The 72,089-nt window shown below is 36.3% G+C and overlaps 1 protein-coding gene across 2 annotated transcripts; it reads right to left on the bottom strand.

Moving 5' to 3' along the window:
• Window positions 1-25,224: 25,224 nt before the first annotated feature.
• Window positions 25,225-61,661, bottom strand: TTK (TTK protein kinase). 2 transcript variants are annotated; one of them, XM_045543931.1, is made up of 22 exons: window positions 61,556-61,661; window positions 60,234-60,374; window positions 57,498-57,720; window positions 57,042-57,148; window positions 55,051-55,194; window positions 54,446-54,560; window positions 54,193-54,265; window positions 53,999-54,093; window positions 52,265-52,352; window positions 51,028-51,151; window positions 46,588-46,736; window positions 43,074-43,210; window positions 41,589-41,712; window positions 39,012-39,104; window positions 33,984-34,141; window positions 33,705-33,856; window positions 32,248-32,372; window positions 30,515-30,595; window positions 28,432-28,608; window positions 27,800-27,884; window positions 27,389-27,486; window positions 25,225-25,642 (listed from the first exon to the last, which is right to left on the bottom strand). In XM_045543931.1, exons 2-22 carry the CDS (start codon window positions 60,370-60,372, stop codon window positions 25,559-25,561), a joined length of 2,571 nt encoding a protein of 856 aa, XP_045399887.1. In that variant the 5' UTR covers window positions 60,373-60,374; window positions 61,556-61,661; the 3' UTR covers window positions 25,225-25,558. The 2 variants fall into 2 exon arrangements, with proteins under 2 accessions (XP_045399887.1, XP_045399888.1); XM_045543932.1 differs by having other exon boundaries at window positions 43,074-43,207.
• Window positions 61,662-72,089: the final 10,428 nt, after the last annotated feature.

Genomic DNA, 72,089 nt, shown 5'->3' with positions numbered 1-72,089 from the left:
TTTGGGGTCTTAGTCAAGAGTTCCTTGCCTAGAACAATATCCATAAGAGTTTTCCCTAGCTTTTCTTCTAGTATTTCTATAGTTTTCAGTCTTTAATCAATCAAGGAGATCTTTCAAGACCTTTCTCCTTGGTTAAGTATATTCCTAGGTATGAATGTATGTATGTATGTATGTATTTTGCAGCATTGTAAATGGGATTGCCTTCTTGATTTGATTCTTGGCTAGATCATTATTGGTGTATAGAAATGCTACTGATTTTTTTACTCTGATTTTGTATACTGAAACTTTACTGAATTCATTTATCAAATCTACAAGTTTTTTGATGGAGTCTTTAGCAAACAGGGGTAATTTGACTTCCTCTTTTCTAATTCAGATACCTTTTATTTTTTTTCTCTTGCCTGATTGCTTTGCTAAGTACTTCCATTATTATGTTGAATAAGAGTGGTGACAGTGGGTGTCCCTGTCTTATTCTAATTCCTAGGGGAAATGCTTTTGACTTTTCCCCATTAATTATAATGTTGGCTGTGGATTTATTGTATATGACCTTTTATTGTTTTGAGGTATGTCCCTTCTGTGTCTAAATTTCAAGGATTTTTATCATGAAGTGATGCTGAATTTTACTGAATGGTTTTCTGGCATCCATTGAGATGATAATATGATTTTTTTATCTTAATTCTGTCTATGTGATGTATCACATTTATTTATTTGTGTATATTGAACCATTCTGGCATCCTTGGTTTAAAACTGACCTGATCATGGTATGTTATCCTTTTGATGTGCTGTGGGATTTGGTTTGTTAGTATTTTATTGAAGATTTTTGCATCTATATTGATCAAAGATATTAGTCTGTAGTTTTCTTTGATGTCATTGTTTGGTTTTGGTATTAGGATGATATTGGCCTTGTAGAATGAGATAGGTAGAATACCTTCCTCCTCAACTTTTTTGGAACACTTTCAGGAGAATTCATGTTAGTTCTTCTTTGTATGTTTGGCAGAATTCAGCTGTGAATTCATCCGGTCCTGGGCTTTTTTTCTTGTTTTCTACTTTTTTGATGTAGACCTTTAATGCTATAAACTTTCCTCTTAGCACTGCTTTTGCTGTATTCCACAGTTTTGGGTATGTTGTGTTTTAATTTTCATTCCTTTCAAAAAAATTTTAAATTTGCACCTTAATTTCTTTGTTGACCCAGTGATCATTCAGGAGCATATTGTTTAATTTCCCTGTATTAGTATAGTTTCTGAAGTTCCTCTTGGTATTGATTTCTAGCTTTATTCCATTGTGGTCTGAAAAGGTACTAGATATGATTTTGATTTTTATAAAAATTGTTAAGTATTGTTTTATAGACTAACGTGGTGTATCTTGGAGAATAGTTCATATGCTGATGACAAGAATGTATATTCTGTAGTTGTTGGGTAGAATGTTCTGTAAATGTTTGTTAAGTCCATTTGGTATAAAGTCCAAATGAAGTCCAATGTTTCCTTGTTGATTTTCTGTCTTAACAATATGTCTAATGCTGTGAGTGCAGTGTTGACATTCCCCACTATTATTGTATTGCTGTCTATTTCTTTCTTTAGGTCCATTAATATCTGTACTGTGAATCTAGGTGCTCCAATATTGGGTGCATATATATTTAGGATTGTTATATCTTCTTGCTGGATTGATCCCTTTATGATTATTATATGATCACTTTTGCCTTTATTTTTGCCTACTGTTTTTTGACCTAAAGTATGTTTGACTTGATGTAAGTATAGTTATTAATGCTTGCTTTGGGTTTCCATTTGCATGGAATATCTTTTTCCACCCCTTTCCTTTCAGTCTATACGTGTTTTAACAGGTAAGGTGGGTTTCTTGTAAGCAGTATATAGTTGGATCATGTTCTTTTATACATTCTACCAATCTATATCTTTTGGAGCATTTAATCCATATATGTTCAAGGTTAATATTCATATGTGAGACTTTTACCTGTCACATTGTTCATTGTTTTCTAATTGTTATATGAATTTTTTTTTTAATTTCAAAATATTATGGGGGAAAAATGTTCAGGCTATATATATTGCCTTTGCACCATTTGAGTCATAGCTACAAACATGCCCCTCTCCAGACAGCCCATGCCACACCTATTAGGTGTGAAGTTACCCATCCTCTTCTCCCCCCACCCCTGCTTGACACCTAATGAATGGTACTTAGACTATGTGCACTTAAGTGTTGATCAATTGGTACCAATTTGATAGCAAGCACATGTGGTGCTTGTTTTTCCATTCTTGTGATACCTCACTTAGAAGAATGGGCTCTAGCATCATCCAGGATAATACAAGAGGTGTTAGTTCACCATTGTTTTTTGTGGCTGAGTAGTAGTCCATGGTATACATATACCACATTTTATTAAATCACTCATATATTGATGGGCACTGGGTTGTTTCCACATCTTTGCCATTGTGAATTGTGTTGCTATAAACATTTGAGTGCAGATATCTTTATTATAGGATGAATTTTTTTTTCTTTAGATAGATACTCCAAAATGAGATTGCTGGATCAAAAGATAGTTCTACTTTTAGTTCTTTGAGATATTTCCATATTACTTGTCATAGAGGTTGTACTAGTTTGCAGTCTCAGTAGCAGTGTATGAGTGTTCCTATCTCTCCACATTCATGCCAACATTTGTTGTTTTGGGATGTTTTGATATAAGGCATTCTCACTGGAGTTAAATGATATCTCACTGTGGTTTTGATTTGCATTTACCTGATGATTATTTTTACATATATTTGTTGGCCATTAGTCTATCTTCTTTTGAAAAGTTTCTGTTCATGCCCTTTGCCCACTTTTTAATGGGGTTGTTTGATTTTTTTCTTATTGATTTTCTTGAGTTCTATATAGATTCTAGTTATTAGCCCTTTATTGGTTGTATATCATGCAAATATCTTCTCCCATTCTGTAGGTTGTCTATTTGCTGTAGTGATACTTTCTTTGGCTGTGCAGAAGGTTTTTAATTTGATCAGGTCCCATTTATTTATTTTTGTTGTTGCTGTGATTGCCTTTGGGGTCTTCGTCATAAATTCTTTGCCTACACTACTGTCTATAAGAGTTTTTTCAACATTTTCTTCTAGAATTCTTATGGTTTCATGCCTTAGGTTTAAATCTGTTATCCATAATGAGTTGATTTTTGTGAGAGGTGAGAGGTGTGGATCCTGTTTCAGTCTTCTATATGTGGCTATCCAATTTTCCCAGCACCATTTATTGACTAGGGATCCTTTCCCCCAGTGTATGTTCTTGTCTGCTTTGTCAAAAATCAGATGGCTATATGAGGATAATTTTATATGTGGATTTTCAGTCCTGTTCCGTTGGTCTAAGTTTCTATTCTTGTGCAAGTGCCATGCTGTTTTGATTACTATAGTGCTGTAATATAGCTTGAAGTCTGGTAAAGTGATGCCTCCTAATTTGTTTTTTTTGCTTAAGATTACTTTGGCTATATGAGGTCTTCTCTGGTTCTGTATGAAACATAGGATTATTTTTTCTAGATCTGGGAAAAGTGATTTTGGTATTTTAATAGGGATTGCATTGAATCTGTAGATCACTTTGGATAGTATAGACATTTTAACAATGTTTATTCTGCTGATCCATAAGCATAATATGGTTTTTCATCTGTTTACTTCCTCCACTATTTCCTTCCTCAGTGTTTCATAGTTCTCCCTGTAGAGGTCTTTTACCTCCTTAGTTAAATATATTACTAGGTACTTTATTTTCTTTGTTGCTATTGTGAAGGGTATTGAGTCTTTGATTTGGTTCTCAGTTTGACTGTTGTTGGTGTATAGGGATGCTACTAATTTCTGTACATTGATTTTGTAACCTGAGACTTTGCTAAATTTGTTTATCAATTCCAGTAGTCTCATGGCAGAATGTTTGGGGTTTTTCAAGATATAAGATCATATTGTCAGCAAAGAGCGATAGTTTGACCTCTTCTGCCCTCATTTGGATGCCCTTGATTTCCTTCTCTTGTCTGATTGCTCAGCTAAGATTTCCAGCACTATGTTGAATGGAAGTGGTGATAAAGGGCAAACTTGTCTGATTCTAGTTCTAAGTGGGAATGCTTTCAATTTTTCCCCATTCAGTATGATGTTGGCTGTGAGTTTATCATATATGGCTTTTATCAGTTTTAGGTAAATCCCGTTGATGGCTATTTTATTAAGTGTTCTTATATTAAAAGGTGCTGAATTTTGTCAAATGCTTTTTCTGTGTCTATTGAGAGAATCATATGGTCTTTGTTTTTGCTTCTATTTATGTGGTGAATTACATATATAGATCTGCGTATGTTGAACCATTCCTGCATCTCTGGGATGAAGCCCACTTGGTCGTGATGGATTATTGTTTTGATAAAGCACCTGATTTTGGTTTGCTAGGATTTTGTTGAGAATTTTTGCATCTATATTCATAAGTGATATTGATCTCTAGTTTTCTTTTTTTGTTGTGTCTTTTCCTGGTTTTGGTATCAGGGTGATGTTGGCTTTATGAAATGTATTGGAGAGGATTACTTCCTTCTCGATATTGTGGAATATTTTCTGCAGGATAGGCACTAGTTATTCTTTGTAGGTCTGGTAAAATTCGGTTGTGAAACCATCTGGTCTGGGACTTTTCTTTTTAAGAACGTTTTCTATTTCTGCTTCAATTTTGGTACTTGATATTAGTCTGTTCAGGAATTCTATTTCTTCCTGATTGAGCCTAGGGAGGCTGTCTGTTTCTAAGAATTTGTCCATTTCTTCCACATTTTCCAGTTTATGTGCATAGAGGTTTTTATAGTATTCATAGGTGATATTTTGTATTTCTGTGGTATCAGTTGTAATTTCTCCTTTTTCATTCCTGATTGAGCTTACTAGAGTCCTTTCTTTTCTGCTTCTCATTAATCTAGCAATAGGCATGTCAATTTTATGTTTTCAGAGAACCAACTTTTTGTTTTATTAATCTTCCACATAGCTTTTTAAATATTGATTTCAGTTGGTTCTGCTCTGATCTTTGTTATTTCTTTTCTTCTGCTGGGTTTAGGGTTGGTTTGCCTATCTTTTTCCAGTTCTTCAAGGCAATTCAGTAGATTGTTGATTTGTGATCTTTCTATCTTTTGGATATAGGCATCTATGAATATAAATTTTCCTTTCAGAACTGCTCTAGCTGTTTCCCACAGATTTTGATAACTTGTGTATCCTTTATCATTTAGTTCAAAGAATCTTTTGATTTCCATCTTAATTTCCTCCTTAACACAATAATCATTCAGCAGAAGGTTGTTTAGTTTCCATGACTTTGTGTAGAGATGAGAGTTTCTGTTGGAGTTGATTTCTAATTTTATTCCACTGTGGTCTGAGAAGATGCATGGTATAATTTCTATTTTTTTCAATTTGTTGAGACATGATTTGTGGCCTAGGATATGATCAATCTTAGAGAAAGTCCCATGAGCTGATAAGAAAAACGTATATTCAGTGGTTTTGGGGTAGAATGTTCTGTTAATGTCAGTCAGTCCCATTTGTCCTAGAGTTCTATTTAAGTTCATTATTTCTTTGCTATTTTCTGTTTGGAGGATTTGTTCTGTTCTTTCAGAGGGGTGTTAAAGTCTTTGGCTATTACAGTGTTGCTCTTTATCATTTTGTTTAGATCAAGTACAATTCGCTTTATGAATCTGGGTGCACCTGAGTTAGGTGCATAAATATTTAGAATTATTATGTCTTCTTGTTGAATTATACCTTTCACCATTACATACTGACCCTCTTTGTCTTTCATTACTTTTGTTGATTTGAAGACTAAGTTATCTGAAATCAGAACTGCCATGCCAGCTTTCTTTTGGCTTCCATTTGGTTGAAATACTGTTTTCCATCTCTTCACCTTGAGTCTGAATGCATCCTTGTGGATGAGATGTGTTTCCTGAAAACAGCAGATACTTGCCTTGTGTATATTTATCCATTTGGCCATCCTGTCTCTTTAGTGGGTAGTTCAAGCCATTTACATTTATTGAAAAAATTAATAAGTGGGACGGATTTCTGTTCATCCTGTTGAGTTGAACTTTGTTCCTTTGTTTTCTCCCTTGAGCCATTGTGGTATCTGGCCTTTGACCTTTAGCTTTTGGATGATTTTATACTGGTCAGTGTTTATTGTGCTCATCCATCCTGTTCTGAGTATTTCCTGGAGGGCAGGTCTTTTCTTGATGAATTCCCTCAGTCTTTTCTTGTCTGAGGTCTTTTTTTCTCCTCCATATTAGAAACTTAGTTTTGCAAGATACAAGATTCTAGGCTGGGCTATTCAGTTTGAGAAGAGTGAGAATGGGCCCCAGTCTCTTCTGTAAGGTCTCAGTTGAGAAGTCTGAAGTTAGTCTGATGGGTTTTCCTTTGTAGGTTATCTGCTTCTTTTGCCTTACAGCTCGTAGAAGGGCCTCTTTCATTTTTATTTTGGCCAGTCTGATTACTATGTGCCATGGTGTTTTCCTCTTTGTGATGAATCTCCCAGGGATCATATGAGCTTCTTGTACCTGGATATGTAGATTTCTAGCAAGGCTAGGGAAATTTTCCTCAATTATTCCCTCAAAAAGTTATCCAACTCTTGTGTATTTTCTTCTTTACCCTCAGTCATGCCTATGATTCATATGTTAGGCCTCATTATGTAATCTGCTATTTCTTGAAAGCTTTGCTCATTCCTCTTATATTTCTGCTCTATCTCTGTGACTGACTTCTTTAGTTGAACGGTGCTGTCCTCAATCGCCGAGATTCTTTCTTTTGCCTGATCTAATCTGTTATTAAGGCTTTCCACTGTGTTTTGTAATTCCTTGAATGAATTTTTCATTTCCAGAAGTTCTGTTTGATTTTTCTTTAATAATTCATTTTCTTTAGTGAATTTTTCATTCATTTCCTGCGTTGTTCTTGTGGTTTCTTTTTGATGGGTTTCTATTTTGTCTTGTATTTCATTAAGCTTCCTTACAATCCATGTTCAAAATTCTTCATCTGTCTTTTCAATATTCTGCTTTTGGTTGGTTTCCATTGGTAGGGAGCTGGTGTCCCGTTTTGGGGGTGACCTTTCACTCTGAATTGCCATCCTTCCAGAGTTCTTTTGCTGGTTATTTCTTATCTGGAACAGATGTTGCTTCTTATTTTTGAATTTTCTTTTGTTTAGATACTGACATGCCCAGTTTAATCTCTGAGTAAGTAGGTGGTGCTCGTGGGTGTGAATCAACTGCACCCTCTGTGATGGAGTCACTAAATGCTGTTACAGACATGTAAACTGACCTCCCTGTCAGTAGGTGGTGTTTGCTGGAAAGAACAAGCTACACTGTTGTTTTTGGATCCTGTGACAAGCTCTAGTTCCTTGAGGGAAGACTTCTAATGCCCCAGGTGGTGGGTGGGGCCCTGGAACTTCCAGGTGAACTGAATCCTTGATTCACTAGGACAGCAGAGGCAGGTGGGGGAATGAGGTTGAGTGGGGTTAGGTTGGGTGAGCCTGCCCCCATCTCCACAATGCTGGTAAGGGATATTCAGGGGTTAAAGGACTGTTACCCAGTCCTAAGCTGCCCAGGAGGGGCTGAAGTGGCCCCACCTAACCAGAGAGTCTGCATGTGGAAACAGGCCGTCTGAGACCCATAATCCAGTAGTCTGGAGGAGGCCTCACTCCTTTCAACCCTCCCCTATTTCTCAGTTTCTCCCCGGTCTCTGCCTGTAGGTTAAGTCAGCCAAGGTCCCCAGTGACTGTGCTGCAGGCAGGTAGGTTCCCTGGTCAGGGTCCTAGCTTGAGCTGGGAGCACAGCCCCCCCAAGGGAGGAGGGGTGCCCCACTAGCTCACCGCATCTAGGACCCACACTGCTCTCTCCCCCGTGTTCTGTCCCCACAGGTACCTGCACCTCACCAGTCTAATTCCCAAATATCCCCTCTATATCCCTGGGCAAGCAACTGAGACCTGGGTGTACATGATCTGGCCTGCGGGCCTGTCCCCAGGCTCGAGAGATCCATCCCTGACCATGCCAGGGAGAAGAATGCTGGGCCCCTGTCACTCATGGGGAGACCACAGTGGTTTGAAGTCCCACTGCCTCAGGGCCTGTCTTGTTCTTATAGGGTACTAGGCAAGCAGCAGCAGGGAGAGGCTGGCTAGCAGGAAGCTCACAGTCCAAACACCACATGGGCCACTGCAGGACCCAAAAGGTAAGATCTGAGCCCCACTCCCTATGGGAGCCTCTGTGTGTCAGCTCAGTTGTCTCTCTCCGTAGCCGTGGGAGGGGGTGGGGGAAGGGGAGCAAAAAGAGTCTGGGTGGAGGAAAGTCCACCCTCTGGTCGTCTCTAACCCTTTCTCTGGGAGGCAGTCGGCCCAGAATGACCAAGCTCTGGACTCACTCAGAGTGCCCCAGGACCCACTGGATCCCGGTGGCTTCTGCAGTTTGGGTTAGAGTTGAGAAATATCAGTGTATGAATGAGCAGGCGGAAGCCTGGGGAGTTGAAGCCCCCTGGGGAGGACAAAGGTGCCCCGTGGGTTGAGAAGCACTGTGGTGCCTGCCGTCTGACTCGAATCTGTAGAATGGGATGCGCCCGGGGCTGCTGCAGCCCAAACAGTCTGCCGAAAACTTCCTGCTCACTGTCAGCAGCAATCTCTGGGCTCGTGAGGGTAGAAGGACTCTCCGGTTGCTCAGGAGCGTGCAGATGGCAGGCCAATGTAAACTAGGGGGCAAGTTCAGGGCCCAGGAGGCAGGAGGCGGCTGGGACCTGGCAGGACTTGGGTGGGTAGGCTGAAATCCACCTTTTGGGCACCAGGGATCCACCGATGCAACAGCACAGGCCTGCTGCACAGAAAACCCAGCTCTCCTCGCACCGCCCCGCCCCGAGCCCAAGACAGCAGCTGCTGGGCCGTTTGGGGCGTGGCCTCCCGCGCCCTGGCGGGAGAGCCCTTGGGCCAGGAGCGGGGTGCAGCCTGAAACCGAGTTTCCAAACAGGACCTCCAAGCGAAGCGGTCTGAGGGTGGCGGCGCTGGATTACAATCTGTTTCTTAGGCGTGGGTCGTCCGTGCAGAGCCTCCGGAGCAGCTGTCTGCGGCCTTTCAGGTTGGCTCTCGCTGCTCTGTGGTCAAGTCCCCTGTGTCCTGGCCCCACTGATTTCCAGGGCTGAGGCGCCCGTCTCCACGTTCCAGCGTACAGCCAGGGGCAGCCACACGCTGTCTAGTCCCTCCGCAGCCCGGCGCAGACCTGGCTCAGTGCACCAGGGTTCAGGCTGGCTCCCGCTATTTTCTCCTCCCCACAGAGCCTGTCGTCTGGCTCAAGGGCTTTGCGTCAACCCCATGCGAGTCCCTGTCTGAGCAGGCAGGGGGTCTGTGGGGGTGGTGGCATCCTCCTGCAGGTCAGATGGCGCTGGGCCAGCAGGGCGGGCACAGCCCTCCCGCGCTCTGTCCTCCACTGATCGCGCACCCCCCAATCTTTGTAAATGTTATCTCCCATCACGTTTTTTCTTGCGCTGAGAGTCCCACGCTGCTTCTCCGCAAATTCACAGGGCTGCTTTGGGAGCGGTCGATCCACGTAGGCAGCGTCCTGGTTCTTCCCCTCCTTCCCTGGGAGCAGTGAGCTGGGAGGCCCCCACTAGTCTGCCATCCTGTTTATCAATTTTTTTTTCATCTTTTTGGTTTGATGAAATTCTGTCATTTTGCCATTTAATTCCTTTCTCTTCCTTTGTGTGATTGTTTTGTAAGACCTGTGAGTTTTATATTTTCATGTGTTTTCATGACGGTAAATAGCTAGCTTTGATTCCTACGTTTAAGACCTGTTTGAGCATTTCACACAGGGCTCATCTACTGGTGACAAATGCCCTCAGTGTTTCCTTGTCTGGGAAAGACTTCATTTGTCCTTAATTTATGAAGCTTATTCTGGCAGGATATAAAATTCCTGGGTACAGTGTTTTTCTTTCAGCACTTTAAAAATGCCATCTCATTCTCTTCTAGCCCGAGTAAGGTCTCTGCTGAGAAGTCCACTGTTAGTCTGATGGGGTTTCCTTTATAGGTGACTAGATGCTTTTCTCTTACTACTTGAAAATTCTGTCTTTCAAGCTGACTTTAGAGATTCTGATTATAATATGCCGCGGTGAAGTCTTTTGCCATGTATCTGCCAGGGGATTGCTGGACCTCCTGTACCTGGATGTGTAAATCTCTTGTTAGACTTGGGAAGTGTTTATCAATTATTTTCTTAAATAGGTTTTCTAAACTTTTTAATCTATTTTCTCCCCAGGGAATAATAATAATTCATAAGTTCCAGCCCTTTATGTAGTCCCAGACATCTCAAAGTCTTTGTTTATGCTTTAAATTTTTTTTTTTCTGCTTAATTATGTCTGGCTGGTTTATTTCAAAAGACATGTCTTCAAGTTCATGGATTCTTTCTTCTGCTTGGTCTAGTGTATTATTGAAGATTTCTAATGTATTTTATATCTCTGTCAATGCATTTTCCAGTTGCAGAATTTCTGGGATTTTTTTTAAAGATGTCTATCTCCTTGGTAAATTTCTCATTCATATCCTGTACTGATTTTCTGATTTTTTTGTATCAGTTTTCAGATTTCTCTTATATCTTATTTAGGTACTTTAAAACCAATACTTTGAATTCTTTGTCTGGTATTTCAAGGAACTCTTTGTGATTGGGATCTTTTGCTGTACAATTGTAATCCCTTTGTGGTATCATATTTTTTTGGTTTTTCATGTTTCTTGTGTCCTTTCATTGATATCTGCACACCTGGTAGAGCAGTCACTTCTTCAGTTTTTGCAATTGCTCTCATAGGGGAGAAATTGTCCTGTTATACATGTTGTTGGTTTGAATTGGGATGCCTGCAGGAGTGTGATCTTTCTTCACAGGAGTGTAATGATTTCTTCAGCAGTACACAGGGTCAGTGGTATCTGTGGTTTCCTCAGTGGCTTAGGGTATGGCTATTAGTTGAGGCTGCGGAGAAGTTTTCTGGTGACTTGGACACCAACTAAGCCAGTCTTTGGGCCCCAGTGGTGGCAGCACTGGGCTGTGTGCATGTTTTAAGGCCCCAGAGAAATTTATGCTTGCACCAGTTTTAGTGGGTCCTAGAGGGATGATTCTTAGGCCTCCAGGTGTCTTGCTGAGAGGCTAGTAGTGGGAATGGTAGGCCAGCTGTGCGGGCAGGTTCTTAGGCCTCTGGGCAACTGGTGTGCTGTGGGTGATGGCAGTAACAGTGGTAGAACAACCCACTGGGACCTAAGCAGTCCATGCTCGCATTGCTGGTAGCTGTGATAGGTTCGGTGGGCTAGTCCCCGTCCCACAGCCACTTATAGCAGGGTGGTGGGTGTTGTCCTAAGTTTGCTTAGGAGAGCTTGGTCTCCCGTGTCCCTCTCTTGCCATGTGTAAGTTGCAGCCATATCACTTTAAACTCGACCGGAGCACAGGGTGCAACCCAGAGTTAAATTCTCAAAATGGCACCTTGGGCCCACAATTAGGGAGGCCCTTCCCAGGCAAACAACATGGGCAAAAGGCTGTGGGGAGTGCAGTCCACTCGTGTCTTGTTCTCACAGCAACCCATTGCAGTGTGGTGGGTATTGTCTTAGGTATGGGTAGGAAAGCCTGGTTTCCCTGTCCTTCCTCAGCCAGGCAGCAACTGCAGGTGTGTCAGCAAACTCAGCCCAGTGTTAAACTTTCAAAATGGCACCTTGTGTCTGTGACCAGACAGGGCAGGGCCTCTCCAATGCAAGCAGTGTGGGCAAGAAACTGGGGAGTGAGGTCTGCTCACATTTCAGTCTCAACAGAAGCCTGCAGGGCAGGGTAAGGATCTTCCCAGGGGTGTGTGTGAGTTTCTGGTCTCCCCGCTCCCTCCTCAGAGCAGTTCAGCAGCAACAGCCGTGTCTATAGGTCCCCGGTATCTAGCCTCTCAGAGTGGTGCCCGGTGGAAGCTGCTCTAGGCGGGGAGGCCTGTGGGATTCTGGATGGGCTGTCTTTCTGGAGCAATATCTCTGTGCAATCTCCAGGCAGCTCCCTATGTTAGGTCCAAGGCCCAGGCAGGCTGAGGTTCTCCTGTGGCCAAGATCATAAACACCTGCTGCGGAGTGTGGAGCCCTGGGTATTTCTCTTTTACTGCTTCCAGGAGCTTCTCCCGGCTCTCAGCCTGGCTGGGCAACCTGCCCTGAACCCACTCCTTACTTTTGGTGCTTCCCTTCACTTCCCTGGCGAAAGCTAATGTTCTCTCTTAAATAATCTGTTTGAAATGTGACTATCTACTGTTCTGGCTCCTCTTTGTGGAGGAGGCAAATACCACCTATGTTTAGCCAGCCCACTTCCTCTTTCACAAGTCAGGAAGAAATATATTAACGATAACAAATATTTATTATTTATGTTGTGCCAGGCACTGAACTAAGCACTTTTCATATATTAACTTATTTACTCCCCACAATGACCCTAGGAGTCAGGCACAAGGTCTTCATCTGTAAAATGGGGGTAATAACTGAAGGATGGAGTAAATAACATTTCCAAGATCACACACATAATAGGTGGTGGGTCTAGGATTCAAACTCAAGTAGTTGGTTCAGATCTCACTCTTTCCATTACTACCTTTTTATAATAAGGTACTGATCAGACTAAAGTTTTGCTATAAATCAATAATAAAAGATAACACATTTATTGAGTACTTGCTAAATGTCTGCCATTGTGCTAAGCACTTTTCAAGCATCATCACACTTAACCTTCAAAGCAATCGTGTGAGATGTTATTATCACTACTTTGATGTAAAGAAACCAAGACTTACAGAGATAACTACATAGTTGTGAACATTTACTAAGTATTTAATATTAAGATTAAATAGTTATGAACAAAATCATCTAGTGTGTGACAGAGCCAGGATTCAGACTCTGATCTGAATAACCCCAAAGCCAATTTCGTTAATTAAGCAAACAGTGGAAGCAGATGAACTTTCAGGCAGGGTTTGAATTCACAATTCAAAGCCAGAAGCAGAGACAGATATTAATGCCAAGTATATTTTAGTCACTATGTTACTTGCTTTTACATCATTATTTCCATTCATCTCAGTTATTGACATTTTTTTAGGATTACGTCTCACTTCCAAAAATTTGGGATCAAGTTAAGCATTAATTATGCTTGTCTTTACATAAAATATTCATAAGACAAGACTTATAAAAGTAATATTTTTTATAGCTGTAGTTTTTTTTTATTTGTTTTCAGAGGCATAGGATGGTTGAGTCAGAGTTAGTCTCAGCTCTGGCAATAAATAGCAATACATTGTTGGGCAAATTGTTAAATTTTCTGGGCTATCTCTTCATTTACAAAGTGACAGAGGTTGGCCTCTGACACAATTCTAAAATCCAAGATCCCTCTTGGGGATTTCTGCAATGTGTGCTTCAGGGAGAAAACAATTCCCTGGCTTGTGGTGGTTCATGAATGTCAAAATCATCCAGATCACAGAGTCAGATTGGATAAAAGGGATTTTCATTCTATCATCGTCTCCTTTGATTCCTACTCATCTGCTCCACCTTATTACTTGGCTCCTACTCACCACCCAGCATGAGGGTAACATGCTCCCAGGAGAAACAGTCATTTAAATTACACAGTCCAGCTGCACTGTTTTCTCATCATTCTTCTCCCCCTAGTTTCTCCTCCTGTATCTGTCCCCCATTGACCTTCCTTCACTGTTCCTCCCAAACTCCCTTTATAGACTCAGGTATTCAGCAAGTACTTATCAAGTGCTCACAAGGCGTGTCTAACAAAGACTATTTCCCTCTTATTTGTTTCTTTTAATCCAAATAACACCCATTAAAGAAAATCCCCATGTCTGAGCATTTACTATTTATAGTGGTGTTTCCCAAACATGCCTGATAATGGGAACACTTGGTACTTACTCAAGCCATGGATTCTCAGGACCCTCCCCTGAAGATTCCAATTCAGAAGGCCTATGCTGGGGCTTCGGGAATCCATGTTTTCCACAAACACACCAGGTGTTCTTGTTATTAGGCCAGTTTTGGAAACACTGATACAAAGTATAAGGAAGTAACAAGGCGAGTGTGATACAAAGAAGCTTAATATTACAAAACCTCAAGAAGCTCATAGTCTATGAGAATCTAGAACCACAGACAAAGAATGATGATTGTCAATGCAAGGTATAATGAATAAGTGCTAAATGATGCATTAGACCATATAAATGCATAAGACCAGAATAAGTTCAGAGGGAGGAGAAAGTGCTGGGCGGGGCTCAGAAGTAAGACTTGACTTAGCTGCTGCAGATGCACAGGATATGAGTAAGTATAAAGAGCATGGGGCATGGAATGGCATGGAATAGCAGAGAACAGAAAGTCTCAGTGGAGCAAAGGAAATGCAGAAAGAGGAGTTGATACAATTCTAGAAGGCCTTGAATTGCAGCTGGGTCCAGGATTAAGTTTGAACTTAATAGGGAATAGGGAGCCCTTCAGGATGTGTGAGCTGAAGAGGCAAGTGATGAAACAAGGTTTTTAGCAGGTGAATCTGTTTATGATGTTCCTCAGTGGCTCAGAGGCTCTTACCCAGAGGACTTGTTAAAACAAAAATTGCTGAGCCCCACGTCAGAGTTTTTGATTCAGTACGTCTAAGATGAAGCCTGAGAGTTTGCATTTCTAACAAGTTCCCAAGTGATACGGATGCTGCTAGTCCAAGGATGACACTTTGAGAACTAGAGTTGTACATGATGGGTTGAAGACCACTATAAAGAGTGAAGTGGGATGGCCATGTGCCAGGACAAGGGTGGTAGTTTGAAAGATAGAAGTGAAAGAATAGAAAGGAATCACTGAAAGAAATTGGTGTGGTTGGAATAGGTGTGGGAGAAGTAAGAAAAAAGGGAGACAAAATTTTTAGGTTCAAATCTGTGGAACAAATTGGCAAGAAAAAAAATGGAGAAGCAGAACCATCTTAATTGTAAGAGGAAGATGAAAAATTCATCTTCATCATAATGAATTGCTGCTTGGATTGAGTCCTTCCTCCCTTGTTCCAAGTTGCTCCTGGTCATAGAAAATTAAGCAGCAAGGACGAGCTGGTGAGGACAGATGAAAGCACAGATTGGCTGGAGTACAAGGAGCATGTTCTGCACACTCACCAGACAGATGGGGTAACTTGTGATTGACACTGACCTGACCCACTTAGCATGCCTGTCTCAGCCTGAGCCCTGTATCAAACCAGTCATTTACGTAGACTCACACCCAAACCAGAAATTCCTGCTTACAACTAGAACCACAGCTGCTGTCACTGCCACTTCACACCCACCAGGGTGCTGGAACCTGTGAACCCTGACTCACTAGGCACCTGGCTCCCAAACTTCTGGGATGGGCAGCATCCTCTTGCCCTTCCTACAAGGGGGCTATTTCTAGTCCTATGGAAAGTTTGGGCAAGCCTAAGATTGCTGAGGGGAAAGAATCCAGTTTAGGGTGGGGAGAATATCTGGTTATTACAAAGAGCCCTTGGAGAGTCCCCACCAGAGATGGGAGCCAGCCATCCCCCTCAGAGGTGGCAACAAGGTAGAGAGGGAGGACAGCTCTCCTTGCATCCTGCCCTCAGCAGCTTCCTAGAGCTGAGGGCACAAATAGGTACACTGTTTGCCCCTTGGTGCCTTGTCAACACTTCCATGAATTTGCTCTATCATGGCATCAGCAAGAACCAGAAAGTCAATGCCAGGACATTTGGGCTATAGTCACAAATAAAGAAACATAAATGAAGTTGCCTCCCCTCAGATCACAGGAATAGGAGTTACACGGAAGTAAGCACCTGGAGGGCACAGACTTCAGTTTACTTAATTTCCTTGAACATAGAAATACTTCATTTAGGACCATGTGTCGTATGATGCCTCTGTGGAAAGCCAAACCCCTGATGTTGTGTGTTACCTGCTCTGCCAGCAGGGCATTTCCAGAAAAAGGGTCTGCCCCTGGGAGCACCCTTCATCCCTAAATATCCCAGTGTTATAAACTAGGTCACCCAGAACCTGTAAGGACCTCTCTCTGTCTCGCACTTTGGAGGACACATCAGTTGCTGAGCTAGCCACATTCGCTAATATGGCTAATACTGCTTCTCCATAGAACACATTTTATAATTTGTTCTTTATTTCCAAGAAAAAAAACTTTTGTTCACATATTCAAACAATATTTATCAAGTGTCAGTTTGGACTAGGTACTGCATTAGGCACTGGGAATACAGCACTGAACAAAACTGATAAAATGTTCTGCATTCTGGGAACTGGCATTACAATGAGTGAAGACAAAAAATAAACAGCTAAATAATTCAATTATAGAGAATGTAGGAAGGATACATATTATAAAAAGTAATATAGCAAGGAAGGGAGTTATGAAGTATAGGGAGCAGGGAAATTATAATATTAAATATGCTATTTAAAGAAGGCCTCACTAAGAAAATGACATTTGAAGAAATACAAGGAGGTGAGGGAACAAGTCTAGTGACTATTGAGGAAAAAGCATTTTAGAAAGAGAGAACAGGAAGCCAAGGGCCATAAGGCAGGAGTGTGCCTGAGGCATTTGTACAGCTGCACACAGCAGGAGAGACTATCACGTAAGGACTTGGGCATTTATTCTAAATTAGGTGAGACTAGTTGGAGTGTATTGAACAGAGGAGCAACGTGATCTGACTCAAGTTTGAACAAATCCCTCTGGATCTGGGAAGAGTAGAGTCTAGAGGAACAAGAGTAGAAGAGTAGAAGAGTTAGGAAATTACTGCAATGATCCCAGGTGACACAGGTGGAGATGATGAGAACTGTTAGAATTCTGGATATATCTTGCAAATAGACCCAACAAGATTTTCCGATTAAGACAGCCTTTGATTTCTCTCTAAAATATTATTTAACTAAATCTACTGACGATGGTGTTGGGTTGGCTACCACACACCAGGGATGACTTAAAAGTAAAAACAAATCTCAATTTCCAAAGCTAATATCAAATTGCTGATAATTTTTTAAAATCCATGATGGTTTCCTGATTTTTATTTATTTGTGGATCTGTGTTATTAGTTATGTTTTAGGACTAACATTAACTTCCATTCCCCCCAAATGGAAAAAGTTAACAGCTTTGAGAGCAGAGGTTCATTCTGAATTATTTTACACAAAAATAAAAACGAGGGAAATATCCTGATACATTCATATGCTAGAATATCTCATAGCCTTCAAAATGATATTTATGAAGGGTTTAAATGACAAGAAAATACTTAGGAGAAAGGTATAAAAATAACAATATAAAACTGTACATATATTATTATCTCAATTGTATAAATATGCCAAATGTGATTAATTCAGATGGTAGAATTAGAAGTTATTTCTATTTCTTTCTACTATATTTCTTTCAACATCTACTTTAGTCAAGTAGACTAAAATGAGACTATTTTCCTTTCTTTTTTAAAAAAATTTCCTTTCATTGTAATATTTTTTAAAAACCGCTAATGAGAGATTCACAAGCAAAAACCACCATTTATCCAAAGAGACAGACAAGATGGAGGAGGCAATACACCAGGTTAATTTGGTTTGGTTAAAGTCCCACCAAGGGGAAGAGGAACAGGCAGCATGCTCAAGATTTCTCAAATATGCAGTCCCAAGGTGACTTTTTGGTATACAACTGTAGCCCTTCTCCAAAGACTTTCACTCTTTGTCTCTTTTCAACACCACCTCCCACCACCACCACCAGCATAATTCCTAGCGGATTTTTCTCCATGGTAGAGATACCTAGCTAGCTCACTGTTGCTCTGTGACTAATTATTGTTTTCTTCATTTGCAAATGCCTTTTCTTTTTATAATATTCTTAAGCTAATTGGAGGCTCTGTAACTGGAGTCAGTACAATTGAAGCTGGATCCTCTGTTTCACTTGACTGCACACCAACTGTGTCCTTGCCTTACTTCACTCTTGTGGTAGGAAGAATGTAAATAGTCATCCACCATCACCTCCTCTTTCCTCACCTATGGCTACAGTAAATCTTTATGAAGTTAAATAAGCATGTTAAATTTTAAAGCTAATCACTAAAAAATAAAGAAAAACTCTAAACCTTCCAAACCAGTAGAGGGGAAAATATGGAATAGGAAAACAAACATAACACTGAAAAATAAAACAAACAAAAAACAAAAGGTAAACAAAGAATAAAGGAAGCACAGAAAGAATGCGTTATTAGAAATAAAAACAAATGAGGGTAGAAATACAAACTTATCTATAGCATAATGAATAAATGGATCAAATTTGTGTGTTGAAGAGAAATTGGTATTTAGAGAGAAATATATAGCTTTGCATGCTTATTTTGGAAAAGAGAAAAGGCTGAAAATTAATTAGTTAAGCATCCAAATTAAAGACTAGAAAAATAACAAAATAAACTCAAAGATATTTGAAATACAGATATTAAAGATATCTGTAAAAATATCTTTATCTTTAAATGTAAAGATAAAGAGCAAAAATCAATGAAATAGCAAAGAAACTGCCAATAGAATGGATCAAGAAATGTAAGAGTTTTGTTCTTTCAAAAGACTAGTAAAATAGATATAATTCTATTGAGATTAATACAGAAAAAAAGGGAAAGCAAAAGCAATAATACTAGGAATGAAGAAGGGAAAATCACTGAATATAGACAAGAGATTAAGAGACTAGTTTGAGAGCATGTTCATAACTTGAAAATTTTCACAAAATGGAGAAATTTCTGTAAAAAATAATAGCAAAAACTGATTCAAAATGAAATAAAAAGCTTGAAGTTTTCTATAGCTACTAAAGAAATTGAATCAGTAATATTACCAAAAATATTTTCAAAGAAATATCATCTATAGATAGTTTTACAGGTAAATTCTTTTTTTTTTTTTTTTTTTTTTGAGACAGAGTCTCGCTTTGTCGCCCAGGCTAGAGTGAGTGCCATGGCATCAGCCTAGCTCACAGCAACCTCAGACTCCTGGGCTTAAGCGATCCTACTGCCTCAGCCTCCCGAGTAGCTGGGACTACAGGCATGCGCCACCATGCCCGGCTAATTTTTTCTATATAGATTTTTAGCTGTCCAAATCATTTCTTTCTATTTTTTTGGTAGAGACGGGGTCTCACTCTTGCTCAGGCTGGTCTCGAACTGCTGACCTCAAGCGATCCACCCGCCTCGGCCTCCCAGAGTGCTAGGATTACAGGCGTGAGCCACCACGCCCGGCCCTACAGGTAAATTCTATCAGCTTTTCAAGGAAGCGATAACTAGTAGTTAGTTATCAGTATGATGGTTACTGGAGTTACACTAGAACAGCACTGTACAGTAAAAAATTGTCTGTGTCGATGAATATGTTCTCTATCTGTGCTCTCCAATACAGTGGCCATTCTTCACATGTGGCTAGTAAACACTTGTGACTAGTACAACCAATGTTTAATTTTAATTCATTTAAATGTAAATACCACATGTAACTAGTGGCTGATGTATTGGACTAAGCAGATCCAAAAGAGGCCTTTTTTTTCTTTTTCAGATTTAAAATAATGCCATATCACAATTTATATTGATTTCCTCAGGCACCAAAGAATAACTTTAGACAAGAATAATTGAGTCTGTAACCTCTGCACTGATAAGTAATGAACTAAGAATAAATTATGCATATTTGACTCTAAAATGATAAGCAGTTTCATAGTGCCCCCAAGTGGATATAAAATATTAAGTCATTTATTTTCTGTCCTTGTCTTTAGCCTTTGCATGTCATATTTCAGCAAAAGTAGCTAAAATCTCTACTAAATCTTGCTATTTGTATAGGGCGTTACAGATAGTTATTTATCTGAACTCTGAAAATAAAATGTGCTTTGAGTATCAAATTTTCAATTTCTTTCAGGTTTTAGAAAAATAGCATTTTTTTTCTCTTTGATGTCAATAGTTTGAATTTAATTTCTTTCTCTGAAACAACCTTGTGAATTAAAGGCCAAAGACAAATAGGGCCCCTGCTCTTCAGATCCCACTTGAGAGAGGGCCCTGTTTGGCCTCCTCTGGCCACTCTCTGAGACTCTAGGAAATTCACTTTGTGCTTCCTCCCAAACAGTCTTATCCACTTTTTTGGCTCTCACAACCAGCTTTATAGTACAATGTTGAGATATATAGCTCATGTTTGCCAACATAGAGACCTCACTTCAACAAGGATGCTGATCACATCAATACCTCAAACTCACATCAGTATCTTTAAGTGTGCCATGTCTGAACTAAATTCTCTTTGACCAAAACCAAACTTTTTCCCTCTAATTCCTATCTCATTTATGGACACTGTCATTCCCTAATCACCCAACTCAGAAATTCAACCTTCACCCAATATATCCAATAGGCCATCTGTACCTTCTTATAACACCTCCTAAATATCTCTTGAATGTGACCCCGTCCCTGTCCCCACAGACATGGCTCAGCGCAGGCCCACATGGCTTCTTACCTGGACTACTGCCGTAGCATTTTAACTGTGATTCCTACTTTCAATTATCTTCCACATTATGGCCAGTTTAAATACTTCAATGGTTTCCTATAAGGAGCTGCCTCTAGCATTGGTTCAATGCTCCTTGCTGTGGTACACAAAAGGCTTTGTGATTTGATTCTCTTTAACTTCTAAAGCTCATCTCTCATAACTGCCCCCTCATGCTACTCATCCCTGAAAACTGTTGCATGCTCATCTGTGCAATCTGTTCTTCCTGTAACACCCCTTTCCCTTCTTTTCACTGTCTCCTGGATCTCCTCTGAGATTCAGTTTAGACCTCTCAGCCTTACAAAGTTCTTTACCCTCCTACCTATTTCCATAGTCCTTCCTCACTCCCGTTGCTCTTTGTGCATAATTCTCACAGCTGTTACTCCACCACGTTAAAAAACCTTTCATGCATTCTATCCACAGGTATTTATTGGTAACTATTATGTGGCAACATAGTTTTAGGTATTAAACAAAAGAGATTGAAATCTCTGCCCTTAAGGAACTTCCATACTAACAAGGGGAGACAGATAATAAATCATTAACTTCTTTGTAATTTATTTTTCAAATTATGTCAAGGGTATATGCACTTTGCAGGGGGAAAAGGTAGAGCTAGGGGCATCAGGGATGCCAGGGTTATAGGCTGCAAGTTGCACTATTAAATAGGATTATCAGAACAGGCCTGCTTGCAATGGTGATATCTGAGCAGATTTTGATGAAGATGAGGGAAGAGCATATTGGGGGTAGGAAACAACTAAAAGTAAAGGCTCAAAGGTGATAGCTGCCTCACATGTTTGAGAAAAAACAAGGCCAGTGTGGCTTGAGCAGAGAGAACCTGGGCAGGAGTAGGTAATGAGTCAGAGAAGTTGCAGGAGATAGGATCACACAAGGCAAGGGTCCCCAGCCTATGCTGAGTTGTATAATTATTTTGTTATATATTACAATGTAATAATAATAGAAATAAAGTACACAATATATGTAATGCACTTGAATCATCCCGAAACCATGCCTCCACCCCCGCCCCCCATGTGGAAGAATTGTCTTCCATGAAAACGGTCCCTGGTGCCAAAAAGGTTGGGGACCACTGACATCTGGGCCTGGTAAGCCATTGTAAGGATGCTGGTTTTTAGTCAGAGTGAAATTGAGAGCCATTACAGGGTTTTGAAAAGAGGAATGATATGATCTAACCATGACATTTTAAAAGGGTCACTTTGGCTGTCACGTTAACAATTGGCTATAATGGGTAAGAGGTACAAGCAAGACCAGTTAGGAGGCTGTTACAATAATCCAGGTGAGATGATTCTCAGAACAGGTTGGCAGCAGTGAGGTGGCAAGAAATGGTCAGACTGTAAGATATATTTCAAAAATAGAGCCAGCACATTTCCTGATGACTGGTTATGGGCTGTAAGAAAAAGTGAGGAGTTAAGGATGACTCCAAGGTTTTAGGCCTGACTAACTGGAAGGATGGAATTGTCATCAGCTAAGATGGGGAAGAATTTGAGGGGCACAGCTTTTGACAGGGGTCAATTTTATTTTGCATATGCTTTGTCATACAAGTGGAGATATTAAATAGTTAATTAATATATTAATATAAGTCCAGAGTTCAAGAGGTAAGTCTGGGTTAGAGATATAAATAGGAGAATTATCCACAAGCATATGGTCTTTAAAATCATGAGATAGGATAAGAGCCCAAGGCAGTGAGTATTGATGGAGATCTCTCCCATTAGGCAGAAAGCTCCTAGAAAACTGGACTGAGTTTACTGTTCACAGTATTCTAAGCACTTGACCCAATTTTAAGTAGATGCTCAGTGTTAGGATTTCTTACCCATAATCTCACCCCACTAAATAGAGATGACAAAACAGAAAACCAAAAAATTCAAGACAAAATTGAACAGCCAACCTAGCTCACAGCAGCACATTCTCACTTAAGTCTCACATATTCTTTCTCCCATTCTGGCCACAGGTCCATTCAACCAGCAGATAGAACAGAAGGGGAAGAGGTCAGAGCATTCAAGTACTCCTACAGCCTTTCTCCTTGGAGGTGGAGAAGCATAGTCGATATAGGAATGGTGGGAACTAGGCTGGGCTTACAGATGTGCCTAAAGCTGAGAGGAAAGACGGACCCTTTCTTCTGCACTTTTCTAGGATTTCCCAAACAAGAAAACTTCAGAACCCCATTATCTAGCTTCCTAGTTCTGGATTCACACAGAAAAGTTATTACTTCATAGATATGAAAATTGTTTTCCCTTTCTTCCTATATTAACTATTTCTCATCTAAACTTATATTTTATATAGGATTTTATAGACTTAAGACTGAGAGGAGATGTAGGAGATCATTTAGTTCATCCTTCTAATTTTACTAATAAAGGAGACCAAGTTTCAAAGACTGAAACTTGCCCAGGCCCACAAAGCTTACCAGAGAATGCTTAGAGCTGAGTTCTTTCCAGGGCTCCTTCCCTTTGGCCACATTGTACAACTACTAAATAAAAAATGCATTTATTAAACTCCAAGCAGGTTCAGAGGGAAAAAAATTAAACACTCAGAAAACCTTCATATATTCCTTTATTTAGCCTAGGCACAGTAAAGGGGAACACAAAATTGCCAATAAAATTTTTTCTTATCAAACACCAGGACACACTAACTCCTGAAAATCAGTGTGTATATGATATTATTTACTATAAAAGACTATCAGATTAGCAGAGTACTGATGACACACTTAAATTGGATACCTCAGCTGGCTTTTATAACTCATACAATGCTAGGATGTAGCCGATTCAATCCAGTTACAATGGAAAACATGCTTGGGGAATGTGTGAATCCAGGTAAGAGTCCTCACTTGCTTAATTTCAAAGGAAATAGGTGCCTTTCAATAGTGAGATTTATAGACTGAGTTATTTATTTATCCTAGGTCCACCTACTATTGCAAGGTGACAAATAACACTTTTTCCCACATTAAAATTTCTAACTCTTAATATGACAAGCATTAAAAAAATGGTCATATACACAATAAATCTCAAGATGATTTTTGCAAGATGAAAGAACCTTAAAAAATAAAACAACAAAACAAACAAAAAAGATGATTTTAAAGAGAAAAAAATATGCAGTATTATCAAAGGGCACATGTGGATAAATTGTCTGACTTCCAGGTTGGATTTTTATGTCTTCTCCATGAGCAGGTTTGCAAAACACCAGTTTAAGCTTACCAGTTATCTATTCCATTAATTTTAAACCAATAACCCTGAAAACTAATAACCACAGCAAAAAATCTCAGAATCAAGAGAATGAGAAGACAAGCCCTAGACTGAGAGAAAATATGTGCAAAACACACATCCGATGAAGGACTGCTATTCAAAATATGCCAACCTCTTAAACCCTAACAATGAGAAAATGAACCACCTGATTAAAAAGTTGGCAGAAGACCTGAACAGACAGCTGACCAAAGAACATATACAGATGGCAAAGGAGCATATAGAAAATGAAAAGATGCTCAGTATCATATGTCATTAGGGAAACGCAAATTAAAAAGAGATACCACTACCAACTTATTAGAATAGCCAAAATCCAAAACACAGACATTAAATTCTGACAAGGATGTAGAGCAAAAGAAACTCTCTTTCATCGCTGGTGAAAATGCAAAAGGGTACAGCCACTGTGAAAGACAGTTTGGCAGTTTCTTACAAAACTAAAAACTCATACTCCTTGGTATTTACCCAAAAGAGCTGAAAACTTACATCCACACAAAAACCTGTATACAGATACTTATAGCAGCTTGGGTGACAGGCTAAGACCGTCTTTATTCATTACTGCCAAAACTTGGTAGCAATGGAGATGTCTTTCAGTAGGTGAATGGATAAACTACGGTATATCCAGACAATGAAATATTAATCAGTGCTAAAAAGAAATGAGCTATCAAGCCATAAGAAGACATGAAGGAATCTCAAATGCATATTACTGAGTGAAAGAAGCCAATCTGAAAAGGCTACATATTGTATGATTCTACCTATATAACATTCTGGAAAAGGCAAAACTATGGCGATAGTAAAGATATCAACGGTTGCCCGGCATTAGGAGAGAGGGAGGGATTAATAGGCAGAACACAGAGGATGTTCAAGACAGTGAAACTATTCTGTGTAATATTATCATGGTAGATACACGTCATGTCATAGATGTACAACACCAGGAGTGAACCCCAATGTAAACTATGGACTTTGAGTGATAACAATACGTTAATGTAGGCTCATGGATTGTAACAAATGTACCACTGTGGGATGTTGATGTTGGGTCCGCTGATAGGGAGGGAGGTTGTATGTGTGTGGGGGTAGGCGATATATGGGAACTCTCTGTACTTTCTGCTCAATTTTGCAGTGAGCCTAAAACTACTCTAAAAAATAAAGTCTATTAAAATCTTAAAAAAAAACTTGGGAAACGAATCATATGTGATGATACCTTTAACTAAGCTATTAGATTCAGTAAAGAGACTCTGGGGCCACATTTATAATTACCAGTTGCCACACAGGTCAGACAGTGAAGACAAGCTATATATAATTTTCACCAGAGAATCCAACATGATACTCTAAACACCAAAAACATTAGATACTATGAAGAACAAAGGGAGAATTGAAAGAGCCAAGTATAGTCCTAAAACTATAGACTATATTGATGCCATAAATAATTAGAAAATCTATTTTAGAATTCAAACTTTTTGGGTTTTTTTTTTGAAAGTTCATTAAGGTCCACTCCCATGTCTTCCCTTAATCCAATATTTATTAAGAATTTTGCTGCCATGCCAATAATACATTTGCTTGAAGAAAATAACTTTACAACTTTGAAATTTTAGTGTCATTTTATGCTACAAAGCTTTATTTATAAAGTTCTTCAGAATGTCAGTTGTCCACCCACTATTCCAAGTGTGAAATGATATCAAATAGATTACATTTATAGGAAAGCATAAAACAGAGAAACCAATTCTATAATTTAATATACACACTATCATTAGTGGTTGTTATTTTTAAAGTTTTCTTTTGAGGATAATCTACTGAATATTTTTGCTGATAATATTTCAGAGTAAAGTTGTCCTCAATAGCAGATTTCCACAGAGAATCAAGAACATTAACAGTTCAATATATTTTACAAGTATCATTTAACAGATAAAGAGTAGCTGCAAATTATTTTTTTTCCCATTTTTTTTCAAAAGTCTTGGATGATGAAGAATCATGACTTTCACCACCACTATAGTGCTCATATAAAGTCTGAAATTAAAAAACAAAAATCTGTTTTGTGATATTTTTTAGTTCAGCATATTATCAGATTAGTAAAGGTATCTCAACATATTCTAAAAATAATAAGTTTATCTCTCTTGCTCTTATAATTGAGAAATTATTTTATAAACTATTTGAGATAAGAAAGAATTTTAAACACCAAGTTTGGCCTTAAGAATTACCTATCATGAGATGTAGCTCAATCTTTCTATAAAAGAAATATAACATAGCTATCAATAAACATATGAACCTTCAAGACCTTCTTGATCTCTCTTACTTTTTCTTAAAGCTAGTCTTAGATAAATTCCTATATGTAAAATATACACATTAGGAAACAATATATATTCTCAGATGATATTTAAATAAACAGAAGACACAAAAATTATTATAAAAATGAGTACAATTAGGTATATTAAAAATCTATGCATTTGAAAAAAGATTTAAGGCTTAGCTAACATCTAAGATGACAGACATCTTTGCCCTCAAGGAACATATAACTTCAGGTTACTAATTCACCTCAATTTTATTTACAAAAAGCTTTGAACAATACATTGGTATAAACTTAAAACATGGAGATATGAAATATAGAGCAAATACAAAACAAATTTTGTCCACTTTTAATTCCTAAAGCCATCAGCACTTGAAAAACTTTAAGAAAAAAAATGTGCCTTATATCATTGCAAATATAATAATAGTGAATGTATAGTAAATTCACTTCAGAAATGTGTCCAAGTTCTTAGTAATGTAGACTGATTTTACACCTACCCCAGAGAGCTAAGAGCAACGTTAGTTTAAGCTAACATAATTTTATAATAATGTTATAATTGAAATATGTAATTAGTAACTGCCTGGTAGCTAAACCAGTTGGTCAATAAGTATTCACAGTGTACTAGAAGTGACTAGGTGTTTAATGACAGTGAGATCCAAAATCATGGTATAGATATAAACAGGCATTGGGAGGCTAACAAGCTCGAGACATGTACTTTGAGAAATACATTGACTGCTATGTTCAGCTTCACAAAAGCCATTACATGTGATGTCTCTAAGAAGGTACAAGAAAAAAACTGGCTAAAAGAATACATTCCAAAGTTGTGTTAATAATGGTTCTGAGTTAAAAGATTCTAATATTAAATTTATTCCAGTTGAAATCTAAATGCACCTTATATGACAATCTGCTTTGAACTGTGCTATATTAACAATAAGAACATAAATCAAATAAATCTGTATTTGTCAAAAAGCACAAATGAAGTATCTAAATGTAAAAACAAACTTCATGATTGATCTGATGATTGGACGAACTTTTCTTTTCTTTTTTGTTTTTTGAGACAGAGTGTCACTTTGTTGCCCTGGCTAGAGTGAGTGCCGTGGAGTCAGCCTAGCTCACAGCAACTTCAAACTCCTGGGCTTAAGCGATTCTACTGCCTCAGCCTCCCAAGTAGCTGGGACTACAGGCATGCGCCACCATGCCCAGCTAATTTTTTCTATATATATTTTGGTTGGCCAGATAATTTCTTTCTATTTTTAGTAGAGACAGGGTCTCACTCTTGCTCAGGCTGGTCTCGAACTCCTGACCTCAAGCGATCCACCCGCCTCGGCCTCCCAGAGTGCTAGGATTACAGGCGTGAGCCACCGCGCCCAGCCATGGACGAACTTTTCTTTGGATTACCCATTTCCATAAGTGTCTAACTCACTATATAAAACAGTTAAAATTAAAGTAGACAGAATAGATATACTTACTTTAGCAGCTTTCAAAATGGAGTTAGGAGAATTCAGACCAACAAGTTGACCCAGAACATATTTCATTTCTTCAGTGGTTCCCTTAGCCATTTGGTTACCTATAAAATAAATCAATAACATACTGGTACCAATAAGAAAGTCCACTATAAATATACATTTTGTTTAACAGCACAATAACTGGCATTCTTGTAACTTATCACTAATCATAATCCTTTACCTAGGAAAAGTATAAATGAATACCAGCAAGTAAAGGAAGGTGATTTTATTTACTTTGCTATTTAGCAAAATAGAAACTTCCTTAAGGAAGGAGGCAGGCTGGAAAAAAGTAGCCATTCAGATTCTGCTTTTTGTAATAATTAATAGGCTGTTTATATTAGTAATCTAGTAAACAAATTTTTAAAGCAGTAGTACCTGGATGAGTTTGAATTTGAACATATGGATGCACCAAGAGCTCAGGAATGGATATCCTCTGTTTCGGGTCCCTTATTAAACAACACTATAAAAATAAACAATTTTTTAAAAAAACAAAGCAGGTTTTCATATATGATATTGATAAAGTATTTTTCTAGATTGCATCATATTACAAAAGTTGCTTTCTAGATATGCCACTTAAATGACAAGATCATTTCACCACCTAAGTCGCTTTTCCAAAATTCCCAAATATCTATCTATCTATTTAGAGATAGGGTCTTACCCTGTCACCCAAGGAAGAATGCAGTGGCGCAATCGTAGCTCACCGCAGTTTGAACTCTCAGGGGCTCGATTAAGTGATCCTCCTGCCTTAGCCTCCTGAGTAGCTGGGATTGCAGGTGGATGCCACCAGATCTGGTTATATTCCTAAGTTTTAACAGTTTTAACTTAGTTTAGTTTACCTTCAAAATAAACTAAACATGCCTTTAAAAGCTAATTCAGTCAGCAATTCCTTTTGATAGGACAGTTATACTTAAGACAGTTACACAATTCCAGTCACCTTAGCTATTTCTTTAAAGTAAATAATTAGTTATGTGAAATATTGTCCTCCTATATCCATAGATTAACATTACCTTTAACACATCTTGAAGATCTTTCTCTGGAATATCAGGAAATTCAATTTCATGATTGGGATCAATTATGGCATGCAATTTAGAAATCTGATTAATTATATGCTGAAATGGTGTTTTCCCATAAGTCATATAGTATAAAATGCATCCTAATGACCAAACATCACTTTTGGGGCTTATCTAAGAAAAAACAAAAACAAAAAACCAAGTTGCTATTATTTTAATAGAAAATATAAACATAAAATATTATATATATTAAAATATATGAGTATGTATACATATATAGCCTAATATTTAAAATCATAATTAAGTCTCAATAATTATGAGTGAGTACTAGATTATGTATATATGACAGAAACATTTGTTTCTAGTTTTCATTACATTTTGTTATTTCAACAGAAAAGATGAGCTTTACATCCTTCCACAAACTCACAATTAAAATATTTCAACTGAGATAAAATTTTTTGACAGCTTGTAAAAATACAAAACTAAAAGACATAACTATAAAATTTAAATCTACTTGTTTTCCCCTGAGTTACTGGACAATAAATTTTTATATAAATTCAAAGTATGCATACATTTTTAAAAGCTTATTTAAATTCTACAATCCTAAACCTAAGAGCACAAACTATAGAATCAGCCTGGGCTGGGCTTGTATCCTGGTCTAATCACTAGCTGGTAATTCTATGTGTCTTATTTCCTTACCTCTAAAATAGAAGTAAGTACATTGTCATTAGCATTAAAGGATATAAGTATGAATGTGGTTAATCATAGAGGATAGTTTCTGGTTATAGTAAGTACTCAATAAATATTAAATGTTCACTGCATTAAAATCTCATTAGAAATAACCAAAGCAGTACAATAATAAAATTATCCTTTTGACTTTAAAAAGAACATGAATAAGACCAAACATAGCAGTGGACATAATGAGAATGGTTATAAACAAAACATAACCATATGCACTCCACAAAGGATAAACCTTGACACAGAAAGCTGTGGGAGGTGCGGTTAGGGTTAGGGTTAGGGTTAGGGTTAGGGTTAGGGTTAGGGTTAGGGTAGAAATGGGCATATAAAACCAAATATAAAAAAAGAAAAAAGGAAAAAGTAACACCACTAAAAATTAAATTGGCTATTTAAATCAAGAAGCTAGGAAAAAAATAAACCTAAAGAGAATACAAAGAAGAAATTAACAAAGATAAAAGCAGAAGTTATAAAACAAATGAAAATAGAATTGATAAATGAAATCAAGACTTGGTTCTTTAAGAGCATTAAAATCATGCCAAATTCATCAAGAAAAAGAAAAAAGATAGTAAATCTAAGTTTTAGGAGAAAAGTAGAGACTAAACAGATATAAAAAGAATTTTGTAAGAAGGAATATTTGGCAAAATTTTATGCCAGTTATTGGATAAAAATATTTAAAAGCCACAATTTTCTAGGAAGGAAAATACAATTTAGTAAATAAAAGCACATTTATCAAGAAATGATTTTGAGCTGGACAATGTACTTAGTGTTTTTATATTCTTTCTCATTTAACTGTCAATCTCTTTTAATATAGGTACTGTTTATAAACCCAATTTATAGATAAGGAAACTAAGCAATTTAAGTCACTTGGCCAAAAACAGTTGTTAATGAAGAGGCAGATCTATGTATGACTTGAATATATGTCTCTGGGACAACAATGTATGCTTGCATCCACTTGGTTATACTGATATAGATAAAGGATAAAGGAACCCAAGGCATCATGGCAGGCAAAATGAGACCCTGATAAGCAGTACCAATTAGGATGACACAAAGTTCAATGGGGTGGTGAAATAAAGTAAGTGGAAAAGCAGCCAGTGGCAGGCCAGAAAAAATTACATACTTTCAGTTATACTTGTAAATATAGAATTCACAAATGAATAAATGGTGAAAAATACATATAAGAATCAGAGAAGAAACAAAAAAAAAGATAGCAATGTCTTTGTAATGGCCTAAAAAGTTTTAGCACTTAAAGAAATAACCTTCAGTTATCTGATAAGCTTGTTCAGAAAATAGTGTATTCCCTATGGATGCCAGATAAATGGAATATAAACAATCTTTACAGTACCTTTGATTTGGATTTCCCATTCTCTCTTGAGGAAGACATATCCTTGATTGCTTCTGGTGGCATATAATTAACTGTGCCAACCTATTCGACAAGTCAGAGAAAATACAAATCAAAAAAATATTTCATTCTGCTTTAAATTTTTTAAAACATGAATGCTAGATTCTTGGAAACTTGGATATTTACAGATTTCAGTGATATACTTAAAAAATTCAAATAACTGCCAACAACATTAAGATATATATTAAATTTCTTCACAAGTCCAGCATAATGAACTGGGTTCATAATCAGAAAAATTGACTCCTTTCAGAATACTGTGCTTTTTCTATGATTATAGTGAGCAATGAGTAATTTTGGCCTTAAAAACTGTCCAGGCTAAAATTCTATTAGTGGAAGGACCTGATTATCATTCATTTTTGTGCTAGCATAGACTCAACATTTTTTAAAAAATAAACCAATCAGCCAACCAACAATATATTAATATAAACATCTGTCTTCCAGTACTCCTTGGGCCCAAGTCCAAACTGAAATGGGATGGGCATCTAAATCACTTGAGTTTCTACAATAGGATTATGCCAGCCTACATCGCATTCATCTAATTCTAAAATAAATGGTTCTTGCTGGGCATAGTGGCTCACACCTGTAATCCCAGCACTTTGGGAGGCTGAGGTGGGTGGATCACTTAAGGCCAGGCTTCTAGACCAGCCTGGGAAACACAGAGAGACTCTGTCTCCACAAAAAATTAAAAAATTCGGTGGGCATGGTGGCATGCACCTGTAGTCCTAGCTACTTGGGAGATTGAGCCAGGAGGATTGCTTGAGCCCAGGAGCTGGGGATTGCAATGAACTGTGATCATGCCACTGCACTCCAGTCTGGGCAACAAAGTGAGACTGTGTCTAAAACAAATAAACAAACAAAAACAAAACGGTTCTGCTTTCAGACACAGAATATCTATACTTTAGGGTCTTGCCATAGAAGGTACTTTAAGCTGATTTGTGAGTCACTATTCAACTACAGTTTTGATAAATGATTGTCAAATAGAATTGTTTGAAGGGAATGCTGCCCAGTCTAGTTTTACTCCTGGGATTAAGGTAGATCCACATCAGAAATCTGTATACATGGAACACATCATCTTGGCTCCAAGTAAGATTATCTTTCAGCTATACCTTGGTGCCATTGCTTTAGCTTTTATGGGACAACTTCATTAAGTTTACTATTGCATATTCTATTATAAAAATGCCATTGAATACAATATTTATTATGGCATTTCCAATATGAAGGCCCACTTAAATTTTTTTCCAATTTAACTCATAGAGAAAGATTTTCTTCTCTGGAAGAACAGAAATAATCTTACCTAATGGACAATGAAAAACATAGAACTGTAATTCCCTTTTTGTTTGTTATCAAGAAATTCTGAGCCAAATTTTCAGGTCAATTTTAGATCATGACTAAAATGATTTCCATGGCAGGTATTACTGTTTCTCTACCTCAACTATAGGAAAATCATTCAAAATTCCTGGATATATTTCTATCTGATCTTGACTTTCTATTCTAAATAATATTGATCATGATTTTGATTTTTTATACTTATAGTATGTATTCTTATTAAAAGACTTCAAATCCTTTGAAGAATGAGGGAGGTAAAAATATAATACGCATTAGCAAAATAACACTACACAGGTGAAAAGGAATTGAATTATACTGGGAGGTAACCAACCATTTCTTAAAAGTCTTACCTGAGAATCTTTAACAATACTTGTTGTATCTGGTTGCATTTGGTTTGCAATCCCAAAATCAATTAGCTTTAGCATTCCATCAACTATCAGAAAGTTGGCAGGTTTCAGATCACTGTGAACAATGCCTTCAAAATAAAAATCCATTATAATATTGTCATTCTATGGACAAAAAATTTCCCAATGTACAGGTCAAGTAGGTTCCTTCAAGGAGCAAATCCAGTGAAATATTAATTTTTCTATATTCTACAAATATATAGCACTAATTATGTGCCAGGAACTGTTGTAGGTTCCATTGCTTCTACAGTACTGAATCACCTAATCCTCACAACAATGCTGACATACATACTACTCATAGTACCATTTTAAGGTGAGGAAACTAAGACAATGAGAATTTAAGTAACTTGTTCAAGGTCACAAGGCCTAAGTGACAGCATCGTTAGTTGAAGCCAGGCAGTGTGGCTTCAGAATCTATCCTCTTAACCACTATGATTCAGTCCTCACTAGAGAGCATTATAAATTATAGTGCCAGATGGTAAGACCCTAATGCTCCTGACACCTCCATCCCTATAGCCCTGATCTTGATCACTGGTCAATTATCATGTAACTTACAGAGAGATATAAGAAGGAGATAAATGACAATTATCTAGGTTAACAGTTATTTAAAAAAAAAAAAAAAAGGATAGGATAAGGCAGAAAAGAGACTTAAAAAGAATCAAGGACAAGTACAAGTAAAACCCAACCAAAAAGGAAGGCTTAACGGTAAAAAAAGTAAAACCAACTCATAATTTTAGAATGTCTGAATCCCAAAGTCTCAGATCTGCTACAATCCAAGTATTTGGAGATAAGGATTACAGACTACATTAATACTGAGAAAAATACATTTTGCATTGTGGATATGAGGCTTGAGTTCGTGCCCTAAATTCTTTGGGTTAATAGTATTTTATTTTATTTCATTTTATTTTTATTTATTCATACAAACACACACACACACACGACAGAGTCTTACTGTGGTCTTACTGTGTCACTCTAGCTAGAGTGCAGTGGTGTCATCATAGCTCACTGCAAACTCCTGGGTTCAAGTGATCCTCCTGCCTCAGCCTCCTGAGTAGCTAGGACTACGGGCACACACCACTGTGCCTGGATAATTTTTTCTATCTTTAGTAAAGACGGGGTCTGGCTCTTGCTCAGGCTGGTCCCGAACTCCTGATCTCAAGCAATTCTCCCACCTCTGCCTTCCAAAGGGCTAGGATTATAGGTGTGAGCCACAGAACCCAGCTGGGTTAATAGTATTTTAAGAAATGGTTTTGTTCCTTCATCTTTAAATAAACTTTCAATTATTTAGTTCATCTTATTAAAGATGCCAATAATCAATGCCTTAAAATTATACATGTATTTCTCTAAGATGACATTAGTAACAAATATTCTAAGTTTATATATATAAAGAGATTTTAAAATACCATGTTGATGGATTGTGTGAACTGCTTCCAACATATTTTTCCAGTAACTCTTGCGTTCCCATGGATCAATGGATTTTTTCTTTTTAAGCCAACTATTAAGATCAATATTTCCACACTCCATTACCATATAGATATACTGGTCTGTGATTTCACTGCAATTAAATATAAAAGCAACAAAACAGTAAATGGCTAGGTAATATTAATTAAGATTTACTAAGTATTTACCTGAAGAATTATGATAGAAAAGGTTTTCTTTTTAAATTTAAAAAGAATTCTTACTAATCATAAAGTCGGATGATCTTATCACTGTGTTCTTGTAGTTTATTCAAATAAGCTATTTCGTTCCGGTAACTATCAATAGTTTGGTTATCTGCTTCTTCTAAGTTCACATATTTTATAGCATATATCTGTTTCTTTTCATTCAACACCTGAAATACCTATATATTAGAACAAAGAGAAAAGTTTAGGATGCTCTATTTATATACTATCACAATGTTTCAAAATTTATTAGACAATTTTTCTTTTTAATGAGGAAGGGGCATGGATCTTCCATGCCCTCTCTAGACAGGCCAGCCTCCAGGAACCTTTACACGTTTAGCTATCCAGAAGCCCCTAAATTTATTAGACAATTTTAGGTTGAGAAAATTCTGAAGGAAATACTGATGTCAACAACTAAAAATTTCTGGGCCTATTCTGAGTATAAAAGGAAAAAAAACATAATCCTGATAGTAGTAGTAGTCCATTCCCAACCACTTATATAATTGGCACTCAATAACTCAAAGTATAAACCTAAAATGTTTCTATTACTGTATCAACATATTAAAAAAGTAATTTAAATTCATACATGTTCATAACAGTTTGTTGCATGCCTTAACCAGGGAAATAGCTTAGAGAAAAAGACAATAAAAAATGTTAAGGACAAGCCAGGTGTGTGCCTCTAGTCCCAGCTACTTAGGAGGCTGAGGCGGGAGGATTGCTGGAACCCAAGAGTTCAAGTCCAGCCTGAGCAAAATAGTGAGACCCTGTCTCAAATAAAAAAAAAAAAAATTAACATGACTACGGGCTATAATAGTCAATTCATTTCACAGATGGTGTTTTTTCCATTATGCCTAGAGTTGACAGTTTCATTCATGTGATAGAGATTATTAATATATACATTAATTGTAAGCTATTAGTATATTCAGTTGTGAAAAGTAGAGTAGATCCAAATTCCAAAGTCAAGTTGGCAAGAACAAGATGTTCTTGTAAGCATGTTGTGAGGATCTCTGAGGTCAAGGTCTGATTGCTCTGGCTATAACGGACAGTTAATTTCTGAGTAATACTGACAGGACAGATAATATTTTGAAAAGTAGAAAACACTGCTAATGTGTCTAATTTTTGGCAGATGGGAAACAGGGATGGTGCTTCTAAAATCCCAGAATTCAAATACAAAATACTAGTAAACACAAGAAAAACTATATTCATTTATCCCTTTGACATGTTTAAGTAAAAATTCATTAATCTTGACTACTCAGTAGATGCTAGGAAGGAATAAGAAAAGAGCCCAGGTATATACAATGTTGATGTGCAAAAACTGCACTAATAAGGATAGTCTATCAGGCCCTCAGGTACATGTTAGTTACTTTTAATTTTTAAATACAAAACTAACAAAGTATTACTGGTTTTACCTAGATACACAGCAAATTAGAGGGGGATGAAGCATATAACGGTGATAGGGCAAGAGGCAGCAGAAGATAACAATGAAAATGATAAAAGGAATTTAAAAATAACAGCATAAAGCCACTTGGTATAAGGTAAACAGGCTCAAAAATCTCAGTGAACTGACATCTACTATTGTGTGGTGCAACATTGACACCCATGACCTTGAATCTGGTAGCTATATTTTATTTGTATGCTTTGTTTAATAAGGTATGAGGTGGTATATTTGTGCAATGATATGGCTTTGTATCGTAAAAATAAAATTTAAAGATTATAGAAAACACCACTCAAAAAATATAGGATATAAAACTTTGGACCATTAATAGAAGGAAATACCTGCATTTGATTTCCAGCTCTACCCTTATCAGCAGTCTAACCTTGGGCTAAGTTCCTTAATCTCTCAAAAATTAAATGCTGCATAGGGTTGGAAGAATGACTGAGATGATTAATGTCTACAGTGTTCTGCAGCATGTTGGAATGAAGCAAATGTTAGCTATCATCATTAAAGACATTCATGTTAGAATAAAGCAGACATTTTAAAACATGTTAAACTTATCAGACATATCAGAAAATAGACTTGCAGTATATTAAAGCTATTTATATAATAAGATTTCAAAATTTTTGAGCAAATGAAAACTTTTCACTTTTTGCATGTATGTGTTTATTTTTTTCCCATTGTCTCTGTTCTGGCAAAATTCTTGCAGTATCCTGTGAGCTAGATTAGGTAGGCCTTATTTCCATTTCATAGAGACAGTGACAGAATTATGATTTGTCAGTTTCATGGGAAATTAATGAAAATAGAACTAGACAGGCTAGTGTCTTGACCAGTGTTGTCAGCCCCATGACTGCTCTACATGCTCTTAATTAATATAGCAAAAGTTGGTCGCTGCCTCAACTTTGGAATAGGCAGAACACAAATGGTAGTAGTTTTATAAAACATGTTACCCTCTTTTTCTCTGAGGCATGTTGATTTTTTCAACTCCATCATAATCATCAAATTAAATGATAGTTTAAGTGAACTCAGAAAAGACGGGCCAGCCATAGCTTTACCGATTGGAACTTAATTAAGCTTACAACTTTGTTATACTCCAAGGAAAAAATGTTTAAAACACCATTAAGACTACTCTACAGTCTCTGGATACATGCGACTAAATAAATACCTCTCATAATTGTTAACACCTTGACACAATTAAAATGTAGCCAAATAACCAAGTAGTAAATATTAACCAAAGAATTTCTATTAAAGCAATTAAATTAGGTAATTCAAATTGATAAAAATAGCTGTATTGTCCCTTTATTCCCTTGCCTAAAATTTAATTCAAGGTAAAGAACAAAGAAAATATAAAAGAAAAGAAACTATTAAATAATATTTATTGAAGACTTAATACACATGGTAATATATATATAACTTATCTTTAAGAAGTTAAAAAAACAGCCTTAAGTAAGTCTAATTATTATCTGAATTAGAAAATTATAATAACATGTAAAATGAGCCCAACAGTGTTTCGTACATCATCTTGAACAACTTATAATAGCAAAATAGCCAAGGAGGAACAGTTTATTCAACAAATTAATTCAGTCCCTATCTGTTCTAGGTTCTGTTCTAGACACTGGAGCTAGCATCTCTAAGCAAATTAGACAAATATCCCTATCTTCATGGAGCTCACATTCAAGTGCAGGGGGACACAAACAACAAACCAAATAACTAAATTACAGAGCATGCTAGAAGGTAAACTACAGAGAAAAATAAAGCAGGAAGGGGGAATGGAGAACACCAATGTCTGGAAGGTGGAGATTGTAGTTTTAGAGTGTGAGCAAGGAAGTCCTAACTGAGCAGATACTTGAGCAAAGACATGAGGATATCTAGAGTAATAGGCTGTTGTGTTAAAATAGACCATGAGGAAATGAAATCAGTCAAACACAGACAAACAAACACCGCATATTTTCCCTTACATGTGTAATCTAAAACAATTAAACTCACAGAAGCGGAGGGTAGAATGGTGGTTACCAGAGGCAGGGGGATGAGAGGAATAGGAGATGATTGTCAAAGGGTACAAAGCCTCAGTTAAATAAGAGGAATAGGTTTGATTTCTGAGATCAATAAGATAGCATGCTGAATATAGCTAATAATTGAATATAGCATACTCTAATACACTAAGAGATGTCTGATGTTCTCATCACAATGTTAAATATTTGAGATGACAGATATGTTAATTCACTTAATTTAATCATTCCACATTAAATTAAAAGATCCTAACACCACTTTGTACTCCGTAAAAATATACAACTATTATTTGTCAATATGCAATAAAATAACAGACAGGCGGGCAAGGACTGAGTCAATGAGACTTATTAGGAGGATAATGTAATAATCCAGGTGAAAATACAATAGTTGCTTCAACCAAAGTGATAATACTGGAGATGATGAGAAACAGATTTTTTTGGAGATACTCTGAGGAAAAACCACTAAGATTTGCTGATTGGCTAGATTGTACATGTGAAAGTAAGAGGAGTTGATTTTTTGGCCAAGCAATTGGAAGAATGAAGTTGGCATTTACTGAAACGGAAAAGACTATAGAGTAAGAGTTGTGTTTGGACATATCATTTTAAATGCATAGTAGACACCACGAAGAGATGCTGAAACAATCAAGTTAGATATTAAGTCTGAAATTCAAAGGAAAGGTCTGAGCTGGAAATATAATTTGGGAATTTGTATCATATACATGGTATTTAAAACCATGAGACTGGAAAAGAAGTGAGGGAGTGAGGGAGTCTAAGAGAAAAAATTAAAGAGGTTAAGGACGTGCCCTGAGGCATTGCTCCACTGAGATCAGGGACATGAGGAAGGCAATAGAAACAGCCAGTTTGAGAAGAGGAAAACAGAAGGGCCAAGTAGAAAACAAAAAAAAAAATTCAGTAAGAAAAAAATAATCAGTTGTCCCAAATGTTGCTAAGTTACCCAAAATCAAAGCTAAGAATTAAATTTGGCAAAAATATAGAGATCATTGGCAACCTTGATTATAGTTCTTTTGAAGAGGGATAAAGGCAAAAATCTGACCAAAGTACATTTAAGAAAATAGAAAGATGGAGAGTTTAGGTAATGCTTAAGATGCCTTCTATCCACAGGAGTTACAACCATATAAATTTAGAAAATAATCTAATTCCAGAAACTTAACTGTTTTTGGAATGAAAAACTCAAAACATTAGTGAAATCTTATGTGAAAATCCATTAGTGAAAATCTTTGCATAATTCTAAGCATGTTAGCAATTTATATCATGTTCTCAGTTTTAGAAAGATTCTTCAGGGCTAACACATGGTGGTCATTTCCCACGCCAAGTCAAAGTTAATGTTATTAGAGAAGAAATTCAGAAGCATAGAACACTGCGGGGGGAAGCAGGAGACTGTGACGAAAAGATAGGTGTTAAGAGGATATGTCACTTGTGGGTGTGGAGGCTAGTGGGAAGAGAGGGCAGGGGATGAGATGGCCTTTTTGGCTCAACAGTATTATAGGCCCCTAGAAGTGAAGAAAAAAGAGCCCCCATAGGTAAAAAGACCAAAAAAAGGTTTAAAATATTTTTATTCATTTCTTAAATATTTAAGATACTTACCTTACTTGAACCTCCACTTCCTATCTGCTTTAATATGGAATAAATTCTTCCTTTAACTGAAATGCATTCATTTTTTGATGAGGATGCTGAAATCTAAATAATTAAAACATATAAATAAAGGTTCAAAGAATATGCCTAAGAAACTAGCTTATATTTGGTATGGTGAACTGCTTCCAATTTTGAAATTATCTTAAATCTTAAGTAGTTACCTACATTACAATATTTTAAAAAGGAAACTTGCTCTACATACTTTAATCAAAGAAATAAACTTTTTATCAATTTTCATGCTTCCTTTCTAATCTTTTTCCTTATACCTCTTTACTTACCTACATATATATACATATACAGACAATTATATCTATTTTCTTTTTTCTAATTTAGCATTATATTATAAAGGAAGCAATGCATTAAGGTGCTAAGAGCTCCAAAGTCAATCAGATAAATGCAAGCTTCAGCAATTCCCCACTTTGTGGTGAGTGATTCAACAAGTTATTTAATTTCTCTGAACTTTAGCATCTTTCCTAGCAAACTTTCAATTGATGTACTATACAACTTGCCCCTTCATCTCTTCCCTTATGCTAGAGGATCTCTCTATGTACCTATAAATGCTTTGAACAGATGGAGAGCTGAGAGGACTTATTCTGAGCTGATAAAGAAGTTAAAATAAAAAGAGCACATGATTAGCTGATTAACCAAGTTGAAACAAGGTCTCAATAAACCTCAATTTAATTAAGTCCTATTTTAGATTCCAAATGGTGGAATCTTTCATGTAATCTCCTATTTAAATAAAAAGATACAGATTCTAATTTCTTTAACTTCTAGGGTTGGGAGACACTGTTGAGTCATGAAATATGTCTCCTATAAGAAAGTATTAGGCTTTGAAATATGTACCTTTTGTAATTTCATCAAGGTTCCCCCACCCCCCTTTTGGTGTCTCCTCTCTCTATTCTTTTGTACTTACACTGTCAACATTTCTGAGGGAAGAAAGCAGTTTAATGTCCTTTTTCCTTGACAGTTTTTAGAATACAATAATTCTAACTTATTTCTGATTCAACAGCAATGTGAGGTTCAGTTTCCTACACAGGACACCTTACATCTCCCTAACTCTACCTTCTCACTGTGGCCAGAGTTTTCAAAATGCAAATCAGATAATTTCACTTCCCTGCTTCAACCTTGTCCTATCCCTCTTAGGGTAAAATTTAAGGGCCCAGCAGAACCTTGGAGTTCACCCCTTCCCCTTCCTGAGTGCTAGCCACACTGTGGCCTCTTTCAGTTCCCTCCTATACTTATAGGCCTCTCCTAGAAGCCTCCCCCAATCCCCTTCACTTGTCATTTCTGACTCGCCTTCTAGATTTTGACTCAAACAGGGTCTGACACTAGCAATAGCTCAATAAATGTGTTTTGAATCAATGTATGGGCAAATTTGATCATCTTTTTCTTTTTCCTTTGTAATTTATATCGTTTCAATCCTCAAAACATTATCACCTCTTTCCATAGTTAGTATAATCCATTGTCAGCTAATTATTTTGTCCATTATTCTTTTAAATTGTGGCAAAATATATATGACATAAAATTTACCATTTTAACCATTTTTAAGTACTAACCAGTGGCAATTAAGTCCTTTCACGTTGTTGTGCAAACATCATCACTATCCACCCATCTCCAGAACTTTTTAATCATCGCATACTGAAATTCTGTTCCCATTAAATAATACCTCCCCATTCTTTCCTCCCCCAGCTCCTGATAACCACCGTTCTACTTTCTGTCAACTTATTTTTTTTAATCAATTGACTTTTATAATTACTCTTTTTGCTGTTTTATTTAAATAAAAATTGCTAACATACATTTACGATTTCCTAAGTACCACGCTCTAACTAATTTAATCTTCACAAACATCTATGAGGTAGGTAGCTTTATTAATTTTACAGGTGATGAAATAGGTACAGAGAATTTAGGTAACTTGCAAAAGATCACAGAGCTGGTAAGTACTGAGGCCAAAATTTACGCCCAGGCAGTCTGTCTCCAAGGCCCATGTTTTCTGCCAGTATTAAGTTGCCTCTGAGATAGTTATTAGAAACTAATTTTAGTTATTAGTGTGAAGACTATCTAATTTTTTTCAGATGGCAATGCAATTGCTTCACTGGCAAAAAATTTTTCTCTCAGTTTACAATAATTATAATATATTCTATAGTACACCTCATATTTCTATTCTGATACTCTTGAAAATTACTTTTTCTAAATGAACTGTATATTAATCAACAAACAAAATGAAGCTGCTCACTAACAAATAGTTAAATGGAATAAAAAATAACTTTGATTATAAGAGAAATTTTATTCAGCTATTCAAACTGTATCCTTTGGCCTAGTTAATGTGAGCAACTTCATTATTTTCTTCAATAATTAACTTCTCAAAGTCACTAGGCATATACTTATTATGATATCAGAAAAATTCTGCCTAATGGGAATAAGAATGGACAAGTTCTTAAAACCTTTCCCGACATCTAGATGCTGTAAAAATATAATCTATGAAACTGATTATACCTTAATATATACCAGCATATATAAAGCTTATCAAACCTGTAAATTTTGAAGTGGAGTAGCAGGTATTTGCTGTTGCTGCTGGAAATAGGCAAGTTGGCTATAAGGCGTTGACAACTGACAAGCAGGTGGAAAGTCATTCTTTACAACTGGAGTTCTAAAACTAGGAAAGATTTTTTTATTTAAAACATTAAAATTTGAAAAACAAGATTTTAATTCAGTTTTCATGTGTTTTAGAAGGTTGATATAAATTTAAAGGTGTTATATCAAACAGAAGCCAAGTTAGTTTTCATAATATAGCTAATATTTATTTATTCTAGATACTCTACCACCAGATATTTTACTTTGGGAATTCTTTCCAAAAGTAATTTTTTGTACCCAAACAAGAAATACTTGTTAGTAAAATAAGTATGATGGCATTTAAAATATGGAGTTAGGATTATTTTATAAGAATTTAGAGAAGGCAAAGATCAGCTTATCGCTGACCATAAATTTTTTGAGTGTTTTTTAACAATAATGTTCTTTAACGGCCTGCTAGAACTATCTGAAAGCCATTTACATCAGAGTTTGGCATTTGAGCTTAAATGTGTTCAGTACCCATTTGTGCTTTGTTTGCCTTGTTTGCTACTAATATTCTCAACACCTAGAACAGTGCTTGGCATAAAAGCGTTCTACAAATATTTGTTAACAATAAATAATATCACAAGAAATACCTACATCACTATTTTAGTTAGCAATCATTCTTTAACATATTATATATATAATGAGGCAATATCTAGTAACATTGTATTAAATAGGTAAGAGGCTGGGTTATAAAATCTCTAAGACTAGCTCTAATTAAAAATGAAGATTATATTATGCAATGAAAAACAAAAGGCACCATGGACTTAAGCTATCCCCTAAGATATTAAAAAACATAGCCACTAATTGAAGGTTACACATAACACATCCCTTTATTTCCTTTCTTTGAAATGTCATTCATTTGCTTTTGCAATATCCCTTGTGTTCCCTGTTAATTAGCACTGACCATTCAATTTCTTTATTCATCCCTCATTCCTATCCACTCAAGTCTTACACCTTTGAACACATCCAGAGCTGTGTGAACTATTCAACTCAGCCCTTCCAGAAACTATCACATTCCAATTAATGCCTCCTAAGTTAAAAAATTTATCTACCCTTTATCTGCTCTAAGAATGCTAACCTTTAAAATATCTCTCTCAATTAGAGAGGTATCCAAGTGGCAATGCAAGTTTTGCATCCTTAGAGCATTTATAGGTTGTAGGTACAGATTACAATATGACAAAGACTACATTCACATGAATCCTTAAAAATACATATTATTGTAACCACTTTCCCCTTCCCATTTGATAGATGAAAAAACTGATGCTCAGAAAAATAATATGAATTTGGAAAAGTCTTTAAAGTAACAGAGCAGGATTCAACCCCAGAACTATTTGGCCCAGAAGTCCATGTTAATTCTATTGTATCACACTGCCTCCCAAGCTAAGTGCCAAAAGTAATTACCAGCTCATGTAATCATCCAAATCATTGCTGCTTGGTGTCTTACAAATAGATTTTGGATCAAACCATTTATGTGCCGACATTGGTGGTGACTGCTTTGAAACTGAAAAACCAGGTTGCTCAAAAGGGGCATGTTTCTGCTAAAACAAAATAAAAAATACTATGATTGAGAGTTCTTAAATTAGTCACCTGTTCAAGAGTTTTACAAACATTATAACTTTTAAAAGAAAATAATAAACTATGAAATACAAAAGCATACTAAAACAGGTAGGTTTTCAGACTTTCAATAACTTTTTAGAATAATTCTTTTATTCCCAACTCTAAAGCCTGGTACATTCTGCTCAAACTCATTACAAGTATAGTGAAGGCACACAAAATTATTTAACAAAAGGGAATCTAACATCCCCCACACCCTCAATCAGAGTTATTTTAACAGGTATTAAACTTTTATAATCTAAAATAGTATTTTGTGCTTCTGAAAATTAGCCTTTCTATAGTCAATAAAACAACATCTCTCCCCCTCCCCAAATATACCAAAGACTAATTATTTAGCAAAATTTGCAATGGCAAATGCCTATCTTGTGTTCTTCCTTAGAAGAGACGTAGACTCTGTAGAAGTGATCTTGTACAAATCCCAAACAATGATAAATGAACATCCTCTACAGTAGGATCAGCAAATTATAGTCTGCAGGCTCAGGCTGAAACTGGCCTATAGTCTACTTTTTAAACAAAATTTTCCTGGAACATGGCTATGCCAGTTTATTACATATTGTCTACGGTTTTTGTTTTCATGCTCTAATGGCAGAATTGAAAAGTTGCAACAGAGACCATCTAGCCTGCAAAGCCTATTAACTCTTTACAGGAAGTTTGTTAACCCCCACTATACTATATCTCAATCAAACACAGAGCCACATTTTGCTTGAATACTTGTAGTAACTGAGCACTCATTACTGTCTACAAAGGTGCACTTCAATTTTGGGACAGCTTTAGTTATTAGAAAGTATTACAGATATTTAGATTAAATCAGTTTCTCTATTATAATTGCAACACACTGGTCCTCATTATGCTCTCGAGATCCACAATGGATAAATCTCTTCTACTTTCTACATTTCAGTCTTTTAAGTTTCTTTTTTTTCCTAAGTGTACTAGTCAATGATTTTTAGTATATTCACAATTGTGCAACCATCACCACTATTCAAGTTTAGAATATTTTCATCTCCTAAAAGAAACCCCATACCCACTAGCAGTCACTCCTCATTCCCCACTGCTCCCAGTGTCTGGAAACCACTAATCTACTTTCCCTATGAGATTTGCCTATTCTAAACATTTTATTAAAATGAGATCATACAATATATGATCTTTTGTGATGAGCTTCTTCCACTTAGCATATTTTTAATGTTCATACATGTTGTAGCATGTCCCAGTACCTCATTACTTTTTATATTGTTGAATGATACGCCATTGTATGGATGTACCACACTTTGTTTATCCATTCATACAGTTGATGGATATTTTATTACTTCCATTTTTTTTGGCAATTATGAAATTGCTATGAATATTCATGTACAAATATTTATGTGGATATGTTTTCAATTCTCTTGACTATAAAGCTAGGAGTGGAATTGGTGGGTCATATGATAACTCTGTGTTTAAACTTTTAAGGAACTGCCAGAATGTTTTCCAAAGTGACTGCACCATTTTACATTCCCACCAGCAATGTATGAGGGGTCCAAAATTCTCCATATCCTCATCAGCACTTGTTATCGTCTCTTTTCAGTTATAGCCATCCTAGTGGGTGCAAAGTGGTATTTAGCTTTGGTTTTGATTTGCATTTCCCTAATGATCCACAAATGCTTTTGAATTTCCTTACCATCCTGTTAGCTTACAAGTTCCAAAATGAAAAAAAGAGGAGATGCTTGTTTAATATGATCCAAGATTCAACCTGTCAGGATCCTCATCATCTAACATTTGTTATCTACACCTACTACTTAAATCAGTGGTCCAGGAATCTGGGGAAGGGGTGTTCCCAAGACCCTTTCAGGGGGTCTGAGAGGTCAAAAGTATTTTCATGGTAATACTAAGACAGTATGTACCTGTCTCATTTTTATTTTCTCAATGAGTTCATATTGGCGTTTCCAGAGACTATATCTGTGGTACCTAATCTCCGGGCTGCAGCCCAGTACTGGTCTGTGGCCTGTTAGGAACGGGGCACACATCACCACCATAGCTCTGCCTCCCCCTACCCACCATCTGTGGAAAACCTGTCTTTGCCTTCCATTAAACCAGTCCCTGGTACCAAAAAGGTTGGGGACCACTGCTGTATGACGTGATAATGAAACAGATTGAATACAAAAGCAAATACAAGAATCTGGTCTTTTGTTAAGCCAACCATTAAAGACATTTGCAAAAACTATAAAACAATGCCACTCTTCTTACTATAATTATTTTGTTTCAGAAAATACTTATTTTTCATAAAAATGTATTATATTCACAAGTTTATAATTATTTTTAATAAATCAATATTTTAAAATTTTATTTTACTTTCTAATATAGTAAATAGAGATAACTATAACCCACATAAGCAACAGCTCTTTAGGTGAGTTGATAATTAAGAGTGTAAAGAAGTCCCAAGATCAAAATGTTTGAGAAGCACTGAATTAGAATCTAAGGCCTTTACTGTCTTCACTATAAGGCACTGAAAAGAAATGGTGAGGAAAGTATTACCATCAACTGTAAGTATGGCTCTCCAATAGTCCACTAGGTCGTTCCTTCTGAAATAGCAACTGGGCATTATCATTCACCATATTACAAATTGGGGAACCTGTGGCCTCAAGGCCACATGTGCCCCTCCAGATCCCCAGGTGTGGCCTCTCGACCAAATCCAAATTTCACAGAACAAATCCCTTTATTCTGTAAAATTTGGATTCAGTCAAGAGGATGCATCCAAGGATCCAGAAGGCTCCAAGTGGCCCCAAGTCCACAGGTTCCCCACCATTTTTCTATTTTTATCTATGAGTATGACCATAGGAAATTGTTAAATGTTTCGGACAGCATTGCATTAGTTCAGGGATCAACATATAGTTTTCTGTAAAGGACCAGATAGTAAACATTTTAAGCTTTGCAGGCAAAGTGGTCTCTAATGCAACTGCTTAACTCTGCTGTTACAGTGCAAAAGCAGCCATAGATATTAAATGAATGGGTGTGGCTATATTCCAACAAATCTTTATTTACACAATCAGGCTGGGAACTAGATTTGACCCATAGGCTGTAGTTTGCCAACTTCTTCGCCAGTCTATCGGCAATCTACAAAACTTCAAAAACAGAAAAGAATTTAGCCTGACATTTACCCTCACTGAACCAATGACTGTTAGTGATAGGGGGAAAAAAAGCCTTTACATAAATTATTCCACTAACTACAGTATATAAGGATTTAATAAAAGAAAACATTAACATGATCAAACTTCAGAAATGCATTATGAACAATAGCATATTGTACTTTAGTGGAAAAGAAAGTTACCTCTGTATGAACCTTTCGGGCTATCTCCAGAATCTGCCACTGATTTGAAGATGCAGCAGGATTCTGGTTCACACATTCTGACTTTCTCTTAGATTGCCATTGTTTTTGGTTACCTTCTGGAACCTTTGATTCTTGGTGCTCTTTAGTTTCTGAAAATGTATTTGTTGTTGAGGCCATTAAAAAGAGTATTTGACAATAATAAAACTAAGCCTAAACAATAGAACATGTTATAAACTGTATTAGTATTTTGCTCTTAAAAACAAAACAAAGAAAAAGAGAAACTAAAAGCTATAAGCCAGTTAACAAGTCAATTTGACAAAGTTGCAACATAGCGACCTTCCTAAATTGTTACTCAGAGCTTTATCAGAGACTATTCCAGATTTAAATATTTCTGGTCTTTACCAATAAACAAATAAATAAGTAAAAATTTAAAAACACACGGATAAAAAAGATATAAAGTCTTACTAATAAAGAGAAGCTAATTCACCAATTTTCATAGAACTCTTTAACAGACCTTTTTAACATAAAAATTTTACCTTATAGTACTCTATAATTTACTCTCTCAAAAGTCCGCCACAATTATTTAATATTCTATGAATATCAAAGTTCCATTCTTTTTGTGATAATAGATGCAAAAATCTTAAATAAAATATTAGCAATTGATATATAAGAGATAACAAATTATATCCAAATTTGGTTTATTTCTAAATGCAAAATTTGATTAACATTTGAAAATCAATGTAATTTGCCATAACAGAATAGAGAAGGAAAATATATAATTATATTACATAATGATGCAGAAAAAGCATTTGATAAAATTCAACACCCAAACACCCAGTCACACAAAAAAATATTAGTAATCTAGGTATAAAACAGAACTCAATTTGATAGATTAGCAACAAACCTCTACAACAGTCATCATACTAAGGATAAAATACCAGAAAAAGGAATAAGACAAGAATGCCACCTGTCATCCCCTCCTATTTATCATTATACTGAAGGTCTTAGCAATTATAATAAGGCAAAGAAAATAAATGAAAATTAAAAGAATTAGAACAAAAAAATGCTATACTATTTTCAAACAACATGATTGTATACCTATAAAAATCAAAAGAATCCATAGGAAAACTATTCAAATTATTCAGTGAATTTAGCAATGTCACTGTATCTAAGATGAATAAGTAAAAATCAATTGTATTTTTATATACTAATAAAGTAGAAGATAATTTTTTAAAAGATGCCATTCATTATTATTGTATCAATAAATATCAGATATCCAGGAATAAACCTAGCAAAAGATAGGCAAGATCTCTACACAGAAAATGATTCTCTCCATATTTTCAATCAATGAAAGGATATGCCAGGTTGGTGGACTGGAAAACTTAACTGTAAAGATGTCAGTTTGTCCCAAATTTCTTTATAGGTTCAATTAGATCTCAATCAAAATCTCATTTGTTAAAAGTGGCAACTAAAAAATAGATTCTAGTATTTATATGGAAATCCAAAAGTCCTGGAATAGCCAAAATAGTCTTAAAGAACAAAGTTCGAAGATTTACAGTGACAATCAGTACTTACTGCAGTTATTAAGACAGTATTAGCATAGAGATAGACAAAAATAAATACAGAATGAAGAGGAATGCAAAATCAGATACGACACAGAATCACCTAGTTTACAACAATTCAGTGAAGGAAAAGAGGACTTTTCCAATAAATGATAAGTCAACCATATATTGACATGGGAAAAAAAACGAATCCTGACACTTGATCTTACAAATACATAAATATTAAACTCAGGGTAAATATAAATCTAAATGTGAGGTAAAAATGATAAATCTAAATATATCCACAAAAATATGGCAATATCTTTATGACTTCAGAGTAAAGATTTGTTTAAAAACATAGACAGTACTCACCACAAAGGCAAAGATTGATTGATAAATTAAAATGCATTAAATTTAAGAATTGCTTTTCATCCCAAGTCTTCACCACAAAATGGGAGAAGTTAGTGTACTTGTAATGCATAGATCCAACAAAGGATTTGTATCTAGATCATATAAATACCTCTTAAAAATCAATGGGAAAAAGAAAACCTAATAGAAATATTAGCAAGACTCAAATTAAGTATTCCGCAAAAGGATATCCAAATGGCCAATAAACATAAGAAAAGATGTTCAGTAGCAGATATTAGGGAAATGCAAATTAAAATCACAACAAGACACCACTTAGTGTCAAAATGCCTGAAATTAAAAACCAACAATACAACAATTGGGAAGAATATAGAGCAAGAGCAACATAACTAATGGTCAAGGGTCAGTACAATCACTTTGGAGAACATTTGGCACCATCTACCAAAGCTGAACATAGGTATATGTTCCTGTGACCCAACAATCCCACTCTTAGAATATACTCAATAGAAATGTGTACCTACGTGAGCCAAAAGACATCAAAACAGTCATAGCAGCATTAGTCATTAGACAAAAAACAGTTATCCATGTACATTTGAATAAGCAAATTGTTGTATATTCATACGTTGAAACACTATAATAAAAAATCAACAAACTAGATAACATGGATGAGATCCATAAACAAGGGTGTAACAAGCAGACCTTAGGAATGCACACTGCCTTATTTCACTCTATGATGTTAGAAGTCAGAATAGTGACTACATTTGGAAAGGGAGAGAAATTTGATTGGGAGGGGATCAAGGAGGTTATTGGGATGCTAGTAATGTTCTATTTTTTGATCTAGGTATTGATTACAAGTATAAATTCACTTGTGGTATTTCATTGGGCTGTCATGATTTGGGCAGTTTTCTGACTATATTTCTTACTATATTAATAAAGTATTACTGGTACAGTGTAGATACTCAAGTATTCATTTAAAAACACTAAATTCGTTGTCAAATAAGTACTAATAAGCAAATTTGATAAAGATGATTTTCTCAGTCATACCAGTTTATAGTAGATGCCAAGGAAATGTAAAATGTAAAGTTTCCACCAAATACTAGGAAAAAAAATCTGTTCCCAATTAAAATAATGGTAAAAAAAAGATAAAAGACTATTCTAGAGTGACCAATTGTCCCTGTTTGCCTGAGACTGAGGCTTTCCTGAGACATTAGACTTTTAAGGCTAAAACCAGCAAAATCCTAGGAAAACATTAGGACAAGCCTCGCTTTGTCCAAAGTTCCTCCTCAGTCCTATTGAAAGAAAAAAAATTTAGTACATTTAATCTGGCACCCTTTGTCTGGAAAATGATGATTCTTATGAGGATTCTGTTTAAATATCTTTAATGGTACCCTGCCATCTAAAAAAATTCAAAATTTAAGCCTAACATGCAAAGTTTACCTCGTGTTATTGCCCTGGGTCACAGTATTTTATACTACTTGTCTTACAGTTTTCAGCATAACTAGTCTTATTCCTAAAACATTTTACATTTTATTCTTTTGTCTATGCTATTCCTTCCACCTGAAATACTGTTTTTTTTTTTTTGAAACAGAGTCTCACTCTGTTGCCCAAGCTAGAGTGCCATGGCATCAGCCTAGCTTATGGCAACCTCAAACTCCTGGGCTCAAGCAATCTTTCTGCCTCAGCCTCCCCAGTAGCTGGGACTACAGGCACATGCCACCATGCCTGGCTAACTTTTTTCTATTTTTAGTTGCCTGGCTAGTATTTTTTTTTTTTTTTTTTGGAGAGACGGGCTCTTGCTCTTGCTCAGGATGGTCTCGAACTCCTAACCTCAACCAATCCTCCCACCTCGACCTCCCAGAGTGCTAGAATTACAGACGTGAGCCACCATACCCAGCCCTGAAATACTCTTCTTACTGCTATTTCCCCCATTTAAATCCTAATAGTTCTTCAAATTTCTTCTCCTCCTCCACATAATATTTCCTTATTTCCCCTAAACCAAATTAATTCCTTAAATTTCTCCCTCTTCTGAATTTGCATAGCATTTCATTGATGTGGCTCTCATGACAATCTCTACATTCTACTCAGCATTACATTTACATATCTCTGTATATCTCCTATACTGAATTACAACCTCCTTGGGACCCTGTCTCATTCATTTTTATATCCCTAGAACATTTATGACTATACACATATAGTGGAAAATCAAATGTTTGATAAAAGACGAAAGGGTGAGTTGTCAAATAAAAACAGCTTTTGTGTTCTTTGCAGAAAATATTTATCAAGCTAACTGGGGAAAATCTCAGTTCCATTGTGTTTTCCCTCTACGCTTCCTTTCATGCACCTTTTAGGCAAATAAATTTCCTGTGCTACAGGATTCAATACTTTTCATATACTCTACATAATTGAACTGAAATACAGATAAAGCAACATAGACACAATCTCACATCATAGTTCTTAGGTGGTAGTCTGCTTTCTCAAGCTATAAAGTGGTTTTCTTAATTAAAGAAATAAGTCTACTGATTATCACTCTTACCTTCTAATTTAGTTAAGAAACTTGATACAGTTTTATTTTTCAGGGTTACTGAATCAGTAATAAGTTCAGAATTCTTCTCATCTGACACCAGAGGTTCCTTGGAATGAATATTATTTTGAATAGACTACATGAAAAGAAAAGATATAAATAAAAATAAAGTCCCATAAACAGTAGAGTTGTCATTTGTCTTATTGTTCAATATACTAATAAAGCCTTATCTATGTGAAAAGATGGCTAGCAAAATTATCTATTATAATCACATGTAGACGCACAACTTCCCAGCAAGATTAACTTTCTGAATTATTGATTTAGAGCAATGGGATGGGTCATAACCATAAATTTTGTCAATTTGCTTTCAATGGACTTATTAATCAATTGCTAAAATATATTTCATTTAAAAAGAGAAAAGGTTAATAAGCTTGACTCCAACATAGGATATACCTCATGACAAGAGAAAAAAATTTAAGTATTTTATTACTATGATTGTTATTTTATCATCAAAAATACCAGTATTAGTGACAATTAATTTTTCCATAACCTTAAGGTATTAATAGTAGTAGTTAGTCTAAATCCAGAGAGTAAACTTTTTGACACAATTATGCACTGTTCTCTAAGATAGCCATGATTGGGAAAAATTAGTATTTTAAAGCATACATCATGAAGGAGAGGCATTACTAAAGTATAAAATTGAAAAGACCCACGTCGTGATGCCAGGGGATTAACTCAATTACAGTAAGAATAGTATAACCCCTGAAAAATCACAATGCACCAGGAACTAAAATTATTTCCTTTCTTTGAAGTTCACACAAAGTATCTCTGCCATACCAAGAGGTCAGGATTGATTACTTATGCCCTCACTTTTGCCCCAACATAATTTACTCATTTTTTCAAAGATGCCTTACCAAAATCATATGAGTAAACCTATCAAGAACAAAACCTGGGGGCAACAACTCCCCCAGCTACGTATTCCCAAACCACCAACTAATCTGCTTAAAAACATGCCTAATAAATGCTACTTCACGGTTCTCCTAAGAAATCACTGATCCTTGCTCTAACACCTTAATCTTGGAGAAGTACAGTGTAGGACTTCTATATCACTTCCCATTGGTGGTACCACATTGGGGTATCAGGATCGCTACTGGAAATATATAAACTATGAACTCTTTCTCCAGAAAATGCTCTATGAACCCTAATTCAAGAACCCTTGCTTCCTATAAAGATTTAAAAATTGAAATACCTTTAAATTTCTCAATTCACAGGAATCATTTCCACTTGATTTAGGTCCAGGTAGAATCACATCTCGGCATTCTGATCCAGAGGTCTGTCTTTTACCCATGAAACAAAATAATTTTAATATTTAATTTGAAATCAATATTTTCACTGTATTTTTCATTTTAAAGTTGGCTTTTTAATAACACATACTTTTTTATTGGAAAAATCTCCTAAAAAGACATTTCTAAAAGTGACATAATTTCAATACAAAGGTAACTTAGCTAAAAAATTAGGTGCTGGGCAATGACAAAAGCGATAATGAGATAGGTGATTGCCTGCTTCCTTATTATCTAATAGGTTACAGTTGGAGTTAGGGTAAGAATGCAGAAAAGAAAACGTATGTAAGTGAAACTACATTTCAGATTACAAATAGCTTAAGGATAAGAACCAGAATATAAACTCTTTTGTGGGCTTTCACAACAGGAAAATGGAGTTTTACTGGTTTGGTTTTTATTTTTTTAGAGTGGGCGAAAGTCTCCTTTATTCTTCAGCTAGGTATTTAAAATGGAAATAAGCAAGATGAGGTGATAGTGACAAGATTTTAGAGCTTAACTTTCCAAAATGCTGTTTTTAATATCAATTTTTAGTCAAGGCTGAAATATAATATGAATTTATTCATAGAAGACATCAACTAAAAACAATCATTTGTGTTTCTAAAGTTTACTTGCAAAATGATTCTCTGGAATCGAAGGAGACTTTTCCAAAATAAATAATATTATAAATGGTGGTTAGAGTTAGGAATAGACCAGAAAATATGTCTCCTTTAGCTAAACTAGAATGCTATATTCTCATTTCTTTTTTTTTTTTGAGACACAGTCTCGCTCTGTTGCCCGGGCTAGAGTGAGTGCCGTGGCGTCAGCCTAGCTCACAGCAACCTCAAACTCCTGGGCTTAAGCGATCCTACTGCCTCAGCCTCCCGAGTAGCTGGGACTACAGGCATGCGCCACCATGCCCGGCTAATTTTTTCTATATATGTTTTTTTAGTTGGCCAGATAATTTCTTTCTATTTTTAGTAGAAGCAGGGTCTCACTCTTGCTCAGGCTGGTCTCGAACTCCTGACCTCGAGCAATCCACCCACCTCGGCCTCCCAGAGTGCTAGGATTACAGGCGTGCGCCACCACGCCCGGCCCCTATGTTCTCATTTCTTATAAGAGAATAAACACTCAAATTGAGGGAAGGGGAACACATTGGATGTGATGAACAATATTTCATCTCTATCTAACCTGTCCCACTTGAAGCGCTGGGACTCTGAAGCATGTGATTGAATAATCTTTCCCACTGATAGCTATTCTTTCCCTTGAACTAGCTGGAAAAGGTATTTGTTCCCAGACCTCCTTCCACCCCTGCTATGGAAACTCTCAAAAACACTGGAAAGAGATTCTTACCAGAGAGGCTACCCATAAGCAAGAAATGCCCAAATATCAGGAGTTTTTACCCCACGGATGTTTGCACAGTCTTTTACATTTCATGTTTACTTGATATTTTTTCCAACATGTTTCCTGATTAATGAGTGAAAAAGCAAAACAAAGTCATTTTTTCCACTCATTCCTTTGTTCCTGACAGCATTTAGACTCAGTAACTTCTAAACTGAATAAAAACTTCATCATAATTACTATTACTCAGTAGAAGACTTTGAAACCATTCTGCCATCAATCTTCAAATATCAACAAAAAATTTAAAAAATTAAAACTCAACATACCTTTTTAAAAAACTTGGCACAACTGAACCACCTGTCTTCACATCATAATCTGGGCTATTGAGCAGGTTAATTGGGACTCTTCCAAATGGGCATGACTAAAAATATTTCAAAAGATTAAGTAATCAACTGGGAAATAAACAAAGACTTCACTACCACCACACCACCTTAATCAAAGCAAATTGAAAATAACTTACCTGTTTAGTTTTGTTAGCTTGTTTCAAGGGATTCCGATGACCTATTTCTGCATCTTGTGGGGGCATGTTCTCTCTAAACAGAAAGAAAACACCCCCAATTTTTCAAAGAAAAATAATTTCCACTCTACTGCTAAACCCTGTTACCACATTTACATGAAAATATATATGTAATACATGCAGTTACATGAAAACACATATGTAGATGTATTTATATACATGATGAGCATTTAAAAAACTGTTTCAGTTTCCTTACCCATATAAAAACTTGGCTTTAGTAGCCTGTCCTCTAGAATCGCAACTGATGTTCCTATTCTGCAAATGCCCAGTTGAACTACAGAATGATTCTTGGGGAGTTAATATTGTAGATGCTGTGAAAATTTTGAAACTGATTAAATTTGTGAGGACATAGAAATGCATAAAAAAGGTCATCTGACAAATAAGAATATTTAAAAAGTCAATTCATGGTAAATATTTGTTCCCAAATAAGATATGCAGACATGAAGATGTTATCAAGATAATTTTCTAACTACTTCTTCAAATTCTCTTTAGTTATATAACTGTTTCCCCAGAGTAAAAGTACATTTTCTAGTTCCCTAAAAGCAAAAAGCCATTCTCTTGTTTAGATAGTTGTTTTTAATGTGTTACCAATGACAGTTTGATTAGCCAAAAAAAAAAAAGATAAATTTCAACAGGGTTGTAAAGGCTTTTTACTTCTAAAAGTCTTGCCTCATTTACATCTACAATTTAATCTTAGATTCTGACCATTCTACATAAATATTTTTCTATAAAATATTATGCTGAATCCTTACTTGTGGCACTACCTACCAAAGAAAAGTATTAGCACACATTAATAGTTACCTGATAAATTCTTCTTTTCTTCCTCTGAAAGCAGCTGCTTTTTTTGGAGGTTTAAATTCCGTAGAGCAATTTCCAGCATTTCCAGTGGTACTGCTCCACGTTCTACAGCTTTATGAAGAAGTTGTTTACTTTTTTTGAAATTACCTGACAAAGAAAAATAACTGTCATGTTTATGCAGCAATCTTCACTCCCCAACACAGATACTTATTCATCAGGACCTAGGAAAAAATTTAAAAGACTTGAGCAAAAGTATTACAAGGTTCACACAAACAACTCTCTTCTGATAACAATTCATGTCAAAATAGTTTCCTTGTATAATATGTAATTGACGTAATTATGCATTAATTTGTCACCATTGTCCATTTTCAGAAGTAACAGAAGTGTAATAAAGCCATTACCCCCAAAAAGCAAAATAACTGAGATACTATCATAATTACCTTTCTTACTACTGATAGATTACCAAATTTTCTTTCAACTACAAATTTAACCCTAGTATTTGGTTTATAAATATTAAATATATACACCATATATTCTACAAAATGTGATCAACATTATGGGAGCCATTGAGTTATGCTATGCACTTGGCACTCAGGGTATTTAGACGATTAAGAGAGGACCTCTAGCTTCTGATAGTGTACAAATTTTTTTAAAATATAAATATATTTGATAGTGGTTAAGTCTACATTTATTGAGAGTCATGGTAGAATTTCATGTACTATTTTAGGGCAGCAAAAGAAGAGAAAGGCTTAAATTAGAACTAATAATTAGGAAGCTTATTAATTAAGGTCATAGATCCCTATGAGAATCTGATAAAAACAATGGAATGTCCTCTACTCCTCCAAAGATACACACACACCAGACTATGCATAGGATTTTAAGGATGTTGCCTATTTCCTGACAGGGTATCTATCAATCTTGCTCAAAAATAATTACAATTTTGACTTGAGGCTACTACCACATTACAGTGGTACAGATAAAGTTTATTTCTTTTTTAACGGAGATTTTCAATATTTATGTGTTCTAAATATGTAAAATTTATAATTGCTACTTTTTTTAAGTAGAATGGGAAGACGGAGTCTTAAAGGCCTGGCCAAACTTATTCTAACAAGCAAGAAGGAAGAATTAATTTTTCTAGGCAGAAAGGCATGTATTTTAAAAAGTAAGCTAATGATGCACAGGATAGATTGGATAAGGTGATTTGGATTACTGGGACTCAGATCATCTCAATAGGTAAAAGGTCAGGGTTCTCAAACCACTTCCGAGTTATACAATAATTTTCTCCAACCACAATCCTGGAGAATACGCTCCAGTGACTGAGCCCTGCTTTGGGCACCTCACAGGGATTCTGCCAATACTGAAATATGTTTACCACAGGTGGTAAATGGGATTAGAATTGTAGCAGAAAACACGGCAGAGGGAAAATATGAACACTTAGCCAGAGGTCAGAATGATGCTATATACAAAGGCTCCAGAAAATGAGAAAAAAAGAAAAGACTAAGGAATAGCCAGGCTAAAAACATCTGAGGAAGACTGTCCTGGTCCTATCCAAATGGTCCAGACTATGAAGAACCAAGTGAGCAAGAAAAAAAGCTTCTATAGTAGTTTACCTTTTATTTTAAAGGAGAACTACCAATTAATGCTACAGCTATATTTTAAAATCTATTTTTATTATATGAAACCATAGCATAAGAAAAATTTATCTAAGCTCTAGCTTTAATGTTTTATGTCCTTCATCCTACAAATTCTCAATGAAGAAGCTATTTTCCTTTAGATGTTTCCTGAATCTAACTAATAGCGCAAACACAATGTTCATGCTTATTTCTCTGGATTATGGTTAGATGGCATTTTCCTCCCCTTATATTCTCATTTGACCAACTTTAATGCCTTTTGCCTCAAATTTCCACTTCATATGTATGATTCAATATTAGGATGTAAGTTATAATAGGAAGTTATTTTTTACTTAAAATTTGGATTTGACATTTTCAGATTACCTTGTGACAGTTCAAATTGTGCAAAAGATACATGCACAAAAGCAAATTTCTTGCAGTTTGCTCTGGCCATTTGAAAGTAGTCACGTGCATCATCTGGCTCTTGAATACTGTAATAAAAAATTTCAGTCAAACTTTAAGAAAAAGGACACAGCTAAACCTCTTCCTTCTACTTTCCAAAAGACATGGGATATTGCTGTTTTCCATGTGTAAAATTAAATACTAATAAGTTATTTTTCAAAATCTCTTTAAGCAGTGAAAATATGCAATATTTATGGAAACATTTACATAGTAAAGAGAGTTTACATTAGCCCCTTGTTAATTATAAGCAAAAGTATTTGGTCAAAAAATATTAACTTTCTCAGAAGTAATCCTGACAACATGTTTTCATTTTCCCTCTTTGAAGCAAAGTTACATATAACCTAGTTACTTAAATGTAGTTAAAATACTAATACTTACGCTTTTAATTCAGCAAATCTCACTTGAATTCGAGCAAAACTCTCATTTTGGCCATATTTATCTGGGGGAAGTGCTTCAATTGCTTGACTGTAACGACCAATCAATTTATTTAAAAGAGCATCACTTAGGGGGACACTGTTTTTCTCTAGTTTGAGCAACAAATTCAACCAGTCCTCTGGGTTGTTCGCCATCATCATAATTTGGTTAACAGTTCCTGAGTTATCTGAATAACGGGAACAAAACATATCACAACAGAAGAAAGATATAAAACAAATGCCAAATTCCATTTTCCCTTCAAATTATAGTTAAGTATTTATACTCAATGTATGTAAACTCCTTGTAATACTTTTTTAAAACTTTAACAATTCATATAAAGATAAGCAACTTATTTATAGTATATTTATCTTTTTTGAGGGTAAATTTTATTACAAAAAGCTGTATATTTTGAAGGAAAGAAAAAATTGGGGGATTTTTTTTATAAATAGCCTTTAAAAACTGTATATAGTCTAAGAAAATTTTATGCTATAGCAGCATAATTATAATTTTAGCATCTTATCCAAAGAAAACCTAAGTCTCTCCCACCACTACCTATACCAACTTTCTTAGAAAATTCTCCATCAATGATTCATTCATTAAATATATTGCTCCAGTCCTAACACAACTTTCTTTACAACCTCACCCATCCAACATTATCACCACATACCTCTAACACTTGTAAAACAACCAAACAAAACCAGCTTTACAAAAAATAAGCAACTGATGTGGTCATTTTCTTCACTCTCCAAGTTAGCTACATTTCCTCTGGAGGCCCTACTAATTTCCTGTTCCTACAAAACTATTGCTACCCTGGTCTAGACACAGCATTTATAGGACCTCTTGTGGCTGTCCGTTTCCTGAGAACCCCAACCATAACCTTCACACCGTAACGTACTTTTTACTTTCTTTAGTATTAGTTGTTTTAAAAAGACAACTTGTCTTCTGTTTAGGATGTTTTAGTCATTACTAAGCATTATCAAACTCAGATTTCCCAGAGAAGCTATCATTCCTTCTATCAGCTTCAGTCACCTTCAACAAAGCTTAAATCTTTACTTTTGGAAACAAAATTACTGTTTCTGCTTTCTACTAAAATATAGTACGTTCACACTTTGCTTTCTTACTTTAAACTTAATTTGGTCTGATCTTTACCTAATTTTCTCTACTATTGCTTTATCTCCTATTGCTTTCCTAACAAATTAGTCTGTGAAATGTCTAAAAATCAAATTCTTCCATCTGTGGCTTTGCAGATGTATTCCTCATGTCTCTGAGTACCCCGTTCTTCCTCTGTTCAACACATACAGCATTAGTGTCTTTACTATGCTAGTATTCCTGATGCCCAGCATCCATTACAATGTACCACAGTGAATATATAAATTCTCATCTAGAAAAAAAACTATGGTTTTAATCATCTTTGAACCTTACTCAATACTTAATATAATGTCTTACATCATGATTATCAACATAATGTTAAGTGTTTACAGTTTTGAGTGAGCTAAGGATCAGTGGGATTTAAGCAGGTAGTCATCTCATCTACTTTGCTGTACAAGCTTTGTTAGAGCTAGTCATGATAAAGTATGATGATACTCTATTAAGACTTTGACACCAAAATTATTATTTTCTAGGTTGTTCCAAAGTAAATGTAGTCTGCCACCATAACTAGATCACAGGTTCTTCCATTTATTTTCAATCCCTCATCCATTTAATGGTTAGTACACATATAACAAAATTATCCAAGAGTATTGTTCAAATGACCTCAACCATTTGAAATATAGAAAAGGATCAGGCTTCTGAGCTAATACTTTTCACAAAGCTAGGGTATGAAACTTTGGGCACTTTCACTCATTCATCATCATTCACCAAATATTTAATTGCCAGGCACCATTTTAAGTTCTGTGAATATAACAAAACAGATAAAAACCCTGCCCTAAAGGAGCTCACATTCTAGTGGAGGAGAAAAACAATAAGCAAACACATGAATAAATTATCTATAAAGTGATCAGTACTATGGAGAAAAATAAAACGGAAAGAAAGTAGGGAACACAAACCCACTCCTAGGAGGTCGATATTTTAAACAGGTAAGTTAGGGAAGCCTCTCACTGACATGACATTTAAATAAAGACCTGAAAGAGGTAAGAGTGGGCAGATATTTGAGGAACGGTGTTCAAGGAATATAGCAAGAGTAAAAGTACTGGGGTGTAAACTGGTTTAGCATACGGGTGGGACATTAGGGAAGTCATTGTGGCTGAAACAGAATGTAAGAGAGAAAAGGAAAAAAAGGCCAAAGGAATAATAGCAAGATTCTCCAAATCAAAAATTGAGTATTTGATGTTAAATTTACATATCATTTTATTAAGATTGGTAAGACTTTCTCACTTCAGAGCAAAAAAGGAATGGAATAAACAGTAATCTATTGATGACGAGCACATCAGCAGAAATAGCTGACAATAATGGAAGAGTTAAGACAACTACCTCTAAGCACACTGTAATAAATGATGTTAAGTTTTCTTTTTTAAGTAAGGAGAAAATTGTGGAATATTTTCCACACAAAGGGGTTAGAATATAGTGATTGTGCTATAATGGGTAAACATCAATTACTAAGAAGATTACATTATGTTAACATATAGTGGTTAACATATCTCATTCCTTTATCTTAGTGGACACTCAATAAAGTTATTTTTTTTAAAAAAAGAAAAAACTCACCTGTACTATCAGCAGAGACTTTATTCAAGCTTAGCTCATCAGTAAGGTCTTCATTTTTAAACTTATTCTTAATATCTCTCACTTTGTTCATTATGGAATCAATTGTCAATTCCCTGCCACTTAAATCCTCAGACTCCATTTCTAAGAAAAAGATTGAACCGGTCATAATTTCTATTTTAACTAACATCAAGAGAAAACACACACACACACAAGCCTTTTAGAACCCAGAAGACTAAAGCATTAGTTTTGAGAACACATCTAAATGCAGGTATTATTAGGGTAGTATTAGTGGAGCTATGCACAAAAACAAGGGACACATCTTTGTAATTTGTCCAGCAAAGTTTCACTGTCCAAGTATACCTTTTCTTCCCAATATAACCTCAATGAAGCCACTGCACTACACAAAAATGCTGCCCCCTTTTAAACTTTCAACTTTTCTTCTATCCACTGAATGCCTTTCTTTCACTTTTTCCAAAATTATTTTTCTCTAGGCCATCTGCAAACCTAGTCATTTTTTTTAAAAATATGGAGTGTTTGCTTGGATTCTGGTAGTGACATATAGACATAAGGATCCTTTGGGTAATGAGAATAACCATTCCTTTATTCACCTGCTTTACATAAATAAATCTTCAACGTGCAAGTGCTTTCAAAGCAGAATATGAACATCAATGGCCTTTATTGATAATTGGGATATCAGCAAATTTGTTCTTGTGCATATCTAACATAATCATGATTTGCTACCTTAATTATTCTAATATCAAGAATCTACTGTACTTCTGTATAGTGCTCATCTGCATGGTGGTGGTGTTTAGTCAACAAAGGGTCTGCAGTCTTTCTGTCAATAGCGTCTTTGTGATTCTCAAACATCAACCCACTAACTCAGAGTCACTGATATCAATGCCAACCCCGTCCTCGAGTTTAACAACGAAGGGGGGGCGATAAAATGGGTGGCAAGATGTCACCCCACCTCTTAGGTTTGAAAGCTAACTGTCGTCAGAATGTAACACGGTCACCACCCCCCTCCCAGTTCTAACCCACTAGAAAGGGAAACGATTTCGTGTGCAGGTGCCCCACCGTCCCTTGCCAGCGAGGTACACACCCACTTCTTACTTCCTCAAGAAACGCTCCGCACAACCCCACCCCCTAGACGGGCCCAGGCAGCGAGGCCTCCCTCCCCCCCAGATCATTTAACTGTGCCCTGTGTCGTCTGCTTGGCTCCGAGCCGCCTCCGCCTCGGCCCCAGCCCTTACGGACCCGCGCTGCCGGCGAGTCGACACACCGGCCACCGCCGTTCCTCGGTGCGTCCGCGAGGCACAACTCACCTACAAGAAGCCGAGCTGAGAAGAAAAGATGGAACCCAAACCCCTTTCCGCAAACAGGTTTGAATTTCCCCGCCGCTCTCTCTGCGACCTCCTATTGGTCATTTCTAGTCACGTGGAAGCGTCTGTCGTGATTGGTCCATGGGTATCGAAGCGGGCCCTCCTCCTTTGTCTGCCCTGCGAGCACCGCCCCGGAAAAGCCCTCGGCCCTGACCCCACCCGCGCGAGACCGGCAACGGTGGCGTTCTGGCACTCGGCAGGCATTCCCCGGGCACCTATCAGCCGGCTTTCCTGCACCTTCCAGTTTAACCAGGCCGAATTTTTGCCACTCCCGAGCGAACCCAGCCGAGGAGAGGAAAATAGGGGCGGGGACGGCTGCTCCCAGCGTCAGGACCTGAGACGTGCGCCGTGGGTCGGCCCTTCACCCACCCTGTCTCCCCACTCCTGGTCCCCGCGCTCCTCACTGCCGGGCTTAGCAAGGATGTGGCAAGAAAGGATCTTTCACAACACTACGTTGAGCCCTTCCTCCAGCTCAAAATTCTCGGTGCGTTGTGTCCTTGAGCTTCCACTTAGACCCTTCCACTATCCTTAACCGACTCCCTGCTCTGTCTTCAAGCCAGGACTGTCACCTTTGTCAAATTCTGTACAGGACTCACACAACCCATCGTGAATCCCCTGCCTGAACTCGCCTTCTCAGCAGCCCTTCTCCGAGCCTGTCCCACTTAAGGGCTCAGGTGTCCTCAGGGGAAAAACAACTCCCTAGTAATCTTCGTTGGTGTGAGGCTGTGCAGTTAAGTGGCTTTGTGGTCCAGGGCAAAGGTTTCTCTTCATTTGCTAAACTAGAGGAGATGTCTCTGTTGTGCCAGCATTAGGACAGATTATATGGTAGGACAGATTGGTTAATTTTGTATATATGTAGGAAACTACAGCTGTCACTTGTTAACTCTCAAGCTGTCCTTAGAACCCTCACATTCCCAGCTCTGGATAGCCACCCAGCAAGCATGAGAGCCCTTCATCACATAATGCATCTTTCCATATCTGCTGGCTATGTATTTTTGCTTCAGCAGAATGAAATGATTTGCTATGCCATGGTTGGCTAATCACTGCCTTTGCACCATTGCGTCTAACGCAGCTTTTGCTTGGAGGGAGTTTACTATTCCACCAATTCTTGTTGATATCTTTGGGGCCTAATCTCAAAGCTTACATTTTCCTGAAAATACTGCTGCTGAATAACCTCACCCTAACCTTTCTGTACACTCCCTCCTTTGGTGATCTCCTCCAGTTTTCTGTCTTTAAATACTACCTATGTGTTGATGACTCACAAATTTATATCTCCAGCTGAGCTCTCATAAACTCCGTGCTCAAATATCCATTGCCTACTTAACATCCCCACTTAAATGTCTCATAGGCCTCCTAAATTCAAGTGTACAAAACCAAGCCTCTAATCTTCCCAAACCTGCTTCTTAAAAATCTGTAAGACAGTTTTCATTGTTCCAGTTTTTTGAGGCCCAAAACCTTTGTGTCATTCCTAAACCCATATGCAGTTCATAAGCAGGTTGAGTCGGGTCTAACACAAAATATTCCTGGATTCCTAGCACTTCTCCCCACTTCCATTGCTACCAGTTTAGTCCAAGGCACCTTCATGGTTTACCTGATGCTACCTGCAGTAGCCTCCTGGCTGGTCTCCCTGCTTCTGCTCTTGCCTCACCTCAAATTATTCTCCAGCATATCAAAGTAATCTCAAATCACATCATGTCACTCCTTTGCACAAAACCCTTCAGTGCTCCCTGTCTACCTCAGAATAAAACCAAAATGTCTCTGCTGTGGAGTTGTGCTGTTCAATACCAGCTGTTAGCCACCAGTGGCTATTGAACACTTGAATGTGTCTAGTGTAACTGAAGAACTGAATTTTTAAACTAGTTAAATTACATCTAGATTTAAATTTTAAAATTAAAAAATTGATACTTAGTGTAATTATTGAAAAACTTTTAAGTATACTTGGAACAACCTAAGTGTGTGAATCATCTTTTTCAGCTGTAAATTTTGTGAGATCTGAATGCAAATATAGTACTTCCAAGTGAGAATGTCTGAGTTTGAAATGTGCTGTAAGTGTAAGTGTAAAATATACATTGGATTTTGAAGACTGAGTATGAAAAAATAATGTAAGTATATTACAGAATATATTATTGATTTTTTGGTTTACATAAATTATTAAAATTGAAAGACATTGTTTAATCTTCTGTCCCTTCTAAGCCCTTTACATATAAAAAAAAATCTTCTGCCCCATGAGCATTCATCAAGCTGCCTACAACAAACACCACTTTTAGTCATTGCGGATTTCAGTTTAAATGGTACTTGGAGAATACAGAAAATAATTTTTAAATAGTAGTTACAGGTTAAAATAATATTTTTGCTATATTGAGTTAAATAAAATATATTATTAAACTTAATATTGCCCAATCACAGACCAGAGGAAACTAAGGAGACATGACAACTAAATGCACTGTGGTATCATGGGTTGGATCTCAGAACAGAAGAACATTAATGGAAAAACTGGCGAATTCTAAATAAAGTCTTAGGTTTAGTTAATTATAATATACCAATGTTGTTTTCTTAGTTTTACAAATGTACCACAGTACCGAAAGATCTTAACAACAGGGAAATTGAGTGAGGCGTGTACAGCAATTCTCTGTACTATCTTTGCAGTTTTTTGTAAATTAAAAATTATTAAAAAGAAGTTTATGAAAATTTAATTTTACCTGTTTATTTTTACTTTTTAATATGGGTAATAGAAAATTGAAAATTACATATATGGCTTACAGTGTATTTCCATTGGACAGTGGTGATCTATAAAATCCTGTAGTTTTACCTATCTGATCTATTTATTTATCTTATTTTCTGACTCTCCACTTCTTACCTTACTGGAATGTAAACTGCGTAAGTGTAGGCATTTTTGTCTATGTTGTTCATTACAGTATCCTTAGTGCTTAGAACAGTGCCTGGTACATTGTCAGCACTTGATAAATATTAGCTAAATACTAACATTTACAACCATTAGAGTATTTGAGAATTATATTTCCTTTAACACATTTGTATACTTCTTGCACCATAATTGCTCTTTTGGCTTAAAACCAACTTTATCTCACAGTGAATAAATTTGTTTATTTTCAGAGTCAAGCCTTCCACAAAACAATAGTTAGTCAAAAGATTTTGACTTTAAGATGGAAAGTTTCACAGTTTTGTCACATAAATGAAAGTTTGAACCATATAACTTTGTCATTATTGTCATATCACTTTTTGCTAATCTTTGACTATTTTCTCACTAAGCCCCAAACTTTGATTTCAGAAACTGTGTCTTATACTTAGATTTACTATGTTCATGTGCAGAGGTTAAATTTCTGATCAATAAAAAATCCAGTTCTCACAGCATTCATTCAGTTATGCACTGCTTTCTGGTGGTTTATTCTGGAATAAACTTACTAGTGTATGCTGCATATAGGAATGATGTGAGCTTAAGAAAAAAATAGACCTGTATGAACACTATCAGAAAAGCTAACAGTCACAGAAGACCAACCCTTGCCCACAAGAAAAAAAGATGCCAAAGAGAGCTAACAAAGTACTTCATAGGTTATGAAGAACAATAGCAATGACTGCTTAGATTATGTTCTGACCAATAAAAACAGCAGTGACCAGTTGAAACCACTACTTGGATATCAGGTATTATTTAGTGTTTCAGGTAACAAATTATGTTAACAAATGACAGAAGAAAAGTAGGATTCTCAGCTCCTGTTTTTCTCTTTTCTCCATCAGGAAGAATACTGTTCAAACGGGCAATCTTATAAACAAATATAGTTGAAACTCTTGTCAGGTCAGGCTATATAAGAAAGGCCTTTAAATTTCACCCAAGTTCTCTGACACAAATTTTTAAAAATTGTATCCTCGTATTTTCAGTCTCTGCTATAGAGAAAGCACCTCACATAGCTGGTTAACATATCAAAATATTCTGGAAAAACTAAACAGAATATTGGAAAAATTTACAAATATCCCTGAAATATTGCTGGCAATCTCTGAAGTGTCATAATAAATGGAAGCAATGATAGAAAACAAAAAAATGGCTGGGCGTAGTGGCTTGTGCCTGTAATCCTAGCACTCTGGGAGGCCAAGGTGGGAGGACCACTTGAGGTCAAGAATTTGAGACCAGCCTAAGCAAGAGTGATACCCCATCTCTACTAAAATAGAAAAAATTAGCCAGGCATGGTGGGAGCGCACCTGTAGTCCCAGCTATTTGGGAGGCTGAGGCAGGAGGATTGCTTGATCCCAGGAGTTTGAGGTTGCGGTGGGCTAGGCTAACACCACAGCAGTCTAGCCCAGGCAACAGAGTGAGACTCTGCCCCACCCCCCAAAAAAAGAAAATCAGAAATGAACAAGTGTACTTTTTGTAAAAGGTAGAATTTAGAAGTTATAGGTCTATATAATCTTGATGTAGATTTTTAGGCCAACTCTGGGATAGATTATAGAATTGTCTGGAAGCAAAGATCTCTAGATACCAACATGAATTCATTAGGAATAGGCCATATAGAATATACTAAATTCTCACTTTGATTTTTTGTAAATTTAGAAAAGGGAAGGCCATAAATGTAAAATATCTTAACTTTCGCAAGAGAATGATAAAGACTCTCTTGTGGTTTTTGTGGAGAAGAGAGAAGCATATAATTTCCATGCTGTTAATGTGAGGTGATTCTGCAGCTCTGGATCATTGTTCTCAAAGAGCGCTTCTTACTGGTTTGAGGAAAACTTCAAGTTGGTACTTAGTGAAAAGCCTCAGAACTCTCTCCTTGGTCTTATTCTAAATCACATATTTTATCTGTGTGAGAAACATACAGAAATAATGCTTGTTAATTTTTCACTATTAAAGCAAAAAAGACAAAATTAGAGAATTAAAGAGGACAAAATTAATATGAAACTTCTATGGATAAATGTAAAAATGCACATTTAAATTTATAAAAATAAAATCCTCAAATACAGAATTAGAGTCCAGCTGAGATGAAGAATCATAGTCCAGATTTATTCTCTGGAAACCACAAACAACCAAAAACTGTACAAAAATAAATCAAACAATAGTTCTCAAGCATCAGACATCAGGCAGTACAGAACAATGATGCTTAAGAGTAGGAAAAGAAACATAAGATTGTCATAAGATTCTCCCCAGATTACTTCCTGGGGAGAGTTTCCAAGGTGCAGTACAGAAAGGGAGAAGCCAGGCAATGCCTGGCATTCCCCCAAAGTTAAGGAGATGGAGCTCAGAGTCTGGAATGGCCAAGGCAGCTAAAGTTCACAGTACAGAGTAACAGAGAAAATAGAGCAGAACAGAAAGAGAATTCTGAAAATCTGCAGAGGATCTTCTTGAATCTCCCACTGGGTAATGATAAGTGTATGTGTGTGAGGCAAATTAACAGCCAGAAGAAAGGATTAGAGGGAATAATCCCTGTAGCTCATAAAGGGCAAAGGATAGTTCATGTTCACAGAGCAACAGGTAAAGGACTCATGATATTGCCTCAACACTGGGGCAAAAGTAACCCTAGATAAAAGCCTGCACTGGTCCAGCATAACAAAGCCTAAGAGCAAATCTTAAAAGGATCAGACTGCTTCCACATAATTTAATGCATCCCAGAACAAAGCTCAAGAATATTTATAGAAATGCATGAAAAAACAACCAGGTCAAATTTAAAATATCTGTCATCTATTTGAAAAAATTACTAGCCATTCAAAGCAGGAAAATGTAACTCTAAATGAGGAGGTGGGAAGAGAAATCAGTCAATTGAAACAGACTCAGAAATGGCACACATGACAGAATAATAGTAATTATAACTATATGCCATATATTCCAGAAATTAGAGGAAAGTATAAACATGTTAAGGATAGATGTGGAATATATGATGTCTTGAGATGAAAAATACAATGTCTGCAATAAAAAAATTATATTGGATAGAATTAACAGCACATTAGACCCTGGAAAACAAAAGATCACTAAAACTTGAAAACATAGCAATAAAAAAACTATGCAAAATACATCACAGAAAGAAACAAAGAAACAAACAAAAAAAATTCACAGGTCACCCATGAGTTGTAGGGCATCTTAAAGTGGCCTAATGTACATGTAATTGGAGTTTCCAAAAGAAAGGAGGGAGAACTGAAGAATATATTTGAAGAAAAAGTTGCCAAAATTTGTTCAAATATGTTGACAACCAACACACTGAAGTAGTTCAACGATGCATCCCAAACACTATAAACTCTATGAAAACTACACCTAGGCCCATAAGTAAATTTCTCAAAACTAATAATAAAAGGAAAATCTTGAAAACAACAAGAGAAAGAAGATATGTTGCATATAGAGGAACAATCAGGAATGACAGCAAACTTCTTGTCAGAAACAGTGTAAGCTGGGAGACATCTTTAAAACATTGACAGGAATAGGAAAAAAAAAACACCTATCAACCTAGAATTGTATAACCAGCAAAAATATTGCTCATTAAGAAGGAAAAATAAAGACCTTTTCAGTTATACAAAAGCTGAAGGAATTCATCACCAGTAGAACTGCATTACAAAAAATATTAAAGGAAGTCTTTCATATAAAAAATTCTAAATCTACATAAAAGAGCAAAAAACATTGGAAATGGTAAATATGTGGATACATATAAAAGACATTTTTTATTTTTAAAACATCTTTGAAATATAACTAAAGCAAAAAATAACAACAATGAATTGTCAGGTTTAAAGCATGTTCAGAAGTAAAACATGTGACAACAATTGTGCTAGTGTTGGGAACAGGAAAATGGAAGTATACTGTGCAAGGTTTTTTTCTACCATATGTAAAGTGGCATAATATTACTTGCAATAAGTTAAAGATGCATTCTATAAACCTCCACTGTCCATCATGGTAGCCCCTAGCCACATGTAGCTATTGAGCACTTGAAATGTAACAAGTCCAAAATGAAATGTGCTGTTAAGTATAAAATACATTCACAAATTTCAGACATTTACCTAGAGTTTTTAGTCATCTAGATAAATGGCCTTGGATCTCTGATCTAGGATGAATTTTGAAAGTATCCTCAGACATGGATCCAGAGTGGAAACTTGTCAAAGCTGAGTGCATCTGCTGGAAATCTATATCAAATGCTTTAAAATTCAGTCTCAGATTCTACATCATAAGTATTTAGACAGTTATGAAACTAGACATTATTTTATCTTTGATGGGCCGGAATAGTTTTTGACACATTTCATAGCAATAGGTTCAACACACAATCTATCAAGACAGGCCTAGATTATTCAGAGTAGCTAACAATCAAAATGTCTCTGCCAAAAACTTCAGAACGGAGAAATGGGATTTAATTGAAATAATTTGCCTCACCATCTGAACAAGTACTCTAATTACACAGCACCATCATGTACTCTACTTTCACCATGATCCCAGGTCTAGTTAGGAGAACCTCTGATCTGGAGAGAACTGAAAGTAAAATAAGAAAAAGAAAAGGAAAGTAAACATGTAAAATGCTCTTTCTTGAGGTAAGATGGTATCCCTTCTTAGGTGTAGAAGTTGTGCAGAGTACAAGAATGTACCAGAATGCCATCAAACCACAGAAAAAATAAAGCAAATTAACACAATGCAAAATACGCCTCTGGTACTGATTCTAATGCCAGTCTCAAAACCTTTCCCTTTTTTTGTTCCTGAATTAATACCGAGTTCTTTTAATTGATTTGTCTTATGTTTCTTGGCTCCATGTACCTTTCTCCTGTTCTCTGTCATTACTCTGTTGAAGTCATCATAATCTCTTCCTTACAAGGAGGATAGCAATGCTTTCCCAATTTGTCTTTTCACATTTACTCTTATCCTCCTTTAAATGATCCTTTGAAAATATAAATCAGATTAAGTCTTTGATGGTTTCCCATTGTTTTTAAAATAAAACCCAACATCTTTGATCCAGTCTCCGAGGCTTTACGTGATCTGGTTCCCACCTCCCTTTTGAGCCACATCTCACAGCACTCAGAACCACTATTCATTGTACTCTAGCACATGTACTCTAGCCACACTGGACTTCTGGTTCCTCCAGCAGGCATCCTTCACATATGCTATTCCCTCTACCTGGGATAATCCTCATTCTTCAGCACCCACCAGTTCCTCAGTTTTTCTTCTAGTCTTTGCTTTATTGTCTTTTCTTCACAGGAGCTACACTAGAGCAGGTCCCTTCATTATACTGTCTTTACATACTTGACTCTGGATCTTGGGAAAAGATCTCTGGCCTAGAGGACAGATGCTTAGGTTCTTGGACAAATCACTACTTTTAGGGGCTTCCTGTGTATCATCAACTGTATGAAGGGATTAAACCAGGTCACAAAGGCATTTTGTGTAATAAACTCCCTCAGACTCTCAGTGCCGACACTCCAAAATCTATAGCTGGAAATGCAATGTGGGACAGAGTCACCAATGGAAACCATCTAAATATTTAAACAAACAGTATGTGGGCCTCTGTGTACTCTTAACCTGGAGCTTTGCCATGGTTACAAAGATTTCCTTCTATTTTTCTTCTGTAAGTGTTACAGTTTCAAATTTTATAACTAGTTTAATGATCTATTTTGAGTTAATTTTTATGTCTGGTATAAGGGAATGATCCAAATTTGTTTTTGTATATGGATACACAATTTTTCTAATGCCATCTGTTAAAAATTCTTGTATCCTCTGCATTGCTTTTGTACCTTTGTTAAAAATAAGTTTTCCATATATATATGGATTTACTTCTGTACTTTCTATTTTGTACTACTGATATATTTATCTACCTTTACACTGATACAATCCTGTTTTCATTATGGTAGTTTTAGATAAATCAGGTAATTTTAGTTATCCAATTTTATTCTAGTCAAAAGAACTGGAGTGGTTATGTTGATATAAAGTAGATTTCAGAGAAAAGAAATTTACTATAATTAGAAAAGGATAATACATATATTATTTATTGTTAGTCCATTCAGGCTGCTATAACAAAAATACCATAAACTGGGTGGTTTATAACCAACAGAAATTTATTTCTCACAGTTCTAGAGGCTGGGAAGTCCAAAGTCAAGACAATAGCAGATTCAGTGTCTGATGAGGGCATGTTTCTTTCCTGATTCATAGATGGCCTTCTCCCTGAGTCCTCACCTGGTGGAACAGGCAAGGCAGCTCTCCGGAGCCTCTTTTATAAGGGCATTAATATTGCTCATGAGGGTGAATCCCTCATGACATGATCATCTCCCAAAGGCCTCACCTAACAAAATCACATTGGTCATTAGGTTTCAACATATGAATTTTGCAGAGACACAGACTTTCATTCCATAGCACATACACTGTAATATATATATTAGTCACTATATATAGTGACCATAATGATATAATAAAATAATATGTATAGTGATTAATATAACTATATCAAACTATATATATGTATATATATATTACCATGTGTATACATACACAAACACATGCACATACACATATGTTTTTATTTAAAGAAATGGTGGGTGAATGGATGAAAGTGAAATGAGCACAAATGAGTGATCCCTTTGGGCAGCCCCAAATATTTCCAAAACATTTAGAAGATATTTTGAAGATAGAATGGTATTTTATATTTTAGCCTGTTCATGGCTCACTCTGGTCTACCTGCTAATGCAGCTTTCCAATTCTTTGAAAACTCCACATTCCTCCACTGTTTCTGAGAGTCCTTGGAGTTTTTCACATGTGTTCATGAACAAGAACATGCAGCTGCTACATAGTACTGCAGTCATCTTCCTTGTCTCATCCCACTCTTTCTCCTTTCTCACTAAGCTCTAACTGACTGGCTTCCTCTCTGTTTCTTGAACACAGTGAAATTGTTCCTGCCTAAGTACCCTTCCTTTTATTGTTGCTTCTGCCTAGAACACTCACCCATAGGTCTTCAGTGGTTGGCCCTTTTTTATCTTTTAAGTACCTGTTCAAACATTGCCTCTCCACTGAGGCCTTGCCTAAGTACCTTCCCTAAGGTATCCCCAATTTCCTTTCAGTTCTTCAGCACATCACCCTGCCCATTCCCTTCCTAGTACTTATCACTATCTGTAGTTATCCTAATTATTTATTCCTGTGTTTATCTTCTGTCTCCCCCTACTACATAAGCTCTTTGAGGATGAGATCCTAACTGACTTGTTCACTGTTATGCCAAAAACATTGAATGGTATCTAACATAGGATAGGTAGTTATTAAAAATTATTAAATGATGAATTTATCTGTCTTGCACACCAGGCTACATGTTCTATATGGACTAGATAGAGGTCTGTTTTGGTCATTACTCTATTTCCACATACAGAGGATGTACTTAATGAATATGTGCTGAATAAAAGTAAAAGAAAAATAGTAAATCAAGAGTTATAAAGTCAGGAATGGGGTAAAAAAAAAACCAAAAGAATCAGACACTTTTGACCAGATAGTAACTTTAGCAGCCTCCTCCATCTGTGGGTCCCTGAGCCTGCACCTAGC

Source organism: Lemur catta, chromosome 2, assembly GCF_020740605.2.
Source record: "Lemur catta isolate mLemCat1 chromosome 2, mLemCat1.pri, whole genome shotgun sequence".
NCBI classification, from domain to species: Eukaryota; Metazoa; Chordata; class Mammalia; order Primates; family Lemuridae; genus Lemur; species Lemur catta.
The sequence above is the reverse complement of the archived record's forward strand: the minus strand, read 5'-3'. Positions and strand labels throughout refer to the sequence as shown.

Excerpts from the sequence above, each read along its gene's own strand:
- TTK (XM_045543931.1), bottom strand. The coding sequence starts at position 60,372 with ATGGAGTCTGAGGATTTAAGTGGCAGGGAATTGACAATTGATTCCATA. Across the intron at positions 52,353-53,998 it reads GTGCCAAGTTTTTTAAAAAG|ACAGACCTCTGGATCAGAAT; the intron begins GTATGTTGAGTT and ends CATGGGTAAAAG. Across the intron at positions 25,643-27,388 it reads CCATTTTGAAAGCTGCTAAA|ACTTTATATGAGCACTATAG; the intron begins GTAAGTATATCT and ends TTTTAATTTCAG.